The sequence below is a fragment of the Manis pentadactyla genome, chromosome 7 (assembly GCF_030020395.1).
Source record: "Manis pentadactyla isolate mManPen7 chromosome 7, mManPen7.hap1, whole genome shotgun sequence".
Lineage (NCBI taxonomy): Eukaryota > Metazoa > Chordata > Mammalia > Pholidota > Manidae > Manis > Manis pentadactyla.
The window spans coordinates 138,080,352-138,152,440 of NC_080025.1; the positions used below are offsets into that span (position 1 = coordinate 138,080,352).

Genomic DNA, 72,089 nt, shown 5'->3' on the forward strand with positions numbered 1-72,089 from the left:
GAAAGGGCTGGGATGGGTCTTGGGTAGATCAGGTAGATACCTGCATCTTCAGTCATAACTGTGGGGAGATGGTGGTGTTTATACAGTCGGCTCAGCTTGGGTTAGGTGCTGGCCTTTATTTAGGCCTATCATTTGTGGTCAGAAGCATCGAGGTGGAAAGAAAATTACATATTCTTTAAGCCAAAAGTTTGCAAAGGCAAAAGAAGCATTTCCCAAGAGAGGGGTAAGCTGCCCCAGAGAAAAGAGGGAGGAGTTTTAAGAGACAAAACAATCCATATTAATTATACTGACTTTTGCTGATTTGAAACCACCTATTCAGGAATTCCCTTTAAACCCAAGACAGATTATTATACACCATTCTTGTATTTAGTCATTTTTGTTTCTTTATTTTAATCCAAGTATAGTTTGGGCTAGCCTAACCGACCAACTGGAGTTTTCAGAGTTAACAACAATATTCTTCTTCATAAATATTTTTAAAATAATTTTTAACACTTCAAATAATATAGCTATATGTAAAGTAAAATGTGAAAATGTCTGGCCTTTGACCATTCCCCCAAATCCCCAGTCAGCTGATATAACAATCTGGTATACATCTTTCTAACCCTTTTTCCACTCATATCCTACCACATGGGAGTTCACACATGCGTGCATATACACATACACACACACACAGAGAAAATATTAAACAAACTACATAGTGCTTTTTGTGATGCTCTGCAACTTGCTTTTCAATTTAAAGTACTCAATTTTATACATCAATATATATAGTATTTCTTTCTATTTAATGACTACATAGTATTTCATTTATGGATATAATATGGTTTGTTTCATCAGTCCCTTTTTAGAGGGCATTTAAATTACTTCTCATCTCATTATTTCAAAGCAAAGGATATGCAGGTTTCCAACAAGGGTATGCATTCCCTTGTGCATATATCTGTGCACCTATGTTTAAGTATATCTAGAAGAACAATTCCTAGAAGTGGATAGCTGGGTCAAAGAGTATGCAAGGAATATTCTGAATGGTACCATTATGGTATGAACTAACCTGTCCTAGATCAATGGCTGCTACGGTTCTTCTCATTTCTTTACTAATAGATATTTTCCATTCTTCACATTTTGATCATGATTTTTGAAGTCATTTCCTTACAGATAAGTTAGAAACTTCTTCTGGGCTCTGATGTATTATAAAATTATTTCATTGTACTAGAATATTTTTCTCGCCTCATTTTTGCATATCTATGTCAGTTTTAGATATTGATGTTTTCATTTGTTGAGGCTTTGTGTTGGAATTTTACTGTGTTTATCAGAAAAAGAAATCCCTTATCAGTTATTCTGCCATTTTGATGATGCTTCAGTTAAGCATTTAAAAAAATACATTCCAAAACACTATTTACCTGAAATATATCATTTTATATGCCAGAGAGCCTAAGTTTTAAACTCTTCATCATCAAAAGTTTTTTAATTTCAATTTAAATAGTAGGGATTAAAACAGTCTTGAGAGAGCTCCCAAGCATACCTGAATGTGACTTTGGTCCCTCAAGACAACCTCTGGGCTGTCACAATCATACAGAAATGATCTCTGAAAAGATTTGCTCTTGCCCTAATGAATCCACGTCTTACTGTCTGAGGTCCTTGGATTGTCTTTGTAGGATTTTTTCTCTCTGACATGCCTCTCAGATTGTGAGCTAAAACACTGCTCAGTACTTTCAGTAGACCCTTCCCCTTCCTGTCTACTTCCTATGAACAAATCATTTTATCAAGCTTGATGTAATTGTCTCCAATAAATAAATTAAATAAATAGATTAAAGGAAGTCTAAGTGAGTGAAGTTTCTAAGCTTTATTTTGTACATGGACTTTGGGATATCTATTTTGCCTGATGGATGGCTTATTTTGCTTTTTCTTGATCTTAGCCAGATTCTAGAAAGGTGCAGTGATTCTCTAGTTGAATTCTGGATGAATAAGATCTTACTGTATATACACTAATTAGACTCCTTAGAGAATTAAGGTTATAGAGTATCCCAAATACAGAATTTTTTTAAGATGCCAGAATATCAAAGGAAGATATAACTATACTCAAATACTAAAGCATCAAAGCATAAAGTCCTCATATGGTCCAGACTTAAAAAAAATACTTTGAAATATTTTTCTACCTATCTGTCCCCCAGCCATCTGATTACCCCTTGCTGACAGGCAACCAATGTTATCAATATTCTTGTGCATGTTTATAGAGGTATTTTAAGCAAATTCACATGAACACTTTTTTTTTTGTCCAAAGGCAGTTTATTAAATGCATGTCCTACCCCTGGCAAACTGTCTTGCAGATCATTACATACATAAAGGATCACTCTTTTTCCTTTTCCTTTCCAAATGGTTCCAGTTTACTCCACCATATGGATGTGCCCTTATTTACCCCACTGATCAATATTTAGTTATTTTTGATCTGTTGCTTTTACAATCGATGATGCATTTAATAACCAAATACATCTACCATATCCCTATGTCAGAATATCTGAATTTCCTGTGCCAGAATATCTGATGAGTCCTAGAAGAGGAATTGGTAGGTCAAAGGGTACAAGCATTTGTAATTTGGACAGATTTTATGAAATTGCCCTTTACATAGGTTACTGCATTCTACATTATTTTTCCCACAGAGTGTCATAAAACTTTTTGATATTTGTCAATTTAAGACCTGGAATAGTATGTTAATGTAGTTTTAATTTACACTGATCTTATGAATGAAGATGAAGATATTCCCATATGTTCTTGTCTTTTGCCCATTTTTTCTATCTGGTTGTTATACTTTTTCTCATTGATTTGTAGGAGCCTTTTATTTTTAGGCAAATCAACCTCTGATGCTATGCACTGCAAATATATTTCCCAGTTTGTCACTTTGTTGCAGGTGGTATTCTTAATAAAAATTCTTAATAAAGTCAGAGTTTTTGATCTTTTCTTTCTTGACTTCTATGCTTATGTCATACTTAGAAATGCCTTTCCATTCCCATATCATTCTTTTATTTCTTATTTAAATGTATGGTTTATTTATTTATTTATTTTTAATAGGGGAAAGCACGAACGCAGTCCCCCACTACCACAAATTATGCAGTCGAGTTTCCCACATTTGGGGAAATCGCAGGGGTCAGCACATCTGGAGTGCAGGGCATCAGCCTCGCCCTGGGAGAACCACCTTCGTGATCATGGCATCTCCGCTGCCAGGTAAGTATGGTTTATTTTTTACCTTTAAACCTTTAGCGCATTTAAAATTTATCCTGGTGTAATATATGTAGGGATGGATTTAAGATAATTTTTTTCCTAAATGATCTCTGAGTTGTCTCACCATATATTGAATAATCCACCTTTTCCAAATGACAGTACTGAGTGTTTTAATTATGGCTCTACAGTCTGTTCTGTAAGCATAGTTCCTCCTCATTACTCTTCTCTTTCAGAATATTTTTGACTAATTTTTGCTTGCTTATCTTTCCATATACAAATTTTAATCAGCTTGTCTAGCTGAAAAAAAGGTTGATAATTTTAATTGGGATTTTATAATTTTCATGGATAAATTTAAGGGGAGAATTGATATCTTCATATTGTTAAGCCCACTTTTCCATTTGTTCCTATCTTCTTTTGAGTTTCTCAGCAGCATTTTGAAGTTTTCTTTATGCAAATCTTGAACTTCTTAGTTTATTCTCAGCAAAGTCTTATTTCTTTATTGTTGTTGCTTTTGTAAAAAGGGGTTTTTTCCATTATGTTCTCTAATCGGATATTTTTATATATTTATGAGGGCTTTTGATTTCTGAATGTAAACTTTGTGCCCAGTCACATTACTGATTTAGCTTATTCTTTGTAGTTTGTTTTCTTGAATTTTCCAGATGTTCAATCAAATTATTTGAAATTAAGATTAATTTTGTCTTCTTTCTCATATTTTCTACTTGCATTTTTTTCTTTTGTCTACTTGCATTGGCTAACATGACAGAAATTTTAATTAATTTGCTCAGACTTACCAGGTGACGTATACAAATTTAAGCTGAAGATCTGTCATTTCATGAAACATATAACTGATCCATCCCTTTACTAGGAGCACAGACAGCAGCTAAACTCTAGGAAGCTGGCCTGAGAAATACAGAAGTCTGGAAAATGGAAGCCCTGTATAAACTTCAAGCAAAGAGGCAAAAATTCCTTCCTAACCAACTGTCATGCCTCTAGGCAGGGTAAAGATTGACATTAATGTCTTTGCTGACCTCTTCTGGCAAATCTGAAAGCAGCCAGAAGATTAGATTTGATGGATTATTTTTCTCAAGAAGTTCCTGGGTTTTCCAGGGCTGTCTCTCTAAAAAGATTTTTTAGTATCTTGAACATTATTTTTAAATTTCACTTTGCTGTAACCTCTCTGCCTCCTTCTTCCCTCCCCCCTCTCTTTTTACATAACTTTCAAGTCTTCATCTCCCTTTACCCTCCCTCAGATTTTTTTACTGTGCCCACATTCCTGTTTGCACAACTATCATTTCTGACCGGCTTTGTTTCTGAGCTCCAAACTCACGCAATCCTTGAAATGTGGCGCTGGGAAGGCAGCGGCTGCCTTGACTGGAGCAGTTTCAGTGGGCATTTGGGAGGAGAACCCATCTTGCTGTGGGTGAAGAAATGAATAGACAGTATGGAAGAAATAACAGTGGGTGTATAGTTCTATTTCAGGGTAGTTGGCAAGGAAGGAAAGAAAAGATTGAATGGTTACATAATGGTTACAAATAAGGAAAATATATTCATTCGTTTGTTTACTCACTCATTCCTTCATTGCTTAGGGTGTGAGGTGGCCTTGCAAATGCACTTCCTGTATCTCTGATGAGCAGGAGGCGTAACTGACGGGCAGCCCCAGCTGTTATGCTCTGAAATCCTTCCCTTCCTTCACTGGGACCATGCTTCCCACAGGCTGCTTCCAGCTGATGATTATGGATGGCAGGGGCACCAGGGCAGGTCTCTTCCTGGGATATCCAGGACAGTTCAGATGGGTGACAAGCTCAAGAACAACTCGATGGCCTCGTTGAGCTTAGTTAGGACTGCACACTGCAGTGTAGTGTATCCAGCCTTCACCCAGCCTTCACCCCTGCCCTCTCTCTTTCACAAAGCTTATACATGACAATTTGACAGCTCTCCCTGACTTCTGAACCCCAGTATTCTTCCTCTTCCTCCCTAATAGGCATTTTCGCTAAAAGTTCTTGGACTTCAGATCCTTCTTGGTGTCTGTTTCTTGAAGGACTTAGCAATAACACAGACTGGAATACCCTTGAGGATGTTTGAAAGATAAGAGCAGGGGTGGAGAAGAGTACTTATTTCCCATCATCTTTCTTGCAGAATCCTTTTCAAACTTTCTACTTTTTGTCTGTCTGCCAGCCACATGTCCTGATGTCTTAACACAGCTTTCCCCTCAGTATCTTCCTTCTCCCAATGTGATTCCTGATCTTGTCCCAAATCTGAACTTTTGTGGGTAAAATTGTAATATTTCCAGAATATCTCGCCTGGCTTTGGTACATTTGCATATCCTCAGGGGTGGAGAGAAGTTCATCTCCAGGTCAATGGGTAATTACCTGAGCAACCGAGGGCATGTCTGAACTTGAGAGGTTAAGGGGAGGGGCTTGCTTGCTTGCTTGCTTCCTCAGGAGCAGGGGAGAGAGATGGCGCTGGACTGCAGTTTGTAAGCAATAAATGGATTTTAAATTTTATTTCTCCCTTTGACTGATTTCGGTATTTAGAGGTATTTTGCCCCAGGATTTCCTCTCCCCGGACTTATAACTTCCCATCTAGCTTTTAACCTAAGTAAACCAAAAGTATCTGAGCAAACCTGGTGGACTCCAAGGAGGGCAGCTACTACATGGTTTTATTTTGACTGCAGAAACGTTGCTCATTTTCTGACTGCCTACATAATGACATGTTGAAATGGATGTTTTCATTATCATAGAATTTCAAAGGACAAAGCTCAAGAAATAGGCATTAAGAAACACAGTGCCAGATACAACTCTGCAAGGCCTATGAAAATTCGAACAGCAGTCCATTGACCTTCATTCCACTGCCCATCCAGGCTACCAGAACAGAAGACTACAGTTACCAGTGGGAACAAATTCATAGGTGAAGAGTTCTACAGTTCCCTCTCTCCCACCTGCCCTAGACAAGTAAAGGCAGTTTCCAAGATGAAACCCCCATAAGAGATTAGGGATGTAGGAGTGGTCCGTTACCTGTCCTGCTCCTTAGCTGGATGCAAAACCTAATGGACCCGCCTTGGTTCCACCAGAGAAGCAGCAGGATGATGAGAGTTCTAGGATAAAAAGAGCATCTATTCTCAGAGCTTGAGAGGGCAGAGAGAGCTGGGGATGACAGCCATCCTGCACTCTTATCACTGATAAGGCAGAAGGGGACAAGCAGGTATCACAGAAGGCAGGGGTCATCTTGAAGGTTCCTTGTCCAAGAGTGGCTGCCCCCTCAGACGAGGAGACCCTGGTACTGGGAGGCTGTAAGTTGAACAAGCAGCGCAGGAATTGGAAGGGGATCTCTAAACAATGTGAAATGCAGGTGTCCTTTCAGATGTCTAAAGAAGGCACAAGTATGCCCGCTGAGAACCCTTGCCCCACAAAGGGCATCAGTGTCTAAGGGAAGGACAAACAGCTCCAGACAAGCCAAAGGACCCCTGTCCCTTTCCACTACCTCATCCCTGTCCTGACACTAGAAGGTGCAGGCAAGAGATGGAGGGTTGGAGTAGACTAGCAAAGAAAACCGAAAGAGCAAACCATTCCTGCTCTCCACCTGCAGATCTCCAGGTTGCAGGTCAGACTTGACCAGGGGAGAAGAAACTCTTTAAATGAGATGCAACACTGAAGTCCTAATATAGACTAGGATGCATAGCTTCACACCTGATGGTGGGTCTTCAGCAACAACATGAAGTGGTTTTTATAAGCAAAGTTACTAGAGAATCACAGGGTCTGCCTTAATGTCACACAGAGCAAGGGAAGGGAGATCTGATGGAGCATGTGGGAAGAAAAGGTTGAAAGAAAAGCAGCCATTTCCTATTTCTATAGCATTAAATTTAGTTCATTTAATAAATTTGCTACCCACCCTTTGAAATGTCCTTACATAAAAAGCATGAATCGAAAGGCCCAGCCTTACCAAGTTAACAGAAGTGTTGTCAGGGTCTTTTCAAGGGAGCCCTATCTTGCAGTGCCTGGGCCTCCCGTGATTTTGTGGACATCAGATTGCATGACCCCCGCCAATCACTGTATTCTTTAGACCACACTTTCAGGGCTCATACAGGAAACAAGCAGATTTCCTGCTCCCTTACCTCAAAAAGCATTTCTTGTGATTTGCTTTTGATCCAGCAAGACCAACCATATCTGTTCCAATCTGGCCAATGCTGTGCACATTCAGGAATATGAAAATCAGACTGTTCTTCTTAATCATCAGGTATAATTTTAAATATTAGCCAGTTACAATAAATTAGTGGTTGCTTGGCAACTAAAGAGCTGAGATTTTGAAAGGAAGAACTCCATTAAGTTCAAATCAGAACACGAGATTTGTTGAAACATTCTGAGTTCTGTTGAATTCTTCCTGATGAAACCAAACCCTGGGGCAGACAAAGGGAAAAACAAGGGAACACTCACATTTTACAGCTTAATTTTAGAAAAGTAGAGAGGAAGTAAATTACATCTTATCTCCTAGCTTGGGTTAGAACTGCCCAATTTGAGAACAAGTACTAATTAGCTAAAAGTAAAGCTCAGCTGCGACTTGGCTAAAAATGGGATCCCTTGCAAAAATGTACTGTAAAACTGAGTGCAGTAGATCTGATTCACTTTGCATGTGAAAACTGGACTCATACTGACAAAACAACATGTGAGAAAAGAGTCTTAGAGCATTTTGAAAACTTTAAGGTGTTTGGTTAGAGAAATGACCAGCTAACTTGCCCATAATATATCCAGAAATAAAATCCAGACTGGCATTTTTGGCCCAGACTCTCTTGATCAGAGTATCTCTAGCCGACATTAACTTGACTGGCTAAGGGAGACCTAATAACCAGGAAAAGGATCAGAGATAAGAACAACATTTTTAACAGAAGGAAGGAAAGGAAAACAGATCATGGGTAATTTGGAAGCTTTTTAAAAGGGTTGTGGGAATGTATATAAGCTTTAGAGAAAATGTAAGCAATCATTTTAGAGTTTACATTAGTAGTCGCTCAAAACTATTCAAATGACTGAATGGTGAGTTAACACATATTGATTTTGAAAATCCTCTATACTTAACTTTTGATTGAATTTAAAATTCTATTGGTGCAAGTAATATTGATATTGATGTAATTAACCTCTTGTGACTTTCTGCATTAGGAAAATGAAACTTCTTATAATGTTGGAGATTCCATCATTTTAATGTTAACATTTCTTAATCATACACGTGGATAATATACCCTGGAAAGATACCCAAGATGCTGGCAAGAGAAGGATGCCTTAAGGAGCAGGAGTTGGGTGTTGGGGCAGAAGGGACATCGCTTTTCACTTGCTTTTTGCCTTCATTTGCTCTTATACTTCTGTACTTTCTGAACTTTTTAGCATATGAATTTATTAATAATTCAACAAAGAAATACAATTTAAAATAAACATTAAAATTAAATTTTAAATGCACATGGGTTCAAAGAAAAGCAGCATGAGATAATGGGAAGAATGGGGTCTGGAATCACAGACTTGAATGTGATTCCCATCTTGGCCTTTGAGTTCTTCTGAGAGTATAGGAAAGTTATTTGGCATCTCTGTGTCTCCATTTTCCTTTTCCTGTACATGAGGCAGAATGTTTAATTTACACAGTTGTGGTTAAAATGAGGCAGTAAATTCTCTATGGCAGACCTGCTACATGGCATGGACTCCACAGACTGTGGTTGTATTATTAATAGCACTCAATACATTCAATAAAAGCAGTTTAAGGTATACCACCCATAATCCCCACAGAGACAATAAACATGTTTGTAATAATAATCCCAGAAATATGTATCTGAGAACTTGGTTTTTCCAGATATAACAGTCTGAGTTTTACAGTCCTAAACATTTCACCCACCTTTGCCCCAGGTCCTCGGCTCTTCTGGAGGGAATCAATATAGTACTGAACACCCTTCAGTTATTCTTTCTGAAGGTCATCGCTCAACCTGCCTTTTAACAATTAGTTCAATGGTAATGAGGTCTGCTATTATTCTCAGGTTGAGAGTCTCTCTGTAGCTCTCCAGCAAACAATTTTTGAAAATCCACTTGGCTTCTGAAATATTTATTATTTTTAAATTTTCCAAAAACCTGTCCCCCATATTTTCTTTTTTGTTTGTTTTGTTTTTACTCCCTTCCCCACTCCGGAAAATGAGCATGTGCTCAGGTTCTCGCTTTCCTATGACATTATCTCTGGAACAAAAGCTTTGCAGTTTACTGCCTGAGAGCTTCCGGGTACCACCGCTGCGTGATTCACGGTGACCACTAGGTGGGGGTGTATACACATTTCCAGAAGGTACACACCTAAGGGACTTGGTAGTGGTCCCTGGAGGTTCTGGTTCTTCTTTGACGGTGGGTAGGCAATCACAGTAATTGTTTACTAACATTAATTAACTGGGAAAAATGAGATAAATATAATGAAGATAACTATAATCAAGCAGAAAATATCTCAAGCAAAAGACTTCTCATATCACATAGTTAACAGCATTCAGATTCCAGGTAAGCACCCAGACTCAGCCCGTTTGCCTTTCTTTCACATTAGTTCTGTAATGCGTTCCTCTGTGCAACACACAGTCATACAGCTGTATGAAGCACACCGTGCCTTTTTGCACACTGTGGAGGACTTCAGAGTGCATACTGGGGGTATGTTATTGGTCTGCAGGGTATTCCCAACCTGGGGTAATATGATGCAAGACATGGCTGGCTTGTAGAGGGGGGATGAAGTCCTTTAGTTGCAGGGCTCTCTTTCAAATGATAACAAATTATGAAAATCCCCTATTTGACACTAAAAGTTAAAAAGTGGATCATTTTACTACCCCTTAGTTGAGAAAATTCATACAATACAAAACTGCAAAATCATCAACGGATGGGCATTTCATTCACCAACTACATACATTTAAACATAGCCGTCTACTTATTCAGCTGGTTGACAATGCTTGGCGTGCACATGTATTTGCAAGCACCTCAGAGTAACGATGGTTGGGGAGCACCAGGGTGCTGCTTTGGCATCAGATAGACCCAATTCAGATACAACTTCTCTCACTTTCAAGCTGTGTTTGTTAATTCTGTGGGCCTCCTGCTCCATAATAACCTTTTCTTAGCAAGATTGTTATGAAGATTAGAATTAATGTGTGCAATGTCATCAGCAGGAGGTATGGAGGTACGTTCTCAGTAATGGTAGTATTTGTTGTTAAAAGTTAAATTTTACTCTTAAGCAGTTCAGCTGTATCTGGGATATTTAGAAGTATTCTTTATCCTTTCCTATTGGATCCTAAGTTTTCTGCCCTATTGTCAGCCAGCTGAGCTAGTCGTCCCTGGATTTTGCCTGCATTAACTCTCGCAGCTGTACCAGCCCCAGCCTCTGCTCCCTACTCCCAGGCCCTGCCTCCAGGAGTTTTCCCTTCGCTTCCTGTCTACTCTCATTCTTTCTAAATGCAATCATCCTTTCTAATATCATGTACATTTTTCTGTATTCAGTCACATCCTTTCTAACTACACGTTTCATGGTCTTAAGTTATCTTGATATTTCTTCACCATCTAGTCTCTCTCCATCTTCCCGATCTCTCCAGTTTCCTATTTGAATGCACATCAACACACATACTTTTATTTTAACTCAATGGCAAGAATCATACTTATAATCCACAGATAAGTAAGAGAGGGACCAATTTATCATACCACTACATGCAGTCACCTTTTTCTAATTTTCTTTTTTTTTTAATACCTCTAAAGTTCTAACACTTTACCCTTGCACACTGACTTTTTCAGCATGTGTCCTTGGATAATTCATCCCATTAACTCAGCAGGGTCTATGAGACAGCTTGCATTCTGTGTCTCTCACACAAGCACCGTATTTCATTTTTCTCTAGCAGACACCTGAAGCTTGGGAAAAATTAGAGCCCCCGGTCGACAGATACACCTGCCTCTCAGTTCCCAGAGTGAAGATGGAAAAGGTGTTCTGCTTGAGACTAAGCTTGGCTTGCGGGGCAGGGGCAGAGTGGCAGACAGTGTGATGGACAGAATGTTGGTGCCCATCAGAATCCCTGTGCTGAAGGTCTGACCCCAGTGCAGCTGTGCTTGGAGATGGAGCCTCTAAGGATGTAATTAGGTTAAATGAGGTCATGAAGGTGGGGCCCTGATCAGACAAGATCAGTGTCCTCATAAGAGGAGATGCCGGAGCTCACACTTTCTCTCCACGCACACGCACACAATGAGGAAAGGCCATATGAGGACAGAGAGAGAAGGTGGCCATCTGCAAGCCACAAAGGGAGCTCTCACCAGGAAGCGGATTGGCCTGGACATTGATCTCAGACACTCAGTCTCCAAAACTGTCAGAAATAACTTACGGTTCTTTCAAGCACCAAATCTATGTTATTTTGTACTGGCAGCCCAAGCAGACTAATACAGACAGTAAGCTTTCTTCATTCAGAATCACAGACAAAACACAAAATCCTGCCTCTGGCACAAGAGATGTTTAATGCCCTATCCCTGTTTCCTTGACCTGGCACTCTCCTTCTCTCATGTCCTAGGCACAACCATAGAGGGATTTCTGATTCTCTCCTTAGACAGAGTCATGTGAGAATATCAGCAAGGTGCCCAGGGTGCCCAGGGAAGCAGACCGGGGCACTGCATTACTTGAGGCACAGGAGAAGATGGGAATGCTGATGGAAGAGTAGGGGAGGGACAGGAACGCATTAGCCAGGGGAGGCCAGAGCTTGACTCATGGGGAAGCGAGGAGAGGGGAAGAAGGGGAAAGAGAGGCACCCAAGCTGGAGAGGGACGGGAGAGAGGAAAGAGAAGCAGGCAAGCTGGTGGGTGAGCAGGGTGAGCAAGGCGTGGAGGTGACAGGCCACAAAGAGGACAGGTTTCCACATTACCTCCAAGGAAGCAAAGGAACTTAGCCCCATTTTTATCCCCGGATATTTTCATATCCATAAGATTTGCCAATGAGAAACATTCCAGTTCCCTGATGCTCACTCTACATTTGTTCTGAGGAAAATGTATGTGACACTATATTGACTTTGTGTACCAAATCAGGATAATATGAGTTGGTACTCAGGGCCCAAGATAATATGATACATAACCAGACAAATAGAGAACTGTGGATATTTAAAATCTATATGGCCTCTTTGCCAAGAAATTGAACAATCATATGGGAAAAAAACCTACAACATTTGGTGAAGAAACTAAGTGAGCTTCTCTCCTTTGTGCCCTGATGATGTCATCTCCACACCTCACCTCCCTCCCATTTCCTTCCTCCTCCAGAAAATTATTTTCAGAAATGGATAATAAGCAAACTAATGGGACTAAAGAAATCTACATGCTGTGTGCATTTCCTCTCTCTAGTTCCTCCCGTCCCAAGGATATGCTTCCCTGAGGCCAGCAGTGCAGGCAGCCGGATCTGACTGAGATGTTCTAGGAAGCAGAGGGGAGCTCCATTTTTACCTGCCTGGTCTGCTCCCATGGCCTGACTGGGAATTGTACACAATATTTGACTTTTATAATCATGATAATGGTAAGATAGGAGTTAGGGTTTTCTAGCTTACTGAATAATCCATAGTGAGAATCATACCAGCTAAACCTGAGAGAATAGTTATTTCTTGAAGAGTTGACAGCAGTGTTTCATATTATCCTGAAGAGCCTCTTTGACTTTGTCATTCCGGAGCGTGAAGATGAAAGGGTTCAGGAAAGGGGTTAACACATAAATCAACAGGGAAACTACCTTATTGTACTCGGCTGCCTGCGTTTGCTTGGGTTTCACGTAGAGGAACAGGCAGCTGCCATAGCCGATCACAACAAAGGTGATGTGGGAGGCACACGTGGAGAAGGCCTTCCTCCTGCCAGAGGCGGTGGGCATCCTAAGGATGGTGAAGATGATGTAGGTGTAGGAGACAATTGTTGGGGCCAGAGAACCAATGATAATGAAAACAGCCATTAAAAACAGAACAAACTCTGTGAAAAGAGTGTCATCGCAGGATAGTCTGAGCAGTTGCGCTCTGTCACAGTAAAAATGGTCTAACACATTTGATTTGCAGAAAGTAAACTGAAATGTGGCATAGACGGGCCATATTTCAGAAAAGAGCCCAAACAGCCATGAGGCAATTACTACCCAGATGCAGGTCTGACTGTTCATGATGATGTTGTATCTCAAGGGGTGACAGACAGCCACGTAACGGTCCACGGCCATCGCTCCCACTATTGCAAACTCTGTGGTCCCCAAAGCAAGGTACAGGAAGACCTGGGCGACACACGCAGTCAGAGATATTGTCTGCATCCCAGGAAGCAGCAGCCCCCAGAGCATCCCCGGGACGATAATGGATGTGAGCAGAATCTCCAAGATAGAGAGATGACCGAGGAAGAAATACATGGGGGACTGCAGGCGTTTATCAACAGAGACAATTACAATGATGACAGCGTTTCCCATCAGTGTCACTGAGTAGAAGAGAAAGAATACAGCAAAAAGAAGGTGGTGTAGTTCCTGGGACCCAGAGAAACCAAGAAGACAGAATTCAGTAGCACTAGAGTGATTGCTCATCACTAGTTCTTGTTTCTGTTCCTTGAGTTATAGATCAAAAGAGAAGTAACACTTTTCAACATGGTTCTGTTCTCAAGAGATAAGAGACATATTAGGATGAGAACTTTGTTCAACCTGGTGATCAGGTGAGATTCTCCTACTATTATCTGCACAAAGCCAGACCTAACTGTTGTCACCTGAAATCTATCTCAATGGTTAGCTGCCTATAATGGGCGAATAAACCTTTTTCTATTGGGCTGAAGTAAACCTTTCTTGTCTTTTTTCACTTTGGATGTGCCTTCTTAAAAGGGGATAGAGTCTAAGATCATTTAGTGGCCAGTTTTAATGCTAAATTGATAAGCTTCTCCAGGCCTGGGATTGTCCTACTTGCTCGTGGGTTAACTGCAACAGATGACACAATGGCACTCCACATGATGCTCAAACCAGGGAACTTTGAACCCCGTGCCTCATCCTTATTGGTACTGCATAGACCCACCTTGGGATCAGCAGAAAAGAGGCAGAGGGTCTAAAACCAGCATCCCTGCTTTCCCAAGATTTTATTAACCCATACAGAGCAGCAAGATGTCCAAATGGGAGCTCTAGAGCTTGGATTAATTTCCCAGAGAAGACTGATTCTTCTCTAACTCCACTTTCTTTTCAAAATCTTGGGAGCAGGGGAAGATGCCACTGACCCTGGCATCATAGATCCAAGGCCATCAGCTACTCAGATGTCTGGATTTCTGCCCCACACTTTATCCATCCCATTACCCAGATGTCATCTCCTTGGAGGGTTCTTTTCAATTACTCTACCAAGACAGGAAAGACATGTTCATTCTTAGACTTTAGTTTTCTTCAAAGCACTTATTATAATACCTAATATTATATGTGCAATCGCTTTTTCATTCCTTCATTTAACATTAAACAAACACAGCAGTGAAGAGTAAAAACAGAAATCCTGCCCTATGGGGCCTACAGCCAAGCAGGGTTTGGAGACTAGACCATACATAAGTAAATAAATATAAAAGATGAAGTTTCATTACTCATGCCAACAATTTAAAAAATTAAGCAAGGAAGAGAGATAGGAAGTCTACCTTTACACTTCACTGCTGATCTATGAAAATAACACCCCTGAAGGCAATGACATGTTTTTATACCTATATAATAGTCCTTAGCCATGGAAGTAAGCAGTGCTGAAAACTTTTGGGAGATGATGGATGTAAGGATGTACGATACATGCTTAAACATTACTTGGTCCTGGCTAGGGCTGGTTAGGCCATATCCTCTCTGTCCTAGTCTTCTTGGTTCCCTTCCTGCCTCGCATTACCGTTTTCCCTTCTCTTGCTGATGCAACCTCCTCAATATCTTTGTGGATTTTTTACTGATGTGCAAACAGACTTCACGGACAGAACTCTTGGAAGAACTCGGTGGTCTGCTCCCCATGATCTCTGCATAATCAGCACAGGGTGAAGAAAATGAAAGAGAAGGACCCGGGCTGAGGTGAGGGAGCTGTGCCCATCCCTGGCATTGGGTCTGGAAGAACCAAATCAGCTCTCCACTGGGCAGGGGTATTGGGTGGGGAGCCCATCCACTCTGCTCTTCCTCTACCCCACTCTTCAGGCTCCTGGGGACCCGGTGCTAGAAGGCAGCCAAGCCCAGAACTTCCCATCCTGATCCTCTCCTACTCTTTCCTTTGCAGAGGAGAACCCTGAGGAGACTCACCTCCATCGGTGGAGGTTTCACCACCACTTCTAGTCCTGTCGGACTATTGCTGAGCCATGCACGGGGGCCAGAGCAACTTGCTGCTGTCTCCACTCATGGTGAAGAAGGAAATTGTCCACAAAGGAACACAGGAAAAAGTCCAGAAATAATAGCATTGTAGGGAGGTGAGGGTCTAACTCTGTCTCCTTCCCTTCTGCTTCCTTCCTTCCCAAGGGGACTTAGTCACTGAGGTACTTGTTCCTAATTAGCTCAGCTTCAGGGCATCCCTAAGCAATCAGTCTGAGGAGAGCAGAACAAATTTTAGGTATTCCCATTTTTGACCAATTAACTTGAAGAACTTTTAAAAAGTTTTTGCTTAATGGGAAAACCTGAAATTTCAGCAATCAGAGGCTTCTCAATACCACTGCTGCCTTCTCCAAAGGCCCCAAACCTAGGTTTCCAAAAGATGTCTCACAGACTCTAGGCAGATCACTCCTTCTGCCCTTTATTGGGCACCTTCTTTTGGGGCCAAAGTAAACCTCCCTTGTGTTTGTTCCTCTGCTGGGTATGCCTTCTCAGAGGATAAGACCTTTCCTGCTGGCCACTTCTAATGCTACATGGATTAGCTTCCTCAGTCCTGGGATTGTCCTATTGGTTCTTAGGTGAACTGTACCAGATGACAAAATAGCACTCTACATGATGTCCGAAGCAAGGAACTTTGAACTCTATGTTTTGCCTTTTGTGGTATCACCTAGACCCACCTTGGTCTAGACATTTCCCAGGATTATTTTAGGAATGTGAGCCAGAATCAGCACTCACCTCCCAGAATGAAACACCACAATTAATCTCTAAAACATGGACCAGTACCAAAAAGCCTATATACTGGTCTCAGTCAATGTTTTGAATCCACCAGAAATCCCCTACAGAGCCTGATTTCTCCTTCACTCATTTTACAGAGGACCTGCTCCTAACCCTGAGGACCCTCTGGAACACAGTGGAGAGGTTCAGTCCCTAAATCTAACTCCAATCTCTGCTACTGTCTCAGGGTCCACTCCTCTGGACATAGGTGCATCTGTGTGCATTCAAGCGAGAATCCTCCACCCATTTACTTCTATATCATTTCTCCCATCACCAGCTGGGCTCTTCGAAGTGGGTAGAGCATAATGATGGTCTAGTGTGGGCAGTTGTATTTACAACCTGGAACAAGTGACAAAATGTAAATTAGAAACATGTTTGATGCTAGAGGAGATGAAAAGTGAGAGTTACAAAACATTTTCTGGATTGCATTTGAAATTACCTGCTTAATCTGAGAAGGCCAGTTGGTACAGAAGGGTATACATTGGGAATAATCTTTCTCTCAGTTCCTTAATTGCCCAAGCCAACCAGACTGCCACATAATCTTAAAGGCATTTCTTAGGTTTGTGTTTGAATGTCCTTTTAACCTAAGTGCTCTGAAAATCTGTTTAATGATGTTTTCTCTCTCACTTAGCAATATATAAAAGACACTGTCCCATATCAATATATCACAACTTTTTCTGTTTTTGCATAGTATTCCATTGTATGGATGTCCCATTCTTTATTAACTAATACTCTATTAATTATTTTTTCATGTTATTTTCATTTTTATTATGAAAAATAATGCTATAAATATTCTTACACATTTATCCTCCATACATACTAATGTTTCTGGAATAAATACCTAGAGTTGGAATTTCTAGGTCAAAAGGTAGTCATATTGTAGCTATTGCTTTTTATTGGCACCAAATTATACTCCAAAGATTTTGGATTGATCCACTACCAACCAAAAATATAATCAAAATTTAAGATATCTTAAAAGAGAAATCAATTTAAAAACCTGATGAAATGGAAAACCTTTTGAAAGATAAAAATTATCAAAACTGTTTCAAAAGGAAATTGAGCAATTGAATATTCTTAAATATGAAAATGAATGGAATTAATAATTGGAAATCTTCCCTCACAGAAAACTATAGGTTCAGATTGTTTTACTGGTGTATTCTGTCAAATATTTAAGGAAGAATCCTACATAAAATCTTCTAGAAAATTTGGAAAGAAGACTGCCCAATTCATCTTATAAGACCAGAATTATATATTTTTGCTTCTTTGTTTTTGTTTTTGTTTTATTAAGGTATCATTGATATACACTCTTATGAAGGTTTTATATGAAAAACATTGTGGTTACTACACTCACTCACATTACCAAGTCCCCCACACACCCTGTTGCAGTCACTGTCCATCAGTGTAGTAAGATACCACAGAGTCACTACTTGTCTTCTCTGTGCTACACTGTCTTCCCTGTGACACCCCCCACACAATGTGTGCCAATCACAATACTTCTCAATCCCCTTCTTCCTTCCTCCCCCCAACCATCTCCCACCCCTCCCCTTTGGTAACTACTAGTCTCTTCTTGGAGTCTGTGAGTCTGCTGCTGTTTTGCTCCTTCAGTTTTTCTTCATTGTTGTACTCCACAAATGAGGGAAATCATTTGGTACTTGTCTTTCTCCACCTGGCTTATTTCACTGAGCATAATACCCTCTAGCTCCATCCATGTTGTTGCAAATGGTAGGATTTGTTTTCTTCTTGTGGATGAATTATATTTCATTGTGTATATGTACCACATTTTTATCCATTCATGTTTTAATCAGGTTATTTGCTTTTTGAGTGTTGAGGCATATGAGTTCTTTATATATTTTGGATGTTAACCCCTTGTCGGATATGTCATTTTCAAATATATTCTCCCATAGTGTAGAAAGCTTTTTTGTTCTACTGATGGTGTTCTCTGCTGTTCAGAAGCTTTTAAGTTTAATGTAGTCCCATTTGCTCATTTTTGTTTTTGTTTCTTTTGCCCAAGGAGATGTATTCAGAAAAAAGTTGCTCATGTTTATATTCAAGAGATTTTTGCCTATGTTTTCTTCTAAGAGTTTTATGGTTTCATGACTTACATTCAGGTCTGTGATCCATTTCGAGTTTACTTTTGTGTGTATGGAGTTAGACAGTAACCAGTTTCATTTTCTTACATGTAGCTAAGACCAGAATTATCTTGATACCAAAGATATCACAAGAAAGTAAATCTAAAAACCAACATCCATCATGAACAAAGATGCAGAAGTCCTTAACAAAATATTAGAAAATCAAGTCCAGCAATTTATAAAGAGAATAATATAACCTTTACAAATTGACGTTTTATTCCCGAAATGCAAGGCTAGTTAAACTTTAGGAGGTTAATCAACATAATTCACTATGTTAATGGAATTAAAGACCAAAACCATTTGATCATTTTAGTTGGAGCAGAAAATGCATTTAGCAAACATTGACATTCATTGATTAAAAACTCAGAGCAAACTCAAACTAGGAATAAAGGGAACTTCCTCACACTGATAAATAACAGCTAACAAAAAACTTGGTGTTAACTTGAAGTTTAATGAGGAAAGCCTTGGTGATTTCCCTCTAAGATAGGGAAGAAGTCATGGCTCCTGTTCTCACCACTTCTATTCAACACTGCACTGGAAGTCTTAGCCATTGCCATAAATCAGGAAAATAAAAAGTACACAGTTAGGAAATAAAGAAATAAAATTATTTATCCACAGATGACATAATCTTACATGTAGAAAATCCTAAAAAGTCCACAAAAACCCACTAGACCCAGTAAATGATTATCAAGGTCACAGGACAAATCTCATTATATAAAAACCTATTGTATTGCTATATACTAGCGATGAACATTGGGAATGGAAATTTAAAATATTTTACAAGAAGATCCAACAACATGAAAAACTAGGGGATATATTGAACAAAGTGTGTGTAAGAGTTAAAACTATAGAACATTGCTGAGAGAAATTAAAGAACCTATGTAGATGAAGAAATAGTCTGTTTTCACAAATCAGAAGACTTCAATTTTGTTAGAATGTTAATTTTTTTCCAAATTAGTCTATAGATTCAATATAATTTCAATCAAAATTCCAGGAGTCTTTTTGTTTAATCTTTATTCCGTGTTTAATTTCAAATTTTCTTTTTTAACATATAAATGTTTCATTGTCGTACAGTTAAAACTATTTTTTAGTGTCTTGAGATCTATGTTTTCCTTATGAAAGTCTATGTTCATATTCAAAGGCAATTTAAAAAGGAAAAAAATCCCATTTGTTACTTTTTACATTTAAGTCCATATGAAACATCTTGAATTTATATTTTTTAGAGTTACAGATCTAGGGTTATATCTTTTTCCAGATATTTTCTGAATGCAATTAATATTTCTGGAATAAAGGGAACGAAGGGAGGGAGGAAGGGAGAATAAGAGAAAGATTGACGGAAAGAGAGGAAGGCAGAGGAGGAGGAAGAGGAGAAAGAACCAGCCTAGAGAACTGCCAGGGCAGGAAATACCTTCTCTCTCTTGGCTGGTGCAAGGGGAGTGTCACAGTCGGAGGTACTAAACAAGAGATCACAATGACTCTGATATGAATAAGGGCCAGAGAATGCCAGACATGGAAAGAAAATGTCTTCCACGACTTCATTTACATATGATGAACCCCAAACCCAGAGAGACTGAGTGACTGGCTAAAGTCACACAGCAATTTACTAGGTGAGTTGACATTAGTGACCAGGGACTCCTCACTTCCAGATCCGCCTTCTGCATGGTGGAAAGAGCCGCTTTCAGCAGGGACTGATACATGGATAGTTGGCTGGCCAGAGGAACCTCTAAGGATCCTACCAACTCTAAGACTGTGGAAATATTTACACACGCGCACACACACACACCCTTAACATACATGTTGGCCCTAAAGAAGGTGGAGAGATGATGGGACAGGAAAATTTGAGGTCACCGGCAGCCATAGCAGTAATAACAATGACTGCAGCTATTTGTTGAACACAAGCCACCAGGTTCCAAGGCTTGAACCTGGATACCAGAGGGGAAAGGTGCTGTTTCTCTCCTCCATGAATCTTTACCTCCCAAGTCCTTCCTGCTCTCGGTCTTTGCTAACACATACCAGAGGGCCTCCCTAAAGAAAGCTAATTGATTGACTCAAAACTCGGCCTTTCCACTAATTTAATGATTGTATCTGGAGAAATGTGAGTAACTGAGGGTCCTCAACAGACAGTCAGCCCAGAAAGACTTGAGAAGACCCTTTAAAAGGGGAGGGGCCTTGGTGCACAGCCTGTGGGTCGTGACACAGAGCCCCCCAGCACCAGCCTGCACTCAGGGACTTTGGGGTGACTTAAGCTAATCCTCTCCATGCTCCCTCCCCTCCCTATCCTTCCCTGTTTCTTCCTCTGGCACACTTGGTCTTCCTCTCTTACTTCTCCGTTTCTCCTATGTTTCCTTCCTGCCTTCTCCCTCAGTGTCCATGTCTGTTGCTCTATTGTCTTCCTTAATCTATTTCTGTGTTTCTCTCTCCTTATCAATGGCTTTCCATGCTTTTACTTCTGAGTCACTAACTCTGTTTCTCTGTGATTTTCATGTTCCCATGTTGATATCTCTCTGTTTCTGTCCTTCTGCTTATCACTGACAACCTTCTTGCCTTTCTCTCTCCACTCTCTTCCTCTGTGTCTATCTTTGTCTCATGGTCAAGGGTTCTCTCTCTATGTCTCTATCTCTGTCTCTCCATCTTTGTGTCTTGTTTCCTCTCCATGCAGGGACCCACCCCTGGATCATGGCAAATCTGAGCCACCCTTTGGAAGTTGTCCTCTGGGACTTCTCCCCCTTTGGCGAGCTGCAGGTCAGGCTGTACGGGCCCTTCCTCATGCTTCATCTTCTTGCCTTCATGGGAAACACCGTCATCATAGTCACGGTCATGGCCGACACCTGCCTGCACACACCCATGTACTTCTTCCTGGGCAACTTTGTCCTGCTGGAGATCTTGGCGACCATGACGGCAGTGCCCAGGATCCTCCCAGACCTGCTTCCTTCACTGGCTGCAAGGCTCATTCTACTTCTACTTTTCCTTGGGTTCCGCCTTCTTCCTCATCCTGTCAGACATGGCGCTTGACCTCTGTGTGGCCATCTGCCACCCACTGCACTATGGCACTTTGATGAGCTGGGCTGTGTGTGCCTGGCTGGCAGGGGCTGCCTGGGCAGCTCCTTTCCTAGCCATGGTGCCCACTGTCCTCTCACAGGCTCAGCTCAATTTTCGCCATGGCAATGTCATCAACCACTTCTTCTGTGACAATGCACCTCTGCTGCAGCTATCCTGCTCAGACACTAGCCAGCTAGAATCTGGGCACTCCATGATGTCCTTAGCTTTTGTCCTCAGCTCCTTTCTAGTGACCCTCATCTCCTATGGCTACATTATGACCACTGTGCTGAGGATCCCCTCTGCCAGTGGCTGTTGGAGGCTTTCTCCACATGTGGGTCTCACCTTATCCTGGTCTTCATTGGCTATAGCCGCACCATCTTCCTGTATGTCAGGCCTGGCAAAGCACACGCTGTGGAGGTCAACAAGACCATAGCTTTGGTGATGTCAGTCCTCACACCCTTTCTCAATCCCTTTATCCTTACCCTCTGCAGTGAGGCAGTCAAGGCAGTGCTATGGAGGCAGCTGCAGAGGCTGAAAGGCCTCCACAAGGCACTATGATGAGCCTGAGGGACCTGGCTAGGTTCAGTCCAGTAGTTCTGTGAGGACACAGAGTACCAGGCTGGATGGGAAGACCAATGTCAAGGTGTTCTCCTGTGTGCTTCTGGGTGAAAACCACAGTGAGTCCTCAGTGCTGCCCTGTTTGTCCTGAAGCTCCCATAGGCCACCAAGGAGGTGCTCCCCATATTCACTGGAAGTATAAAAACTCTGAGAGTAGCCCAGAGCCCAGGCAGCTAGGAGTGGGACTTCAACAAAAGGAAGTACTTGGGCTTCCCATTTGAGGAACAGCAGCCATGAAGTGTTCTCTGATCAAGAAACATTACCCAGCCCAGGTGTGTGTGTGTGTAAACTTCCTGAAAGCCTGTGAGGTCCCATTCCCTTTGGAAGGAAGAACTTTTTAAACTCTCTGGTAACTTTGATGTCAGAATCATGGTATTCTCTTACCTTTTACCTATTCTGCATTTTCTAAAACAGCCCTAATTTAAAATATTCTGTTAACATGTTTCTGCAAATACACTTTAATTTACTAACCTGCATTTCCCAGAAACCACGATGACTTCCCTCATCAAGAGAGTACACCTGGCGCCATTTTCTTCAAGACCACAAAAACTACCAGTTCACTGCAAACACAAGCTTTTTAAAAGTGGAAGCAAACAAGATAAGGGCTTGCGGGTTTACTTGGTGGATACCGGGCTTCTGGCTTTGGAGATGTGGCTCGCTTAGTGGTCCATTGGTTTTCGTTACGTACTTGTGGTGCCACCCCAGGCTAACCCCTTCCTAACAGGTGCCTCCTTCTCTGGCTTTCTGAAAAGTTCGCTTCTTTCTTGCTGAGATTCCCCTCACTCAAACCAGAGGGCTTCTTTAAGTTTCAGCTTCTGGTCAAAAGTCTCATGTCTCCTCCAAATACACATCAGATCAATGACTTGGGCGTTTGCTGTTACTGTCACACCAACTGATTTATTTTCCCCAAGTATCCTCTGCTCACCACCTTGTAGGGTAAATATTTGTAGAATAAATGAAAGGAGGGTGAAGAAATTAAAAGTAATTCTACTGATAATAACTTACCTCTGTACATATTCACATTTTACAAACTACATTTACATGTGTTTTCCATTTCATTTTACCTTCATAGTAATTCAATTAAATAAAGATTCATGGATCACTCACCATAAACAATGTACTCTGCTCAGCATTGGACACTGAAGATCAAAAAAATGTGGATTCTACCCTCAAAGCCTTCTCCATCTGTGAGACAGAGAAAAAGGTACAGTTAATTCTAACACATTTTGATAAGGGGTTTTCCTATTTCTAACAAGTGCCATGAGAGCCTGGATGGGAAATGCTGATTCTTGGGCTGCAGCCAAGCAGCGTTTCTGAGCCACCAGTAGTTAAAGAAACCATGGTTAAGAAGGAAAAAGATTTGGTCAAAGTGATGGAAGAACTAACACGAGTATCTGGTTCTTCAAATTTCCGTTTCTCTCTCCTCGGAAATTGTTCTTCCATCTGGATGAAAAGTTGAATTACCCAAATCAACCAAAGTTGAATTAAGAGTTGGAATCTTCAGGATCTGAAGACCCTTTATTTTGTGTGTATCCATCAAGTTTATAGAATTATAATTGCAATAATTCTAGTAACCCCTTCATAACAGTAATTTTATGTTTAATATCCTCACTTGAAAGAAACACGTACTGTCAGAAAGCAACTATGGATTCAGGGCCACTTACAGATTAGTGTTTTGTTTATCACAATACTATCCACAAACATTTGAAAGATAGCAAATAACACATAAATGCAAGAAAATGTTTTTATTCAGTCCACACCCAATGTTCATTGCATGACAGAGTTATACTCCCTTTACTACACAAGATTCCCCTGTTATCCAAAAAGAGCATGTTCCTATGACAGTTTTCATAAGCCAAAAAGGCTAAAGGGAAGAAGCAATTACCATTCACTTAAGTAGAAAATGTTTGAGTGTTCCCACTTCCAAAAAATAATCTCCCCTAGACTTTTCTGATACCTTAGGACACATCTTACCAATAGAAACACAGAATAAATTGAGACAAAGCACAGATGCTCACAGACACGTTCAAAGCTATGGTAGTTTAATGCTAAGATGCTGGGTATGGTTCCCTGGGAAGGAACTTTGTGGGGCCACTTTCAGCGCTCAGGATACATGCTGCCTCTGTAATGGCTCACTGCAAAACATACACTGAATGCTATTTTTGTTCTGCCTTTTTTTGCAAAACCAAAAATCCTCATTGGATTTCATTGGTTAGCACAAACACATAGTAATGTAGGTCCCTCGTAAAAACAAAGTGGCATGACACACACTTGTGAAAAGTAGGGAATACCTGTAATACCATTGTTTCCACAAGATAGAGACAATTAATTTGGTTGTTAGTCTACATAACATCATTTGACAGAAGGCAAGAGGCTTCCCATCCACAGAAATAGCTTATACTGGAACATAATTGCACAGGGTAGGAAAACAAGATTGTTTGTAACACCCAGAACAAATTTAAATATAGGTACTATCAGTGGTAAAATTTCACGATTCTAAAATGCCTGCCCTACCCCGTGACTTCTTCCCCACTCACCCTCCATTTGTCTGGCATTCGGGCCTCAGAATGTTCTGGTAAGAAACTATAAGAAATACAGGGTTCTGAATGGCTAACACGAGAAACCACTGTCACCGTTGTAAATCCCAGTGGGAAGTCAAAAGGTAGATTTATTACTTCCAGCTGGGAACACAAGGGAGCAAGAAATCAAGAGTATGGAAGTTTTGATGAGGGAAGATAAAAGAATAATTTTTAATAAAGTTACTTAGTAAATAAAAGGCATGGGTCCTATAGTGGCTAGGAGCAGCATGAAGGCCTTGCAAACATGGGATTTTAGGAGTTTGATGAGGTGTAAAACTCTCTAAGGCCAACTTGGAAAATTTCAATGTTGCCTATAAAGGACCATGGTCATATCACCAGTCTTTAAGCTTTAAATTTCCTGGTGTAAATAGGCTCCTTTAGCAATGCCTGACAGACGCTGCAGAAAAGTGTTGGTCTGCTGAAAAATATTTAACCACCGGCTCTCCACCGGTAGCATTAGCTGACTTCCAGCACTTGCCAACTTCCACAGTGTTAGTTTCACTCTCATCACGTCCAGTTTCAAACTACCAACAGGGCATCACCAAACTTGGAGCTGGGAAGAGATGCTCAGAGGCACCCCATTATACAGTATTTCTGCCGTACTGACACAAGCGACACAAACTTCAATCACATAGATTAGAGTAAAATATAGTAAAATAATTAGGGGCTTTGAGATGTAATACTTTTGTATTGAACATAGTCTATTGGATTGTAATTCTGTTGTTTGCTATTTAATAATGCCATATTTAATTCCCAAAAACCGAACAATCAGTGTGTAGATGCCCTCAGAGCATCACTGCAGCCTCTGCCCTGGGCTTTCCCATGGATCGCTCCCCACTCAGCCCAGCATCTCTGTCATTTTCCTCCCCTTGAGTAAGATATGTGCCAAGTCCTGTGGAAGCAAACCTCATGAAACTTCCCTTTAACAGAACTAGTTGTCCCTTAAACAACACTGGCTTGAATTGCAAGGGTCCACATATAAGGGGATTGTTTTCAATAAGTATATTGGGAACATTTTTTGAAGATTCATGTAAATTTGAAACAGTATTTTCTTTTCTCTAGCTTACATTATTGTAAGAACACACACATAACACATATAACATTCAAACTATGTGCTAACTGACTGTTGATGGTATCAGAAAAGCTTCTGGTCAACCGTAGGCTCTTAGTTAAGTTTTGGAGGGGTCAAAAGCTATAGTGGATTTTCTACTGCACAAGGGGTTGGCTTCCCTAAACCCTTGAGTTGTTCAAGGATTAATTCTATTTCTAAGTTCTTTCTGAACTTACTTAGGTCATTTCAAAATTGAAGGCAATAAAATTCCAGCACTGAAGGTAATAGTCCCATAAGTGCCCTAGCATGAAAAAGTTTCCACATCAGTGTCTCTGTACCCACTCGAAAGTTTTTTGTAATTAGATATGCCCTGTGGCTTCGGTGAGTGGAGCATCCTTCAGTGGGCACTTGCAAATCAAGAGACATGGGCACTTGCAAATCCCCCAAGAGACTGGGACTGCACACCTATCTGATTAGTGAAGATATCCATGACCACTCTTCAGAGAGCCCATTCATGAATTCCATCTCCCCAGTCTTCCATTGCCTACACAATATACCATTTTATGTCTGCATTATTGTGCACATTCAGTTGCCTCTCCCTGAAATTCTCTTTCCCCTTGTCAGCCTGTGAAACTGCTCTTCATACTTCATAGCTCAGCTCCAATGACACCATGTTTGAGATGACTTTCACTTTGACCAAGGAGAATTAGGCACTCCCTTCTTGTATTCCCAGAGTGCTTTGCAGATTATAGCAGCTAACACATAATTTTGTCTTCCCACCTGAAATTCCAAGCTCAGGTTATGCGCCATGCCTTACATATCTCTATCTTCTGTACCTAGAACATGTTATTAATCAATGCCAGCTAGCTTTAATAATGTGGTGTGTAGATGATTTTTAAATATGAGAAACACTATAATCTAAAGCACAGAAGGCCATCTTAGTTGACAGTAATAGAAATGCAGTAAACAAAGCATGAGAAGTCATCCCGCTGCACTGTATCTCAGTTAGTTGTCTGAACTAGTACCACAACCAGTTCCAAGACCCACATACATACAGGGACCAGAGGAAACAATGTGGATGGTGAGAGGTCTAGAAATTGTTCAAGGGCAGCATATCACAAGCCTGAATATTTTCCAGGGGAATGTGTAGCTTTCTTCAACTGTCTGCTAGTCTTCTTGTGTAACTGAAAATTGTAGAACTTGGACGGTGGGTAAATGTTAGAGTGAGTCACACTGAGGCTGCACATGAAGGTTTCGTCTTAAAATGGCACTGCAGCACCTCTGCCTCACAGGTGGGGTGCTCCATCCCTGGACTTGGTTCAAGCAGGGCCTCTCTGCCAACCTGAAGAGAGCGTGTGTCACAGAGGGGAGTCCACCCTCAGAGGGGGGACCCTGCATGACCTCAGCACTCCCTTGAAATTCCACAAGGCAATGATTTAGGTACATAGTGACTCTAAACCTGGGGACACTTAAATACAGTCACTTGAACTGGAATTCCAAGATTGCTTCCAGCAGGGTGGAAAAGTATGGCATAATTCTTTTCTGTGTTATGTCTGCTCAGGAGCCTTATTTGATACCATACACACTGGGGGTCCCTGTCACATCAAGACGAATGTATGGAACCAAATCCAAAATGTCATGTCCACACAGGGTTCTAACAGCATGTTAGAGGCCAGACCACTTGGCCAAAGTCTCTCAAGAAGTTTAAAATCAGACTAGGATGAAAATCTTGGGGCCTAAATCCTGGTTACTGTCTCGAGAAATAGGACTTAGGATGAAAGCCGTTAAGGAAGGATGGGTCCAATCATAGCAAATACATCCTCAAATTCCCTCTTCCAAAGCCCTTTACATTACTGAGACTGAGACAAGAACGTTTTTACACAATTTTCTAATTAAAACTTCCACCAGACTGTCTAGATCAGTGCTCCTCAAATATTAATGTGCATGTGAATCATCCAGGGTCCTGTTAGGATGCAGATTCTGATTCGTCAGGTCTGGGGCAGAGCCTGAGTTTCTGCACCTCTAACAGGCTCTTAGGAGATGCTCACATTATTCCAAGGATCATACTCTGAGTAGCAAGTTTGTTGAGCGTGTCATGGGGTGATTACTGTGGAGGCCAAGGCAAGCTATACCTTCCCCAAAATTGACTAGTCAGAGATTCCACTCCTAAAAAACACTATAAACAGGCCACAGACCACTGCAGGCTGTTGATTACTTCTGACTTTTTAAGAATGGAAAGTGCAGAGATGAGGGAGTAGCAGGAAGGAGTCTCTCAGGAGGAAAACCTGAGTAAATTTGTGTCCTGATTATTTTAGGAGAAGCTGAAGAGAAGGGCCTGCAAATCAGAAGTAGATAATTGCTCCCCATTTAGTTCTTCAGTTTTTCACAAAGTGTGCAAGGAGGCTAAGTAATTAGACCCTTGAGAAATAGAGGAGAGAAAGTTCTCAGGATGAATAACTGTTTTCCCTGCTGGCCTGTACAGAATTAAAATATGTGCCCACTTTTGGAGAGGCCTATAAATGGAAACATGTCCTGTGGTAGTTTAAAAAAAAATTTAATTAGAGATTAAGCTACTTGGTAATAAGAGACTCACGCCTCTGGGTTGTGCACCCTAGGATGTTCTCCCCTCCCACTGCCCCCCTTCTTCACAGCTGTGGCTCTGTAGGGTGGCCCCTACATGTGACAATCCACACTGCCAATTAGGACCAGCAGCTCTCCTCTAGGTCCTGTGAACAGAGCTGGTGTCAGAAGTAAGACGTTTGCATCTACTCTTTGCCTTGTTTTGCCAATCCCAGCCAAGTCCAGATTCAATCTTAAAAAATCAGACACTAGAGCTCTTCCTATTCCCACCATCTTCCCATGACTTCATAAACCATTCCCAGATTTCCAAGAAATGATTCCTCATGTGCCCCCCACCCCATTACCCACTACACCAGTCACACTCCATTTCCTCCTTCCCATCTGGCTCCTACCACCTTTGTTTACCCTCAAGCCCCTGGTAATCTGGCCAGGCTGTTTCAAGGAAACCCAAGCTCAGAGGGCCTCGTCTGGCACATGGACCTAAGGTTCTGTGGGAGAAGAAACTAGACTATGAGAAAGTACTAGACTATGTGAGGGGAAGGCACCCAGTCTGGGGGCGAGGGTACAGCTTTCCTTTCTTCCTTAAGTGCATGGGAAGGATAAAGTCTAGGCCTGGGGCTCTCATGATCTTTCTGTGTAAGGGGCTGGGGAAGTGGCCTCCAGGGAGTCATTTCTCTTGAAAGACAAGAGGTTTTGAGGAGCCAGAGGGAGAAATGAGCAGCCTGGGTGTGAGTGGGGCTGCTACTCCTGGAGCAACCCCAGAAAAGGGGGTCCCAACAGAAGGTACATGGTTTATTCTGTTTGGGGGGTGCCAGCTCTTTCTGCTCTTATCAGAGAACCTCTCACCTTCAGCACCCCACCTTATACTCTGAAGCCAGTTCATGAGAATGGAATACATGCCCCCAAAAAAGTTGCACACAAAGAATGTAAAGGAATGTAAATAAAACCATAGAGCCAGACTGGAGAGGGGAGATTTTAATAGCACAGTTTTATAAAAATAGTCACATTTACTGAGCTCTTACTATGTACAAGACCCTGGACTAAGAGTTTTATTTGGATTATCTCTCTAATTCATATTTCATACTGTTTTCACTCCATAGTTCCTCAAAATCATCCAGTCCTTGACCATCTCAGGCTCACAAACACTTGCCTCTGAGACATTCGGATGATGTGGGCTGACATTTGTTTTCTATAGTGAATGAGCAGAGATTTCTGTGGGTCGTGGGAGCAGGGGAGACTGAGAAGGAGAACGAGGAGCTCCTGCCTGGGCACCTGGGTCCACCTGCGGTGGGGGGTCCTCATGCCCTGGGACTGGATAAGTGTTCCCTGGCCCTCTCATCTGTGGGCTGCTGGGTCTCTGAGGAGGATCCTTTGGTCATACATTCAATGACCCCTTGACCATCTCATTCCAGAAGGTGAAGATGAAGGGACTGAGGAGGGGTCACCACAGCAGTCATCCCAGCCATCACCTTGCTGAGGTGTGTGGAGTGACCCTGGCCTGGCCTGGCCTCACATAGATGAGGATGGTGCTGCCATAGCCCAGAAGCACTACAGTGAGGAGGGAGGCGCAGGAGGAGGTCTTCTGAGGCCCAGAGGAGGAGGGGATGTTCAGCACTGCAACCACAATGAGGACATAGGAGACCATGGTAAGCATGGTGGCCAGAACAAAGAGCAAATGCAGGAAGAAGTCGAAGCATTCAGTTCGGCGGGTGTCAGAGCAAAATAGCTTGAGAAGCAGGACAGAATCACAGCAGTAAGGGTTGATGACATGCGGGCAGAACCAGAGCCATGTTTTCTTCAGGGCAGTAGGGATGATGGAGAGGAACCCAACCACCCAGCAGACAACCCCCAGCTTCACACAGGCTGGGCCATTCGTGATGGCTGGGTAGTGCAGAGGGTGGCAAATGGCCATGTGGCGATCATGGGCCATTACAGTGAGGGTCAGAAAGTTGGTGGACCCCTAGGAGAAGTAAAGGAAAGACTAGGTCAGGCACTCGGCCAGGGACATGGTCTTGCGAGTGGACAGTGCGGAGGTGACTCCATGGAGGGGTTGCAGAGGAAGCAGTACATGGGTAAGTGGAGGCAGGAGTCCAGGCATGGGAGGACGATAACGGCCAGGTTCCCTAGCACAGTCAGCACATTTATCAGTAGGATGAAAGCAAACAGGAGGCTCTGGAACTCATGAAGATGAGAATATCCCAGAGGCACAAATTCCCTGATGGCACGCGAGTTACTCATTGCACTTGACACAAGTTCTCGCACTACCTATGAGAAGCTATGAAATTTTGCCGTCAACCTCTGTCTTGACCGTGCTCCCTGATGGCTAGCCCGGCTCCTCAAGCATACTGGCCTGCAGGCACAGTTAACCTCAGTGTCCAGAGGACATATTTCAAAGTGACAGAAGTTCCCAAGGGGCAAGGAACGTACCAGTTCTAGTGAACAGGTCTAGGAGTTTCCATCTCCACACCACCACCACTCCTAAACACTGCCTCTGCTGTATCCCATCAGTCATTATTTCATTCAACACATCTGTTCAGCGCTAACTCTGTGTAGGACATTCTGTGGATCTGGGAAACGCTTCCGAACTACCACATTGGATAATCTTTTCATCGTGATACCTGCTATTAGCTGAGGTCTTTCCAGGTGCCAGGAACTGTGCAAGGGAACTTCCTTGTTGCTGCTTTTCATCTTTTGTGTTCAGTCACACCCTCCTTGTTGTCTCTGACATTTCAGGCTCTGAATCACCCATTTCTGAAACTACTTCCACCCTTGACTGCAAGGTCAGTCTGCTCTAAGTTCTCCAACAATTCGGACATTTCCTGGTCTCGCTTCTCTCTCTAAGTATGAGCGTCCCCACATTTCTTGTTTCACTCTTCTTTAATCTCTCTATTCTTTCCTTCAGAAATTTCACTATCTCCCTTAACCGGAGCAATCTTTTTTATTTATTTATTTATTTATTTTGTTGTCATTAATCTACAATTACATGAAGAATATTATGTTTACTAGGGTCCCTCCTTCACCAAATCCCCCCCCACATACCCCATTACAGTCACTGTCCATCTGTGAAGTAAGATGCTGTAGATTCACTACTTGTCTTCTCTGTGTTGCACAGCCCTCCCCATGCCCCCCCACACACTATACATGCTAATCGTAATGTCCCCTTTCTTCTTCCCCACCCTTATCCCTCCCTTCCCTCCCTTTCTCCCCAGTCCCTTTCCCTTTGGTAACTGTTAGTCCATTCTTAGGTTCTGTGATTCTGCTGCTGTTTTGTTCCTTCAGTCTTTCTTTGTTCCTATAGTCTTTGGGTTTGAGGTGAGTCTCTTGTAAGCAGCATAGAGATGGGTCTTGCTTTTTTAGCCATTCTATTATTCTGTGTCTTTTGATTGGTGCATTCAGTCCATTTACATTTAGGGTGATTATTGAAAGATATGTATTGCCATTGCAGGCTTTAGATTCGTGGTTGCCAAAGGTTCAAGGTTAGCTTCTTTAGTATCTTACTGTCTAACTTAACTCACTTACTGAGCTATTTTAAACACTGTCTGGTCATTCTTTATTTTTCTCCCTTCTTATTCCTCCTCCTCCGTTCTTTATATGTTGCTTGTTTTATTCTGTGCTCTTTTGTGCTTCCTTTAACTGCTTTTGTGGGTAGTTGATTTTATTTTTTGCCTATAGTTAGTATTTGGTTGGTCTGCTTTCTTTGCTGTGATTTTATTTTCTCTGGTGACATCTATTTAGTCTTAGAAGTGCTCCCATCTAGAGCAGTCCCTCTAAAATACCCTGTAGAGGTGGTTTGTGGGAGGCAAATTCCCTCAACTTTTGCTTGTCTGGGAATTGTTTAATCCCTCCTTCATATTTAAATGATAATCGTGCTGGATACAGTATTCTTGGGTCAAGGCCCTTCTCTTTCATTGCATTAAATATATCATGCCATTCTCTTCTGGCCTGTGAGGTTTCTGTTGAGAAGTCTGATGATAGCCTGATGGGTTTTCCTTTGTAGGTGACCTTTTTCCTCTCTAGCTGCCTTTAAAACTCTGTCCTTGTCCTTGATCTTTGCCATTTTAATTATTATGTGCCTTGGTGTTGTCCTCCTTGGATCCTTCCTGTTGGGAGTTTTGTACACTTCCATGGTCTGATCGATTATTTCCTCCCCCAGTTTGGGGAAGTTTTCAGCAATTATTTCTTCAAATACTCTTTCTATTCCTTTTTCTCTCTCTTCTTCTTCTGGTACCCCTATATATTGTTCCTTTTGGATTGGTCGCACGGTTCTCTTAATATTGTTTCATTCCTGAAGATCCTTTTATCTCTCTCTGTGTCAGCTTCTCTGCGTTCCTGTTCTCTGTTTTCTATTCCATCAACGGCCTCTTGCATCTTATTCATTCTGTTTATAAATCCTTCCAGAGATTGTTTCATTTCTGTAATGTCCTTCCAGACATCATCCCTTAGCTCTTGCATATTTCTCTGCAGCTCCATCAGCATGGTTATGAGCTTTATTTTTAATTCTTTTTCAGGAAGACTGGTTAGGTCTATCTCCTTCTCAGGGTTTGCCTCTGTGATCTTGGTCTGTATCAGTTTCTTCTGCCTTTTCATGGCGATAGATATATTTGTGGGGAGCTGGCCCATGTGTTGGGTAAGAGAAAGTCCCTTCTTGCCAGTTTATAGCCTTCCTCTCCTGGGAGAACAGCGGCCTCTAGTGCTTGTGCTGGGCAGCTGCGTGCAGACTGGGCTTCTGATCTTGCCCGGCTGCTATGGAGTTTATTTAGCTCTGCAGTTGCTGTGGGCGTGGCCGGCCTCAGGCTGCTGCTCCAATATGGTGGAGCCGCTTGGAGGGGGAACAGGTGGGAAGCTGTTTATCATGGTGAGGGGCCTCCGAGCTGCGCTGCAGGGGTTCAGGTGCCCAGAGTTCCCTGGGATTCGCAGCTGCTGGGCTAAGTGTCCCAGGGCGCTTCTGTCCAGCTGTGGGGTCCTTGTCCCTTTAAGACTTTCAAAAAGCACTCGCTTTTCTTTGTCTCAGGGGCGCTGGCTGCGGGGACCCACTCACAGGTCTTACTGTCCTCTTTCCCTAGTTTCCAGCACCCCACGCACACAGTGTGTCTGCGCTCTGGTGCGGATGGCTGGGGCTGGGTGTTTAGCAGTCCTGGGCTCCGTCTCCCTCCTTTCTCTGACTCCTCTCCTCCCGCCAGGAGCTGGGGTGAGGGGCGCTCGGGTCCCACCAGGCTGGGGCTTGTATCTTACCCACTTCATGAGGCGCTGGGTTCTCATGGGTGTGGATGTGGTCTGGTTGTTGTCCTGTGTCTTCTGGTCTCTCTTTTAGGATTAGTTGTATTTGTTGTATTTTCAAAAATATATATAGTTTTGGGAGGATATTTCCACTGCTCTACTCATGCTGCCATCTTGGTTCTCCTCCAGAGCAATCTTGAAAATACAAATGAATCTCAAGTCTGCATTTTTGCTCTCAGCCTGCATCTCTAACTGCCTGTTGACCACTAACACATCCTCAACAGGTATAAAAATGCACACATAATCCTCCCATCTCCCAAAGCCAATGTCACATTCATGGCTCCCTAAACCCCCCGGTCATCCAGCCTTGAAACGTAGAAGGGATCTCTGATTTTCCCTTCTCTCTTCTAAACCACTTGAATTGCCATCCCTAAAAATATTTTTTTTCATCCATTCCAGCGTTCTTTTTCCATTGCCACTACTCACATTCAAGAATTTGTTTCCTCTTTATTATTACACCAGATCCTTAATGGCTTTCTTATTCTGTGTATTTCCTTATATCCAACCTATCCATATACTCCTACTATTTTCCAAAGTATTAAGTTTGTAGGTTGCTTTTTTAATAACCTGAGGCAATGTGATTTCATTTGTACATTTCAATTAATCAAACTAGCCAGCCATCTATATACATACAGAAAAAGACTAGGATGCATTTTAAATCTTCACAAAGGCTATCTCAGGTGTGATTAGGCATTTATTTACTTATTTATTTATATGTTTCTTTTTTAATTGAAGTATAGTTGATATACAATATTATATTAGTTTCAAGTATAAAATACACTCATTCAACCTCACCCCAGGTAGTGCAGTTACTATCTGTCAACACAGAAAGATGTTACAGGACCATTGGCTATATTCTCCATGCTGCACTTCCATCCCCATGACCAACCTATATTGTGATTGATATTTTTGTGTCTCTTTATCCCCCTCACCCACTCCAATAACCCGAATTCCTCCCCCATGGTATCCACCAGTCACTTATCAGTGTTTATGAGTCTACTGCTATTTTGTTAATTTTGTTTTTAGATTCCACAAACAAGTGAAATCATATGGTATTTGTCTTTCTCCTCCTGGCTTATTTCACTGAGCATAATACCCTCTAGCTCCATCCATGTTGTTGCAAATGGTAGGATTTGTTTTCTTCTTATGGCTGAATAATATTCCATTGTGTATATGTAAAACATCTTCTTTATCCATTCATCTGTTGATGGACACTTGGGTTGCTTCCATATTTTGGCTATTGCAAAACAATGCAGTGATAGGGGTGCACATATTCTTTTGAATCAGTGGTTTTGTTTTCTTCAGGTAAATTCCTAGAAGTAGAATTACTGGATTGTTTGGTATTTCTATTTTTAGTTTTTTGAGGAAACTCCATACTGCTTTCCAGAGTGGCTGCACCATGTTACAGTGTAGGAGGATTACCTTTTCTCTGCAACCTTGCTAGTACTTGTTATTTCTTATCTTTTGGATATTGGCCATTCTGCCTGATATGAGGTGGTATCTCATCATGGTTTTGATTTGGATTTCCCTGATGATTAGTGATGTGGTGCATCTTTTCATGCGCCTGTTGGCCATCCATATGTCTTCTTTAGAAAAATGTCTGTTCGGTTCCTCTGCTCCTTTTTTAATTGGATTATTTGGTTTTTTGGTGTTGAGTCATGTAAGTTCTTTAAATATTTTGGATATTAGCCCTCATCAGATATGTCATTTGTGAATATATACTCCCATACAGTAGATTGCCTTTTCATTATGTTGATGGTGTCCTTTGCTGTACAGAAGCTTTTTAGTTTGATGTAGTCCCATCTGTTTATTTTTGCTTTTGTTTCCCTTGCGTGGGGAGATGTATGCAGAAATAAATTGTTTATGCTTATGTTCAAGAGATTTTTGCCTATGTTTTCTTCTAAGAGTTTTATAGTTTCATGTCTTCTAATGGTCTTTAATCCATTTAGGGTTTACTTTTGTGTATGGTGTTAGACCATGTTCCAGTTTCATTCTGGTGAATATAGCTGTCCAGTTTTCTCAAAACCATTTATGGAAAAGACGGTCTTTTCCTCATTGTGTAGTCTTGCCTCCTTTGTCATGTATTAATTCACTATATATGGGAGGGTTTATTGCTGGGGTCTCTATGCTATTTCATTGGTCTATTGTCTATTCTGAGCCAGTACCATACTGTTCTAATCACGCTATCTATATATATCTTGTTTATTAAATTCTTTTCATCTGAATATATATTATGTTAACGATAAGAAAAAAATTTTTTAAAACAACAGCAACATCTATTTCTTCCCTTGCCTGCTGAATGAAGCACAAGCTCCCGGCAGCAGTCCCAGCCTTCCACAGTCCCGCCCATCCAGCCCTCTACCCTGACCCTCAGCTTGTTCTTGCCACATACTTTGTGCTACCACCAGACTGGACCACGGCCGTTCTCCAAGTGTTAATCCCACCCTGCCTTCACATCCTTTTCCTTACCATTCTTTATGCTTAGAATGCCCTGTCCTGCCTTGCTTGACAAATTCTTACTTAGCCTTCAAGGACTGTCTCAAATGTCCTTCCTTTATGAATCTTCCTTCCCCATTCAGATATGAACTCATCCTACCTGTAATTTTGGATAACCTCTTGTGATCAAATACAATACTATTTCTGCAGCAAAATAAATGAGTATTCACACTAAATAAAATAAATAAAGACTACAAATAGCCTCACATTGATAATTCATGTCAGGTTTAGCTGCCTAGTTAGTTTGACACATAATTAGGAAAGAATTTCCATTGTCAAGGCACTTTTGATCACGGACTTGTGGATACAGGGTGGTGAATGGTAGGCATCATTCACTAAGGGCCCACCACGCACTGGCTCCTAGGCCGCAGCAAGGCTGTGAAACAATTACCGCTTCTCTGTCACTGGTGGTCAAACCCAAGGCACAGAATGTTTAAAGATCTCAATCCCACATCATATAGTTAATAAATGTACAGGTGGGATTTAAACCTAGGGTTTTCCAACTGCAACACCTTTTTGTCTATAGTTATCAAAAAAACAAATATGTGGAATATTCAAAATTTTCAAACAGTGCTATATCAATCTCTGGACACAGGATTCAAAGCTATTGCTTAGGTCTGCAAATAGAGAAAGTATTTAGTTAATGGCAAATTAAGGAATTTATTAAAGAGTAAATTCCCATGATCAGCTGTTGACTATCAGTGATGAGTAGGCAATGGGGAGAGTGCCCCTTTCCTCATAGAAAGACACTAACCTGGTCTCCAATGCTACCCCAGGACCAGCTGAAGTTTCAGCCCTCAGTCTTCCATGTCACGGTGGGAACCCACAGCATCAGGACCCCAGAAAGCACTGCTCCTCCCCTGGCCACTTCCCTGACTATGGCCTCACCACATATTGATGCATATCACATTCTGTAGGTGTTCTAAATGACTGAGCAAAGATGAGAAGTTCCACCCATGGGCCTCTTTCATGTGTATTCACCTTCACTGCCATCCAAAGAACAACATTCTTCTTACCCAACAGGTTTTGGTGGCATCGCATGGTGAGGTTCCACAGTCATAAAACACTCGAAGTCCTAGAATCGGTGGTAAAAGAGCTGACCCAGCAGTGAGCCCGGAGTCAGGAATGCTCCATGCAGTGCAGCAGGCTTTGCTCCCCTCCAAGCACAGCCAGTGTCCTTTGCCAACTGTCCTCCAGCACAGTCCCTGATATCACACTCCCACCCCACCCATTTGCCTTCCTCCTCTTAACCCCTCTCCAGTCTCTGGGCCTTTCAGCTGAGACTTTGCTCTTCCTGTTCAAAATCTTGCCCCCTATCGCCAATTTGGTAATTGGTGTCCCCCTCTTTGTCCATGATGCATACCTGTCCTTCAGATTGCTTCAGGACTCTGAGCCACCACTCCCCTGACTCCAGCTCAGCAATCTGGAAGCCACAGCTCAGTATAAGCCCCTGGAATATGTTTTAAGACCTGTTGTACTTGTTGAATAATTTTAAAACCCAAGTTCTTATTTGTCAAAACTGATTGCTTAATACAAGCAAAAGTAACCCAGGTTAAGTTTGACTGGGATGTCAAACTTTCCTCTTGACTTTTCTCTGCATCAGGGTCTCCTGTAGACCGCACTGTCCTCTGTGTGCCTGCGCGGCAGCCTTGGGCGTTCTCCACCCTTTCCCCTGAACAGATCCTCTCTCGGGCCCGGGAGTCCTGCATCCCACTGGCCCAGGAAAACTCAGCTTCCCCAAGCAGGAGGCAATGCAGCACTCCATCAAAACGGGCCATGTGCAGCTTTGGCTATTACAAAGTTGCCAGGCCAAGGCTTTGGGTGGCCATTTAGCACATGCTGCGTGCTGGGCCACACATTACCAGTACTGGACAGTCTGGACTCCCTGGTGTGCCCTCCCTCATGCATTCCTGGTAAGGATCCTTGCTGGTGAGAGATCTTGTTCATCTCTATCCAAACCCTTCTTGCTGCAGGTTTTGAAGATCAGATCTCTGTTAGTGTCAATTAGCAGAGGGCTCACCTGTCTTCCATACAGTAACCCTCTGGAGGGCTGGGGTCCACCTGAAAGCCCCTTCCGTGTTTCACATCTTTCTCTCTTTCCACACCACCCCTCTCAATTCTCTTGGCTGAATTATATACCTATGATTTTGGACTTTTGAAACAAGTTTCCTGCCCCCAAAATGACTGTCATGTTAAGAACTGGGAATGCAGAGGGGTTTGCAGGGCCACCACCATGGCACTTGCAGCACTCATTAGGTCAGCAGGGCCCTGGGCCACGCCAAACTTCACAAGTGAATAAAAGAGTGGGGCGAGGAATGGGATGGGGCAGAACGGGGGTGAGGGATGGGAGGGGGGAGAGAGGGGGCAAGGAATGGGAGGGGGAGAGAGTCGGGGCGAGGGATGGGAGGGGTGGGGGAAGAACAGGAGCAAGGAATGGGATGGGTGGGGGGAGAGCTGGGACAAGGGATGGGAGGGGTGGGGGAGAGCCGGGGCAAGGGATGAATGTCCCCTTATGGTTCTAAGATGTTTGCAAGGGGCAAGTGAGAGCAGAGGACACAGAGGTAAACAGCACAGTGAGCAGGCCGCAGGCAACAAGAATTAGAGGCTGGACGAGAGGACAGAGGTGCATCAAGAAGGAAGTTAGGCTGAGCTTCCCTGAACCCAGTCTCTGAGGAAGGGGTGGAAGGAGTGGGGTGGGACAGAAGATGCCTGGCTTTTCCCCAAGAGGGAGGGCAAGATGAGACCAGTGCAGGTCGTGGAGTCCTGTCATGATGAGATTCACTGCTGCACCCAAAATCCGCAACAGCGTGGCCAGCAAGAGGACCCAGGCAATGCGAATCACCCATTCATTCCCAAAGGATGATTGAGCTCGACTGTGCTGGACACCACTGGTGCTCAAGGAATACAGTAGTAGAACAAAATAGCCCCAGGCCTTATAGCCAAGTTGGGAAACAGATAGTAAATCAGTTTAAAATGACAAACTGAGACAAATGCTGTGAAGGCAATGAGAGAGGCACGACAGAGACTGAGGGAAGATACAGGGGCTCCCAGTAGCAGGTCCCCTCATGCCACCCAGATCCAGGACTCTGCAGCCGTGGCTGGCACTCAGTAGGCAACAGGGCAAGTGCAACGAGCTGAATGGAGCAAAGAGGCCACCCAGGCACATTTCCCTAACCTGGGGCCTCTGGGGCAGTCCCAGCAGGCAGAGACAGCAGAGCCCAGGATGGAGACCTCCCCTGCCAGGCCCTCCTCTGATCCCCTTCCTTCCTTCAGGCACTCCTGGGGGAAGCCCTGAAGCCAAAGCACGCTGGGAAAGGTGGCCACCTCCAACCCTCCTCGGTACTGACAGTGTGCTGCAGTGGGGTCAGAGAGGGGCACGGCAGTGCCCCCAGGGGCAGCTGTCTCCACTGGAGGCTTGGGGGCATCCCAGCACCATCCTCAGTCTATGGGAGATCCAGGGAGCAGGCAGGCCACTGTGACTCCACAGCGGCCTCCTGGGGAGAGGGGGCCGCTCTCCCTCTCTCTCCCCTGCCTCCTGTGGGCACAGGCTCGGGCTCCTGCACGCTGACCGCGCTGGGACCCAGGCTCAGTGGTGAGCAGAGGACGTGGAGGCAGGAGTGGGGCCCCAGCTACTAGGCACTGACAGTGCGGGAGCAAAGCTGAGACATCTCCTTATCTCTGACCACCCCAAAAGGAAAAACAGGATCCAACTGTTTTATTTTCTTATAAAAAAAGGGAGATACTGAAGTCCTAAAAATACCTCTTTTAGTGAAAAAGAATCCCAGAACCTAATGAGCATCCAGAGCTTGGGTGAGGCTCCCTCGCCCGCCTAAGAAGGCTCTTCAGAGCATCTTCTCCCAGAGCCTTAGTTTGCCCCCTTACCACAGGGACTCGCACCCTGAGAGCACATTCCTGAATTGGAAATGGAGGAAAAGGAAGCCACTGATGAAGGCATTATGGCCATGATCGCAGGAGAAAGGCTATGAAAGGAAACCAAAATGAGAAATTGAGGACCTATTTACAATTATGAAATGGTACTTACACATACTATTTAGAATATTGTACATTACATAGGTTTATGAAGAAATGAAAAAACATGACAAAGAAACCCTTCAATGGAGGTAGAATTCCATTATGTGAGTATCAAAGCCAAAGGGGCTTTGTGTCTCTCTACGAGCAAGGCCAGTTTCCCTGGTGGCTCCACCAGCAAGGGGCCTGCATCACCTCCTGAACCTAAGGTCTCGGTCCTTCCAGAATTCCTCTCTCCTGTCACTCGCTCTGTCTCACAGCAGCAACACCTTTATCATGTGCTCCCCACAGGCACTGTCTCATCTGATTCTTTCATCAACCCTGTGAAGCAGCCATTATTGGTGTCTTCGTTTCCCTGCTGGTGGGACAGAGGAAGCCCTTACTCTGGGGCACAAACCTGGTTAATGGCACCTGGGTTTAAACCCCACATTGCAGAGAACAATCTTTAATTTATGCACTTTGGACCTTTGTAGCTCATGACCTTGCACACACTGTATACTGATTCACATACCTGATTCGCCTTTCACATTGCCAAGTTCACATATCTGCTGACCTACGTACATTTCAGGTGTCATGTATAGCATCCCCTGCCATCTAACCATTAAGTTTTGCCTGTGCAGTTATTTAAGTATTTTAATGGAAAATATTAAAAATGGAAAATGGAAAACTACAAAGTGATGATGCCTATGATTTAAAAAATAATAACATCTTAAAAAATGTAACCAAATAAAATAAATTTGGGACCATTAGGCATAGTAAGAGTGGGGCATCTTTAGCCTCAATCCAAAAGTCACTGAATTTAAGCTGGTTGATTGTATACTCAAATATAAGAGAAAAAGATGACATTAAATGGCATTTTTGAAATCCTGGAATGCATTATCTAACCAGGGACAGATCTGCTAGAGACAGTTTGAGAGTAGAGAATGCCTTTTTTAGGAAAATTAATCAACAGAGATAGAAAGGAAGATGACATCGACATCACCTAAAGATGTGCTGAGATGAACACAGGGAAGGCCAAAAGCATGAGTTTTATTGGATATAATCTTTTTAATTTGAAAAAAGTAGATTAAGCAGATTTTAATCTGAAAAGGCAGATTTCTAAGCAGAAAAAGGGCCTGCTGGAACTGTGCTAAAGATGCATTCCTTCATTTAGCAAATATTTGAAACCTCAACAGTGTACAGGTACTAGTCTAGGTACCACACAGCCGTGAACAAATTCCTGTCTGCATGGAGCTAACATTTAGTGAGGATCACAGGTATTCAACAAGTAATCACATATATAATACAACTTCAGATTGTGATAAGGGATGAAAGGAAAATAAAAGCAACTAAGGGTAAGGAGAGTGATGTGGGCTGTTGGGAAGAAGGTGATTCAACAGAGCTGAACTCAGGGAGAGTGTCTGTCTTGGGAAGATGGGCTATCAGAGCGCCTGTGATCACAGAAGGCTTAACCCCAGGATTCTGAGGCAATTCTAGTTGGATGCAATGACAGCTAAGCTTCCTCTTTGTCCTCAGATGGCCTCATATTCAGCTAAACTCCTTCTGCCATCTGAGTAGTTTGTTGACTTCTATCCTTTGGACCAGCTGCTATGCAGATGGAGCCCAAAAGAAGAAACAGGGACCTGAGGCTGCAGCTTTTGAAAAGGATGCCCCATTTACTCCTTAACTTCCTTTAAGAAATCAGTGTCAGAAATCAGAAGCATAACTTAAGGAGAAACAAGAGGAGTACACTTCTCTGAGCCTATGCAACAAAAGAGCAGTCTAGTAACATCTTTTGAAAGGAAATGCGTAGACATGATGGCTGTTCAGGCAATGACGGAAAGATGACACGTGGCACGGAGTGAAGGCAAGGTCATGAGACATGTCCACGGGATGACTGCTCTGTGCTCTCTACCCTCCAACAACAGACTATGGACCACCTTCAGCCCCACCCTAAGATCTGGGGGTAACCACGGGGAAGTCACCTGGGGATGTCTTACTCTCTTTCATCACAAAAACAGCGTAGCTTTTCAATCTTGGTACTTAACCCCTACTGGACTAATGATTTTCTCTTTCTCCAACTTTCTTCAATTTAAGCCCTATTGATAATTCTTCTTTTATTTCAGGATTCCTTGCAATTCTCTGGTAGAACCAAAGAGGAACCTCCTGTTTTACCATTATTAGACTTTACATATATCCAGAAGATACAGTATGGTTACACCTACATATCACATTCTACGCAAACACGATGAGTTGTGCATGTGATAATGAGTTCAGGTAATAATGAACTTATAATTTTTCACTAGGAATCATACTTTGGAGTCTATCATTGATAGTAAGAATTCCCTACCAAACTTCCCATTCTCCCTGCCTTTTCTTCTTCATTCTGCATCTTCTATTCAAAACTCCTCTGCTTTCCATTTGGTTTCTCTTCTCTTAGTCCCCTAATCATCCTTTTTTCTCCTTTAACTTCCCATCACCTGATATAGAATAGATCTTCCCATCCAAAGATCTAGTTTACAATATGTTCCTCATGTATCTGTGAAGCAAATATGCCAAGCCTGGTGAACTTTAATTTGCATAGTGAATTCACATAAGAATTTTTGGGGAAAAATGACAGTATATCTGTCTCAGAGACCAATCCCAAGAAAGTCCCATGAAAATGTATCTAAGCTCAGAAGAAAAGATCTGAAGGCAGAATTTACAGGAAATGCAACAGTCATGCTTCTGGGAGATATCTATCACTCTCTTTTTCTAGACTTCTAACCCCTTTCCCCAATCTATGGGGAAAATAAGGTTTTTTGTGCTAAGCTGCAAATACCTGGTTAAATTCATATTAAATATGGTGATGGGCACAACTATCACCATTCTACTGTTCAAATGATAAAGTGTACCAAAAATGGAGAGGGGTTTTGAATACCCAAACGTTTATTAGCAGTTTTGTAATATATTTTATGTGTATTTAGAAGCTGTGGAGAGATCCACCTGAGACCAAAGGAATGGTGGTAGAGAGAGACTGAGGTGAACAGAGAATTGGGAGTGTGGGGACTGTTTAAAGAAACTGGGTTTAGAAACTAATCACAAAGAGCACTGGAAGAGCTGAGTGAGACAGAGGTGCTGTGATAATCATCCTGCGAGGAAAACACTGAAGACAGGATGGGAGAAGGAAAGAGGAAGACCATGAGAGAGATTCTGGTGTGTGCTAACAGGTAGGACGCTTGGCAGACGGAACACAAATAGCTGTTCTGAGGGCCCAGAAGCTGAAGAATATGCCCCAAAGCCTGAGGAAAAGTCTTAAGACAGAGCGCGTGGATGAATTTGCAGCTCTGGCAGAAAAAATACTTTTTTCTCATAGATTTGGAAGGGAAGAAAGGCTAGAGGAAGAGTGAAAGCAATAGAGAGAGAGAAATAACATGATCAGGTAAATGAGCTCTTCCTGCATGTGAGAATGAGAGATGCCCTACGTAGAAAATTTAATGACTCCAAGCCAAGCTAAAGGAAGAATGAAATCAGGGAGCCCACCAGTGACTGTCTAGCTCTTCAAGCTTGTACTTAATCAAAATGAGGCACCTGCAATTTATCTCAACTGTATGTAAACTCTGCCTATGTTTTCCTTCTGCTGTTTTGCCTTGAGCAAATTCTGAGCTTATTGTACATCATGGAGGTTGATGAAAGGTTGCATAAACCATAGATAAGAGAATTGGAAAAAGTCAAGAATTGCAGGACATTGTTTTGGGAAAAGAAAACCACCTCTCTGATGTCTTCCCCTTCCTATTGTATAGGCCATCAAAAATGTCCCCATGACAATGGGGTGAAAAATCTGCCTGGAAAAGAATCTTTCATTTGGGGCTCAGGGATGTTTTGGTCAGTCTCTGGACTCCTTGGACAGGAACAATTGGTAGGTGGGTGGATATCATGGTTGAGTGTTACCATGGAAATTTGGAGAACTGAGGGATGCTGGAGATGGACCAATGCATGTGTACAGTTTCTGTGCTCTGGCTTTCACAGGACTGATTACTTTAACTTCCTATGGACTTAGAACCTAAAGAAATAAGTGGAAGCAATTATCTCCTCTGAGATGGAACACACCTTTACATATTCACACCTTCTGAAATAATAATCCTCTCCAATGACCACCTTTCCATCTGTGCATCACACACACACACACACACACACGAACACCACCTTCCCCCTGTTTCACCCACATGGTTGGCTTGAACCCAAGGCTGAGATATGAGATGTCCTTCCTCCATACTCCCCTAGGTAATGCCAAGCACACAGAAGCAGAATCACCAGCCCAAAACTGATCTGGGTTCCTTATTAACCCTCAGTCAAACTCACACACCTCAACTCATTCTATGAGGCCAGCGACACTCTAATACCAAAGCAAGACAAAGACACTATTAAAAAAAAGAAAATTATAAACCAATATTCCTGATGAACATATATGCAAAAATATTCAACAAAATATTAGCAAGCTGAATTCAAAAATACATCAATAGGATCATCCATCAAACCAAGTGGTTTATTCCAGGGTGCAAGGATGGTACAATATTTATAAATCAATCAATGTGATACAGCACATTAACAAAGGAGGGATAAAAATCATATGATCATCTCAACAGATTCTGAAAAAAGTATTTCACGAAATTCAACAGCTATTCATGATAAAAATTCTCAAGAAAATGTGTGTAGATGGAAAGTACCTTAATATAAAGGTCATATACAACAAACCTACAGCTAACAAAATATTCAATGACGAAAAGCTGACAGCTTTTCCTTTTATCAGGAACAAGACAAGGATGTCCACTCTCACCACTTTTATTCCTAGCTATGGCAATTAGACAAGATAATGAGATAAAAGGCATCTAAATTGGTAAGGAAGAAGCAAAACTATCACTATTTGCAGATGATAAGACACTATATACAGAAAACCCTATACACTCCACCAAAAAACTGTTAGAATAACTGGATTCAGCAAAGTTGCAGGATACAAAATTAATACAGAAATCTGTTGCATTCCTATACACTAACAATGAACTAGCAGAAAGAGAAATCAGGAAAACAGTTCCATTTGCAATGCATCAAAAAGAATAAAATACCAAGGAATAAACCTGACCAAGGAAGTGAAAGGCCTAGCCCCTGAAAACTATTAAGACACTCATGAGAGAAGTTAAGGAAGACACAAATAAATGGAAATCTATCCCATGCTCATGGATAGAAAGAATTAATGATGTCAAAATGGCCATCCTGCTCAAAGCAATTTGAAGATTCAATGCAATCCCTGTCAAAATACCAACAGCATTCTTCAATGAACTAGAACAAATAGTTCTAAAATTCATATGGAATTTCAGAAGACCCTGAATAGCCAAAGCAATCCTGAGAAAAAAAACAAAGCTGGGGATGTTATGCTCCCTGACTTCAAGCTATTGTAAGTAATCAAAGCCACAGTAATCAAAACAGTTTGGTACTGGCACAAGAACAGACCCATAGATCAATGGAACAGAATAGAAAGCCCAGAAATAAACCCATTCATATATGGCCAATTAATATATGATAAAGGAGCCATGAACATACAATGGGGAAATGATAGCCTCTTCAATAACTCATGCTGGGAAAACTGGAAAGCTACATGTAATAGAATGAACCTGGATTACTGTCTATCTCCATACACAAAAGTAACTTTGAAATGGATTAAAGACCTAAATATAAGTCATGAAACCATAAAACTATTAGAAGAAAACATAGGCAAAAATCCCTTAAACATAGCATGGGCAAATTTTTTTCTGGACACACCTACCTGGGCAAGGGAAACAAAAGCAAAAATGAACAAGCAGGACTACATAAAACTGAAAAGCTTCTGTACAGCAAAAGACATCATCAATAAAAGAAAAAGGTAACCTAGATTCATAAATGATTTATCCAATAAGAGGTTAACATCTAAAGTATATAAAAAACTCATATACCTCAACACCAAAAAACAAATAACTCAATTAAAAAGTGGGCAGAGGACCTGAATAGACATTTCTCTAAAGAAGAAATATAAATGGCCAATAGACACATGAAAAGGTGCTCCACATTGCTAATCATCAGGGAAATGCAAATCAAAACCACGATGAGATATTGCCTTATACCAGTTAGAAGGGCCTCTATCCAAAAGATAAAAAATAACAAGTGTTGGTGAGGATGTGGAGAAAAGGGAACCCTCCTACACTGTTGGGAATATAAGCTGGTACAACCACTATGGAAAGCAGTATGGAGGTTCCTAAAAAATACTAAAAATAGAAATACCATACAACAACCCAGTAATTCCACTTCTAGGAATCTACACAAAGAAAACAAAATCTCTGATTCAAAAAGATATATGCATTCCTATGTCTATTGCCACATTATTTACAGTGGCCAAGATATGGAAGCAACCTTAGTGTCCATCAATAGATGAGAGGATGAAGAAGTGGCTTATATACAAGGGAATATTACTCAGCCATAATAAAGGAAAACCTGCCATTCACAACATGGATGGCTCTAGAGGGTATTATGCTAAATGATATAAGTCAGGTGAAGAAAGAAAAATATCATATGAGTTCACCTATTTAAGGTTTATATAGTGCCTATGGAATACCAGATATAGTCATAGGCATCACATAATTGGCTTAGGTAGGTATGCAAAACATAATTCCATGTTGACTCCAGGAGTCATGTATTTACACAACCTCTGATATAATTCAAGTCATTATGTTACTATAGTAGCAGTTAAGTTTGCATTTCAAAATCCCACATTTTGGCTCATTTAACTGTTTGGAAATTAATTTATTAAAGTATTTTGCCATTAAATAACAAAAAAGGTTCTGTTTAATAAAGTAATTTTATTGTTTTTGTCTTAGTTCTCTCTTAAATTTTCTGTGAAAGTATTATGTATAAAGACAGAAGAGGAAAACTTTCTGCTAAGGGCTTTTAGTCAGTATTTTAAGTAAGAAATCACTGGAGAAAATTACTTTCATGCTTCAGATCTGGAATCCTGGAAAGATTTTATGTTTATCTAGTCACATGAGAAAATAGAAAGTTCAACAGATTCAGACCCATTTGATCTTTGAGAGTGTATTCAATTAACAAGCTTCTGTTCAGCAACTGCTAATACCACGAACCTCATTAGATACTGGTGAAATATATAAATCAGGCATAGCCTCTATCCTCAAAGAACTCAAAATCAAGTAGAGGAGACAAATAAAAAATTAAATTTAGCATGGAAATGAAAAAATAAAGGTATGAGCAAACTCCTGTATAAGAAAAGAGTGAGCAAAGAGTAGGCTGTAGCTTGCTCTGGCAGAAGTCAAGTAGGAGTGACATTCAAACTGCTTTTTAAAAATGAGTAGGTGTTTGAGTGACAGAGGGGAAAATGAAGTGCATTTGCGACAGGGAGACAGTTGTATGCCAGGCTTGAAGACATGGAGGAAACAGCAGCTTTCTGACTTATGGTTCAAAATCAGAGCTCTGGTTAAGGTTCTCCTGGTTGCAATGCAATCCATGAAAAGACCTCAGCAAGGTGAGGAATCAAGACATCTCTGCGGATCGGCCATTCTCCCCGACCTATGTCCCCCATGTCACTCTTTTGCTTCTCCAGCTGCTCTTTCATCCTCTTTCCTCTCCTGACCAACTCTCTCTCAGTCTCCCTTACCTGATAAATCTGTGACCATATACTCATAATGACCACCATTATGGCCCCAACTGACCCTGAACTTTCAGTTCAGGCATCAACCACTGCCTTTGTGTCTTCCTTCAAATTCCTGAGAGAGTAAATCTAATTGGCCCAGTTCAGTTTTCAGATATGTTTACTGAACATGGTTGAAGTGTCACATGGTGAGCAGTTAACCCAGCATCTCCTATGGGCAAAGGAGATACAGTCTCTTTTTCTACTCCTCTTTCAATATCAAAGTGCCTGGTTGAATATTCTGGGTCCATATTTCCAGACTGAGGGGGTGTCATGATTTCAAGATTTTGCAACCCTGGCCACATTTCTTCCATTTCTAAGATGTATTTTAAAATACTGATGCCAAGGCACCATGCTCAGAAATTCTGATATAATTAATTGGCCTGGGATGAGGCTCCTCAGGTGATTTTGCTGTGCACACACATCATGAGCTGTGAAACCTCACTATTTGTGCATTGCTGGACAAGAGATGGTCAACTTCCTGAGCCTGCAGCTAATGAAGTCCTTCCAGCTTTGGTCATCAGTGTCAGCCACATGCTCAGATCCTCTCTGACAACTCAGCTGAGCCCCCATAACTTAGGCATGTCTCTCCAAAAGCAGACGGTATTGCCTCGGGAAGGAAGTTGCTTATTTCCCCATATCTATGCATGTCCCCTCAAAGACACAGACGTTCCAGATTGCAGAATAGGGAATGAGTTCATGGAGTAAGCAGGATGATACATGAAAGGCTATATGCTCACTGGAATTCCTGGATTCAGTTAACTGGTGATGACAATAGCTACCTGGCTCATGCAGGATCCTGGTGCAGCTGACCTCAGCAGATATCCCTCTTTGAACTACCTCACCTCCACATGTATCTTTCCCTTGTTGATTCAGAGCCAGTTCCTTCAATGCTCAGTGAGGGGCATCTTCTTTGAGAAAATGCACTTTGTCCTATCTCCTAACATGGTCATAACATTACAGAGTCAGGTAGTCATCTCTCCACCTGGATCATCTGCCTGGTTGGAAAAATACTAGGAGGGATAGGTTTCCTGGGGTGCCCCTTCAGGAGTTTAGAGAAACAGTTTCTTCTTTGGTAGCTAATGGGGTGACTCAGCCCTGCCCAGGCTATTCCACTAGCAGTCACAAGGTTAATTTTCTGTTCCAAATATTCACATCTCCCAAATCATCCAAAAACATTGGACAGGCCCAATGTCATAAGTGATTTAGCTCAAGGTTTCTTGGCATGGGCTTGCAGTCAGATATTTATCTCAGGCTTAGGCTTCCAGAAGGAGCATCATATGGAAATGAGGCAGAGCAACAGACACACAATCCTGGGGACACACATGTTCAGCACCCATATGTTGGAAATCACAGACCCACGTGTAGAAAGACACTGACTTATATTTAGAAATAGCACACAGACACATGCACAGGCTCTTCAAACTGTTGTCACCAGCACTCAGCTAACACGTGAGGCCACACGCACATGCACATGCGCATCAGTCCCATCCCCCACACCATGATGCATTATCAATACTTACACAAATTTGTGTCCAAGGGAAATACGTTGAGCAACTAAAGCTGTCTTCTCCTCTTTTCTCACCTCTTTAGACACCACCTTTTACATCCAGGGATGTGGTGCCTATGCCCACAGAGAAGGAAGTATGCTTTCCTTAGGAGATGAGCTAGCCGGTCTCACTGCTTTCTCTCTGCCTAGTGGAGGAGGGTGAGCTCCCCTCCTGGCATGGAAGCTCAAAGGGACCCACAGACTGAAGGAAGGAAGCAGGGCTCAGACATTCTGATGATGAGAAAGTTTTTTTCTCAAATTCTCACTCCTGCTACTCCAGAAATGCTGGCCACTGTGGAGGGCTGAGAATCCTAATCCAACAGGGCTCTCCTTTTCACCCTTCTCATATTGATCTACCTGCCAGAGGTCATCTCATTCACCCCACTGCCTCCAGACTGGCAGTTACTACAGTGACAACAGGCATGCTGCCCTGTCCTTTCCTTGATCTCTCTCCAAGGGCCCCTGGAGAAGGAAGTTCACTTGAACGGGTATCAGTCACCTGCCTATGCCTGCCAGCTACAGCCGGATCATGCCCAGGAAAATTCCAGCAATTGGACTTGGACAGTAACCTTTCTTTCTCCAAGGGTAAGGCTGACCGCAGTTAGGACCCTCTCTTTGTCTCCTATTTTCCAACTTCTACAACTGGTCACCTACAATTTATTGTGAGGTCCAGGCTGGAGGGAGAGAGAATCCAGGTTCACATATTTTTCACAGGTGGCCAGGCCAGTGCTAACTGTAGGAGTTGTGCCTTCCATGATTTAGGTTTTTCTATGTTAGAGCTCTCTGTTCTCTCAGATTGCTCCATCATACTAATCCTTTCTACAAAGAATTTTGAGCTCTACTCTGTGTCAGAAACTGGAGACAGAAAGGAAAACATAGCATAGAACTTGACGTCAATGACCCCAAAGTATAACGTGAAGCTCTGAGCTCATATTCTGATAAACTCAGTTTGGATTATTTTTCATTATGAGTGTCCATTTTCCTTTACTTAATCATATCAACTCATCAGCTACTTTGCTTTCTGTTCATTGTTCTTACAGTTCTTACAGTTAATTACCCACATCAACTTAACATTCCCTATTTATTAGAGTAGCCGGTGTACAATGAAGCAAGAAGATGCAGGACTCCAGGATGGAATTTTCCAGAAAAAAATGTTTCCATGGACTATATGATAAGATACCTGATGTGTAAAGGTACTCCAAAAGAATTAAAAACAGGTATACAGAAGTTCATGTAAATGGAAAAACAGTGCTTTTATTTTGTAAAACGTAAAATCTAAACCAGAAAATGAATAAGACCATACTGAAATCCATAGTGAATCAAATTTTCACAATAATGATACAGCCGCTCACCATTGATTTAATGAAAATTTAGAAATCTTTTACTCTAGCCACACTGGTCTGATCACTATATTCAATTTAAGTTTTCTTTTTTTCTGTCTCCACAACCTTTGGTCACAACTTTAAGCACCTCATCACCTAGACTTAGTCTCTCCATCTTTCTGAATGCTACCATTCTTTCAATACGCAACAGATCGACTTCTTATTCCATAGCTATTATATGCAAAATGCTGCTAGGTGCTGCAGAAGCCCGTTCTGTAAGAGCTTTACACTAGAACATGAACACAAGTAGGCAGATAACTAGAATACAAGGTAAAGTGAAGTAGGCTCCATTAGAAGGGTACATTCAAAACACTGAATGTTTAAAATGTGTATCATGACATCAGTTTAGAAGGACGAGAGTATATTTCATACAGAAGGGAGTATGCGAAACACACTTCAAGGTGGAAATAAATGTAAACTGTGCAGAGGCATTGTGGATGGTTGGGAGTATGAGCAAAGCTCTATTATCAAGACATTTTTAGGAATCAGTAAAAAGTCCACCATGGCCAGGAGATATCGGGTCTATACAGGAGAGCAGTAGGAGGGGAACCTATAAATGCAAGTTGGTGACATGGTAGAAAGCTTTGAATGCCAGGTTGGGGAATTTGTGCTGAGTAAGTAAGAGAGCTGATTATTTGAAGTAGAGGAAATAGAATATAGAGACAGCCATTAGAAGTTATTCTAGCAATCACAGGAAAAAGTTTTGAGGTTGCGATCTAATGTGGCCAAGAAGGAAATGAAGAAGGTGAGGGGGTGGGCAGTGGAGTAAGGAAGACTTCCAAGTGACTTGATGGTAACTGGTCCATCTTTGTACCTTGCCCCATACAAAAAGAGGACTCTGCATACTTGATGGGCTGGGAAATGGTGGTAGCAATGGGCGGAGGAGATTATTTGAGTAGACTATGTTTTGGATATCCTGAGTTAAAGTGTTAGTGGCATGTCCAGATGGAAGTGAATAACAGGCAGTAGGAATGAGGGGCAGGAGCTGGCCACTGAGCTATTTCAATATCAAAGAGATAACTGAAGTAGGGAGAAATAAAAAAGATAAGATGTCCATAAGTAATGTTTTAAAGTCTTTGTTTATGGGGTTGGGACAAAAGAGACAGAAGAGAGGGGCCTTATAACAAAGTGATCTCTCACTTTTTACTATGGTGTTTTTGTTGTTGATGGTGGTGGTGGTCGTTTGTTTTTAGTTCTACTCATTTATTTCACAAAGAGGGAAAGCAAACAAGTGGGCCAATTTTGCCATCTTGAGATGAAAGTCCTTAAGAGCAAAGATTCTAATGGAGAAGTAAAGGATTGTACCCCAAGGGAAGACAGCAGTTCTGGAGTGGATTACTTTAGTACCTTCCTGGCGCTGCACCATTCCCAGCTCACCTGAGGCCCCTGGAAATTATCCTAAGAGATAAAGGACCTTGTGTGCTAGAAGCCGAGACAGGGAAATTAGGGAGATCACCCACACTTGTTTGCCCAGAATTGAGGGGTTTCCCAAAACACAAGACTGTTGGTGCTAAAATGGAAGTTTTAGCACACCAGAGTGAGTTAGTCATACTCAGAGGGGTGGAATGAAGAAAGGACAGAAATGCCTTATTTCCCTAAATTTTCTCAAAATGTGTCCAGGGCTGGGAAGCAGACATTTATAGAGAAAGTGAGCTCTCAGTGTGTACATCCCATATGGACGGGCTTCTATGAGTAGCCACTCACCAGTAGAAGAACCAGAGCCCCATAACCTGACTAGGAAAAGGGTTTGGGGTCCAAGTCCTGCAGATACCACAAAGCAGATAGCAGCACTGCAGTGAGAGAGCAGGGGCTTGACAAGTGAAAAGTCTCAACTATTCTTTCAGATGATTCAAGTGACTGAAATGGCAAACAAGCGAACACAGTGTGTTAAATTGATTTCCAACACAAGGACATCATTCAGTCTACAAAACCAGGAAGAACAGCCTGTCTCCTGTTCTGGGCACATATTCATGACATGAACCATTGTGCAGATTCTGTTGACTTTTCTTGTAGAAGCAGAATCTGTCTAAAAGCATCCTGAAAGGTTAAGAGGGTGTGCTGGGAACCACTGCCAACTGGCCTGAAGGACTCACAAACCACCCCTTCCTCCTTTCTATCCCTTCAGAAACCTCACAGGGCAATGCTTGCTCATCCTCCTGTGGTTAGCTGAGCTGCCAGGTTAGATATTAGTCCTGAATTCTAGGAGCAGAGGCTGGACACAAAGATTATAAATTGCAAAAAGAAGCATGGTGTAACGAGAAGAGGATGGCTTTTGCAGTTAGAGAGAACTAGACATTAATTTAGTCTGGTCGCTTACTACCTATGTCACCTTGGGTAAATGAACTTGTAACATTGGTTTAATAATATGCATCTCATAGGGGGTTTTGTGAGACAGACACATAATCCTGTAAAAATGACAAACTCATGCCAATACATAAGGAAGGAAACCTCTCTTCTTCCTCCCCAGAGTGGCCCAACTTGCTGTGTGTCTGTATGACTGTGTGCATGTGTGGGTGACTGTGGAGGGGTGTGGCTGTGTCTGTTTGATTGTGTATGGGTGGGTGTGGCTGTGTATGTGGCCATGAGTGGCTGTGATTGTGTGTAACTCTGTGTGTGTTTGTGTATGTGTGGCTATGCATGTAACTCTGCGTATGTACCCTCAGAGGACCCTCTGGCTGAAAATCTTACCCAGGAACAGAAGCCCTCTCTTCCTCCTCATCTTTCCTCAGTAGCTATCCTTTAACTGGGTGCTGGAGCTCTGATTCCAGAGTCAGACAGGCTCGACTTCATCTCCCCACAGAATCCCAGCCCAAAACCACACTGGTGGCTCCAATTCCATTGTAAAAGGGGGGCTGGATCTTGTTTCTCCCTAATTTTGGGGGGACATGAAGCTATGCCTACCTCTGAGATACCATGATCCAAAGTCCTCTCTCTGCCGAGTTTGGGTAATTGAGTCAGAAATGAGTCATTTCTGATCCCCTCCCCCAATCCCAGAGACTCAGTTCCCTTTAAGAAAATGAGCCAAAGTGCCTCCTTCCTCCAACTGCTCCCAACTCTGTCTTTCAATCCTCACCTCTGGCCCCTATTTTCACTCTGCTCTACACAGAGCGAGCTCATCAGAACTACAAAAGTCCCCAGGGAAAGACTCCCACAGTAGAGGACCAGCACGTTTTTGGAACTGAGTGCTTGAAGAAACCCTTTAGAAATACAGACTCACAACATAAATCTATGAAAGAGAAGGAACTGCCAGGCTTCCCAGAAAGGAGGAGTCTAGAATCAAAGAACCTCATTTCTCCGCCTGGTTCTCTGGGCTGTTTGTAGTGAGGCAAGGGGAAATGGATGAGACGTGATACAGAACAGCGTGCTTCACGGGTTTCTAGAGACTTAAACCTTTGTTCCAAGGGTGCTGACCTAAGATGCCTGGAAAGAGCCAGAGTCTACAAGGGAAGAGGGGTAAAGAGTTGACATGAAATAAAGAAGGCACCTGCCAAGGGTGGAGAGCCAGTCCCTTTAACAAGATTAATGAAAGTTTCCGTTCTGAGCTGGACTGTCTGGGAAGGTAGGAAATTTAAGGTTTTCCTGGTTCTTCTGCATAAGCACCTAACAGTCTCTCTTAGGCCTCAATTTCTTGTCACTGCTCACCTCCTTTAGTGTGAATAAATGCTGGGGAAGATGGATCCCAGCCCAGAAGGATCTGAGCTGTAGGGTATTAGGCATTCTCAGAAAATACCGCCAGGAGATGCAAAAAGTTGCTGGGTTACATTAAGATTTACCTTCTTTCTTCCTTTCTCCCAAACTGAGAAAATTCCTTCCAAGTTTTCAAGAAATTTAAGTTTTGGGAAGACTTTATTCACTCATTTATTCTTTCAACAAATATTTATTGTCTGCCTACTATTGCAAAGTTACTGTTCTTTGCCTTACAGATAAAACAGGAAATGGGAAGCAGAAATTCCTTGCTCCCTAAGACTTACATCTTAGGGACAGGAAAATCATAAAGAAATATATAGTATAATGCTGGGCAATAAGTGCTATGGAGGAAAATAAAGCAAGACAAAGGGATTAAGAGAGTCTGAAAGTGATAATTTAAACAAGGTTATGATGCAAGAGTCCCTGAAAAGGAAACATTTGGGCAGAGTGAGCCAGCCATTCATACACCCAAGGTTATAAGGTTATTATAAGCAGTTGTCAAGCAGAGGGAACCACAAGTGCAGGGTCCCTGAAGCAGGAGTTTGCTTCCATGTGTTTAAAGAGCAAGAAGGCCAAGGCAAAGGGAGCAGAAAAGAGGAATAAAGGAGAGGACCAATGTCAGAAGTTGAAACCGGAAAATTTTGTAGTGAGCAGATCTCCTAAGCTTCCTAAGCCATGACCGGGGAGGGGATCGAAATCATCCTACACCTAATGGAATGCCATCGGGAAGGGTTTTGTTTCCTCTTTTTGTTGTCTTTGTTTTATTTTAGGAGGGAGGAAGGAGTACAAAACCTGGTTTATTTTTTAAAGGATCACACTCTGGCTCCTATCCATAGAAGAGAATACCTGAAAGCCAGATTGGAAGCAAGAAGAACGGTTAGGAAATGTTGCAGGAGTCCAGGTGACCGGTGCTTGGGGTTTGACCGAGGAGGTGGCATTGGAAATGGGAACTGTAAGGGCATTCTAGGTAATTTTATGGTAGAGACCATGGGACTTGCTGGTAGACTGCATGTCAGTTGCAAGAGAAAGAGTGTTATCGATGATGACTCTGCATTTTGACCTAAGTACCTGGGTTCTTGGAGATGCCACTTACTGAAGTGTGTGGAATACTATGGGGGGAGCAGTTTGGGAATGTGGGGAGTCAAGAGTTTTGACCTGCATGTGTTGTATCGGTGATGCCTTATGACATCCAGTGAAGCTGTTATGCAGGCTGAACAGGTCTGGAATTCAGAGAAAAAGTTGGGGCTGGAAATAAAATTTGGCAGTCATTTCCATATTGAAACCATTATGATGGATGATCCTAGTGAGTCAGGGCCATCCAACACTTAGAGGGCTAAGGATGGTCTGATGATTCACAAAGGAGACACACTTATAATAAAAGTCAAAACACAATTCGTGGCAAAAAAGCGTCATATGTAGTGTAATGGGGAAAAAGTTGTGATTTGTTGTTTGAGTGAATAGCCCTTAATGTTGGTAAGAATGTGAGGCAACTGGCAATGCCACACAGTGCTAGAGGAGGTGCCACTTTGGAACAAGCAGTTTGGGACATACGTATATACATCCACCCCCATGGTGCTCATATTCCAGTGAGGATCTTCCTTCAGTATTATTTCAAAGAATTATAATTAAAAACAACTAAATGTTTAAATAAGGGACTAACTTATTTAAACAATGTAAATTTATGTATTTATACAATGTATTTATACATTGTAATATTATGTAGAAGAAATGTAACTATGGGGCAAATATTTATAAGCTATCATGCAGTAAATAATGATACTAAAAACAAGATATGTAGTATGGATGCATTTATAAATCATGTGTGTGTATGTATGCATGTGTGCACATGCACACATGAGCACACTTGTGCCAGGACAATTCACTGAGATATTGGTTTGTGGGTTTTTATTGTTGTTGCCCTTGCTGCTACAGGAATGAGTAAGAGGCACCATTCCTTCCCCATCCCAATATGTCTTTGTGCTACGGGCTCTGTAACTTAGGTTCTCTCTCAGGGATTCGGCAGAATGTATTGGCCCAAAGAAGGAGGCTGGTGTGAGGGCAGCAGCTACATGATAGGAATCCAAGTTCAAGACTATAATGGAGGATTTCCAAGTCTAATAGATAGGGCTGTTCCAAATGTACCTGATTAAGAGAAGTAAAAAATAGTGTTTCTCACAGAAAAAAAATTCTTTCTCTCATATACACATATATACCTCTTAGAATTATAAATATTTATAATTGCATTTTGGTTTATTACAAATGAGGGAGAGAAATAGAAACACTTGAAAGCCCTTGTACGAAAATGGTAACAATAGTTAGTTTAGAGTGATAGAATTATGATTGATTATTATTTTATTCTGTTTACATTTTATTATGGTGAGAATTTATAATTTTGCAATGGATTTCAAGTACAGTGAGACCCCAGAATAAAGAGGGGTCACCCTAAGATAATCAGGGGAGGCTCTTTGGAGAAGATGGGATTTGAACATCAGATCAAACAGGTAAAAATGAAGATGGGCTGAATAATCTGGGGGTAGAAACACGTTCCCAGGTGCAGTAGGTCACAGGGACATGTTTGGGACATTATAAAAGTTTCATTTGTTTGGAAAAGCACAACCTGCTTCTAACATCCAAAGGAGTGGGCTAAGTTGTCTATTTGTGGGATGATGGAGAAAAGTATATAAAATTGCTTCCTTCGTTACCCTCCCTACATGTCTCAGTCTTGCTTCCACATGGCTTCCTCCAAGATCATTAAAATCATGTAATAACCATGTCAAACTACTTCCTCAATACAATATATATTTATTTGAAATATACATAAAATCATATAACTTTTAAAATGTCAAAGATCTGCCTACCCAGAGATTTTGATTCAGTATATCTAAGATGGGCTCCTTTGTTTTTTTTAATTGATCAAGTAGATCATATTTAAATGGGGATTTGAGAACTCATGGTTTACTAAATTCTAAACCTCCAATCTCATTAGAGCTTCAGCCTAAATTCATAACTAAACTTTCTAAAAACCATTATCAAGAGAGAATGGATTGAAGCTCTGTGCAGGGTTATAATATGTTTAGGCCTGTTTTAGACCATTTTATGTAATGTCCATCTTCCTGGCCACCTTTTTAACTTTCAGGCTTCACTAAAACTGTGCTCCCTAAGAATATGGCCCTCAGCCTTAATCTATGTATTTTAAGTTCTCTGTATCATTGATGGCACTTCAGGATCTCCTACAGGATTTGATAGAAGTACCAAATTCCGACATCATTTTATCAAACCCCTGCATCATCAAAACCTCTGGGTATGGAGTCCAACAGTCTGTTTTACTTTTAAAGCTACACCAGCTATTTGGATACAGTCAGCCCAAAGCTTGCCTACTGGCCACAGTATTCACCAGCTTCTACTTTGAGCTGCAGTCTTCCAAACTTCAGTTCTTCTGGACCTGAGCCATTCAGAATTCTTCCTTCCTCAACGCTGAGTCCTTCTAATTTACTCTCCACTCACCCTTCCATGACCTTTTATACCTCAACCTTTTGCTCCAGGCTCTGCCCCCTAGGTACTCTCCATGTTCTCCTTCCCACGGGGAATGCAGCTCTGAGGTTTTCATTATTCCATGAATACAGTACTTTGCATATGTGAGGAACACATTTTTCTCAACTTCAGGCACTAAAATCTCTGCTGACTGGTTGGTCAACAATATGGCTATATAAGAGCATCTATAGTAACATCAACTTTGAAGTAGCATATCTCTTGGAGATGATGGAAAAAATAATAATTCGAGAGTAATTTGAAGATTTCCAGGTGATTTAAAGGAATATAATGCCATGGCCCAGGAAAAGAAAATGTCAGCCAGTCACAGAATATGGCATCTCTGGCAAAGAGCAGCAGCAGGGCTTATGTTAAATCCTTCCGACTCTTGCATCACTAACCCAACAGGAACATCATCTAAATGGGAACTATCATTATTCCAAAGACCAGTCAAGAAGATTTAAAATCATCCTGAAATGAAATGGAAATCCTGAAATCAATTTGAGTTCCTTCCTACTCTCTGAAGAAGGAACAGGTGATATACTCAACCTGTATACTGGGACAGTACCCTGTTCTCAGACACTGTCAGACATGGAGTGTCCTCAAATATCAGTGTCACATTCAGGAAAATATAACCCTTTGAAGCAAAGCAGTGATGGACTTAGTCAACAGCTGTATGGAATGTATTAATCTGTGTGGTTCAGGTCACAGTGAAAACAGCGGTCTATTCTCTCCTAGGAAATTTACAAGGATCTTGCAAATTCTAGTAAAATACTCAGAGAAGCACAAATTTCTACTGATAAATAAGCAAGTACTCCCAATTCTGTTCCTAGGGACATCTCTGCATTACTCAGGGATCCTGTAACACCAACCACTATTAAATACTTGACCAAACACCCAAATTTAAGAAAGGCTCCAAAAGACCTTTTGCCATAATAACTATTCTGGTAAAAACTTGAGATAAATTGCTCTGATAAACTTTCTTCATGAAAATTATGATACATCATATAACGAAACCACATGCTTCCATTAAAATAGTAACGGTAGCATTTTTGAACCCTTAATATCAAAGTCAAAGAAATTAGTACAGAATCACACTGCTAGTTAGAGACAGAGCTCGGCTTTAAACTCAAGTTTATCTGATTTCGAGAACCTGTGTTGTTGACTACTCTGCTACTTTGCCTATTTCCAAGTGGGTAAGAATATACAATGACATAGAAAAGATTTACATAGGTAATTCGCAATTGGATGTATTCAATGGGCAATAAGCTTACAATAATGGCCTCATTATCATGAGTCCCTGGGTAAATAAAAATAAAAACTACAAGGAGATTCAGCTATACACATTTCAGAATATCTGAGAAAAAAAAACGGACAAAATAGAGTGTTGGTTGAAGATATGGAGAAACTGGACTTCATATGCATTGCTGCTAGAAAGAATATTGGAAAACTTTTTCAGCAACAGCTAAAGCTACTTGCGATACCCTAGAACACTGGGTACCTCGCGATCAGTCAGTTCCATGCCCGGATACAATTCTGCTATGACTCTTGTTTTGAAATCCCGAAATTGTTTCAGTTTGATTAATTTATTGGGGAACAATTTGAAAGTAGTGAGAATTTCACATCTCCTAATGTACAGTTTCATTAGCAAAAAACTCAACATAGAGCAGAAATTGTATCCAGCTGAACAAACCCATGTAGGAATACACAAAACACACTGGCATGCCTCAAACATCTACCAGCTACCTCAGTTCACGGGGTTGTTATCCTACGAAGTTGTATTTTATTATCTCGTTGCAACTACAACCTTTTCTATATAAACAACACAGTTGATAAATAGCACTCAACATACCAAACATATCTAAGAGTCCTGGTCCAAAATGCCAAGCCGTACAAACAATACAGTACTACTTACACATGAGGACCTTAAACAGAAACTACCAAACCCTGCAGAAGTGGTTCCTTTTAGGGCTGTTAGTGGCTGGTTGATTTCAAACCTCACTATGATTTCCAAATCCTTCAGCTCTCAGGTGAAGCCAGGAGGGCAGATGAGAAAGTCACAAAAGAATTTCCAGCAGTAATACTAAAGTCAACTGAAGAAGAAGGCTACATAATGGACCAAAAATTACAATTTTGATGAAACAGGTATCTATTACTAACTTTGAAGGACCTACAATCCAAAGGCAAAAACATTATGTCCAAGGGCTCAAGGGTTGCAAAGGGTGAGGACAACTTTCTTTCTGATTTCAGAGAGCCCTCTGCCCGCCAGTTCACAATAACCCACAAACTTCTGCCACTCACTTCCACAAGCAAACATCATGTCTTTTTCAAGGTAAAGTGTCATATTTATTGTAGTATTAATGTATTTCTTAACCATCTGATATGTAGTAATATACTACTGTTTTTACTAGGTTCTTCTATTATATATATTGCTAATAATATTTTTTGAGTGTTATGCCCTTATTCCCATTTTTCTAATAAGTTTTATGGGTTTTTGTGAAATTTTACACAGTGCGGTGATTTTTAGGAACACATATGTTACATTATAGCAGAACTGACTGTATACACCCAAAATAAATGAGTGGATATTTATATTAAAAGCATGTACAAAAAATCCATAACAGTTTTCTTCAAAATAGCAAAAATGGCGGGTTGGGGGAACAACCATGTCCATCAACAGTAAAGTGGAAAAAAAATATGGTACATTTAGATAATAGGATGTTAAACAGCAATGGAAAATATTTATTAACTACCAAGTGCAACCACCTAGATAAAGGCTGCAGATATTATGAGAAAGAAACCAGAAGATAAGTATACATACTTGTATGTATATAAAATGTCCCATTTTATACGAGGCTCAGGAAAGGGAAAAAACAGTCTTTGGTGATAGAAATAGGAATTTGTCTTAACATTGAGGGTATTGATTTGAAGGAGAAACAAAGCAGGTTTCTGGTGTACAAAAAAATAATCTAATTAATTTGGGTGTTGGTTTCAGAGGACTTTTTTTGTCAAATTCATCAAGCTTTGCTTAAAATCTGGACACTTTATGTATGTTATACCTCAAAAAGAATTTTTACAGAAAATATTTAAAATATGTACTGAGTATACAAAGTTGGGGATAAGGGTAAAAATTTTAATGACCTAAGGCTTTGTATTGTTCAAAAAGTGTTGACATAATTAACATTAGATTTTGTCATTACATATGCATGTTAAAATTTCTAGCATAACCACAAAAAATAGTTATAGACTCTAACAAAAGCTAGCACAGAAAATAAATTAAATGATAAAGTGTTATTGATTCTAAAGAAAACAAAGAAACAGAAACATAGAGGAGGCAGGAAAAATATCAATTATATAGCTTGATAGTACTTAAAACCCAAATATATTAATTATTATGCCAATGGTAATTGGATTAAATGTGTAGGTTAAAATAGTAATATTTGCAATCTGTATATAAATTCAAAAACTCAATTATATGCTGCTTGTTAAAGATGCATCTCAAACTTAGAAGTACGGAAAATACTTTTGTAGGAAAATAAGAACATGAGGAGGTTTTACCAGAAATAACCAATCAAATGTAGCTGATGTCATTATATTAATATTAGACAAAATAGACTTTATGGCCACAAAAATTTCTAGGATAAAAAGACAAAATTTTTGTTGACAACAGTTCATTTCAACAGGAAAATATAACAATTTTGAATTTATATGCACATAATAATGCAAGCTCAAACTGCATAAGGTAAACTTCACAGAATAAGAAGAAATAAGATAAATTATAAATCTTCAATTGTAAAAAGATTTTGATACCTCACTCTCAATAATTTATAGAAAACATTAATATAGAGTTGAGAATATAGACTATTTAATAATTTTTTAAAACTTGATCTATTAGATATATATAAAACATGATGTCAAAAATACACATTCTCTTCAAGCACACTCATAACTTCATAGAAACTGAAAAAAATACACTTCAGTGTGAATAATGTGATGGAAATTACGCACCATATATTAGTTTCCTATTGCTGCAGTAACAAATTACCATAAATTTAGTGGATTAAAACAACACAAATTATTATCTTACAGGTCCAGAGTTCATAAGTCTAAATCAAGGTCTGTGCTCCTTCAGGAGGTAAGGGCGAATCTGTTTCCTTTACCAGATTCTAGAAGCCACCTGCATCCCTTGGCTTATGGTCCCCTCCTTGTATCACCCTGACCTCTGCTTCTGTCATCATATCGTCTCTCTAACTCTCCTGCCTCCCTCTTTCCCTTATAAGAACTTTTATGATTACAATGGGCCCACCCAAGCAACCCAGGATAATCTCCCATCTCAAGACCCTTAATTTAATGATATCTACAGAGTCATTTTTGCCATACAAAGTAACATACAGGTCCCAGGGATTAGGACATGGACAATTTGGGGTGTCATTAAGCTATCACTCAGATTCCTATGAGTTCAATATGAATAAGCTAAAATTAATTTAAAAATCCAGTATATGGCATGTTGACTGTGGTGATACTTTCACAGGTATGGGCATATGTCCAAACTCAACAAACTGTATACATTAAATATTGGCAGTTTTTTGTACATCAACTGTACCTCAATAAATCTGTTACAATAAGCCTGTCTTTGGAAAATAAGACATTCTTATAAATAAAACACAGATCAAAGAAGAAATCACAATGGAAATTATAAAATATTTTAAACTAGGTGATGATTAAAATTCAACATATCAACTTATAGGGTGCAGCTAATGCTATACTTTAAAACTAAGTTATAGCTTTAAAAATATATATTATAAAAGAAGAGGATGAAAATCATTCAACCATACATCCCAAGAAATTAGAAAAAAAGACAAATTAAACAAAATTATAATAAATAAATAGATAAAAGTATAAACTAAAAAACCTACAATGTTAAGAGTTTAAGACCAATGAAATAGATAAGTACCTAATGAAACTAATTTTTTAAATGTCAAAAATGCACAAATGGGGATATAATTACAGATCCTGGTGACATTAACAATATAATCGGAATGTACATGGACAAAATTTCTTTCTGTTAACACAGCTTAACAAAATACAGCTTTAAAAAGTGAAGAAGAAATAGTCCAAGTAATCCAATAATTAATTATTAAGGACATTGAAATATATTTTAGAATCTTCCCTCAAAAAGAACACCAAGCCCTTTTATCTTAATCAACCATTTCTACTGAATATGTCAAGAACAAATAACAGCTATACACAATTATTCTAGAGAATAGAAGAACACTGCCTAACTCAATTTATGAGGCCAGCCTAACCCTGATAACATTCTGATAAATACATTATAAGAAGGTAAAATTACAGGTCAGTATCACTCATGAACAGAGAAGCAAAGATACTTAGGAAATTCTATCAAGCTAAATTCATCTATTTATCTACTTATCTATATGTCCATATCTATATTTACCTACATATATCTATGTATATATGTATATATATATATATCTGAATTTATTTTTGCAATGAAAGATTGGTTTTACATTCAGAAAGCAGTGCAATTCTCCATGTTAACAAAATAAAGGAGAAAATCATGTAACCATATCAACTGAAACAAAAAAAATTGTAAGGAAATTCATTCTCTATGATGTTTAAAAAACTTATCAAACTAGTGCACTAGTACTATATTGCTGCCATAAAAATTGCCACAAACTTAGTGGTTTAAACAACACAGCTTTGTGAGAGTACTCTAGGTTAGAAGTTCAATATAGGTCTCACTGGGCTGAAGTCAAAGTGTCTGCAGGGCTGTGTTCTCTCCTGGGGGAATCATAGGGAAAATCCATTTCTTTGCTTTTTCTGGCAAAGGCTGACCTCCTTCCTTAGCTCATGGCCCCTTCTCTTGATCTCCAAAGCCAGCCATGTCTCTCTCTCTGACTCTTCTTCCATTTTCATTCACATCTTTCTAACTGACCAAAGCAGAGAAAATTTCTCTGATTTTAAGGGTTCATATGATTAGATTAGGCCCCTGTGGAATATCCAAGATAATCTCTCCATCTCAAGCTCTTTACCATTAATCACACCTGCAAAGTCCCTTTCACCAGGTAAGGTAACATGCTCATATTTTCTGGGGATGAGGACTTGGACTTTTTTTTGGAGGGGGACATTATTCAGCCTACCACAACTAGTAATTAAAGGAAACTTCTTTAATCTTTTAAAGAATACCAACAAATATCCACACCAAGAATTAAATTTAATATTGAACTATTAACAGCTTTTACTTTGCAACCAGGAATACCACAGCATGTCCTCTGTAGTTACTTCTGTTGAACATTGCACTGACAGTTCTAAATGATTTATTAAGTCAAGAAAAATGTAAAAGTATAAGGGAAAGAATAGAAATTTTATATCTATAAGTGATATATTTGTGCATATAGAAGATCCAAAAGAATCAATGAGATGAATTTATTTACAAAGCAATTATATTTCTGTGTACCAATAACAAACTGGAATATGAAAAATTTTAAACCATACCATTTATGGTAACATAAAATGTCAAGTACCCAAGAATAAATCTAAAAAAAGATTTTCCACAGAAAACACTGAGAGAAATTAAAGAAGGCCTAAATAAATAAAAAGATTTTCTATCTTCATGGATTGTAAACTCAATACTGTAAAAATGTTATTTCTCTCTACACTGAGTTCTAGAATCAATATAATCCCAATCAAAATATCAACATTTTTCTTTGTAGAATTTTTAAATGCACAAGCTGATTTTTAAAGACCCATGAAATTCAAAGGGTTAAGAATAAGGGGAAGATCACTAAGTTTTGGACTGATTTGTCATGCAGCAAAGCCAACATATATATGTAGTCAGTATCTCTAGAAATGATTCTTTACTGGTTATATGGGTTGCCCGGGGTTAGGGAGAATTGGGCCAGGGGCAAGGATGAGAGGGAAATTTTCATTGTGTTCTTTTCTGGACCTTTTAAATTTTGAACCATATGAGTGTATATAATATGTTCTAAAAAAGTACAATGGTAAAATGTTAAAATTATAAAGCATGACTGGTGAAAAAGAGTTTGGTTCATAAATTACACTTTTTTATTACTTCAAAAGTAACTGAACTGAAAATGAACATATAGGGCTTGTTGTTTTGTTTTCCTTTCTCAAATTTATCTAAAGCTTTTGTCTTCTGGAATAATTTTTTTAAAAAGAAAAAATTAGGGCAAGATAAAATCTTGGAGAAAAATCAGTTGGAAAGAATTACTGTACCATATGTCATAAGTAATTTTTATTTTAACATATAGTCATTAAAAGAGTGTAAAATTGGCATAATGAAAACAAATAGAACAATGATAAAATATGGACACTTAATATGCAATGAATTTGGCATTGCAAAGCTATGAGAAAATAAGTTTTCTGACAAGCAAGGAGAGAGAATTGAATAGCCACAAGGAAAAAAAATTAATCTTGGCCCCTTCTCACATCAAACACAAAAGCCATTTATAGGTGGATAATAGATCCAAATGTCTAAAGAAACAAAAGCAACTTTCTAGAAGATAAAAATAAGTATTTTCATGAACCCGGAGTAGAGAAAACACTAACCACCAATGAAAAACTGATACATGTAAACATTAAAATTAAGAACTTGTTTATAAAAAGACATCATTAAAAGAGTAAAAGGCAATACATACAGAAATCCTACAACCAATTAGACAAGCAAGTCAACTGAAAATTTGGTTAGAGCCTTGGGCAGGCACCTTTGAAAAGGAATAAGCAATATCCAGAGAACCTGTGATAATCGCAAAAATTCAAAGTAAAATCACAATGCACTCCACTACACATCCATTAGAACAGCCAAAATTAAAAGGACTGATAATATCAAATGTTGTTGAGGTTGTAGTGAAATGGGAATTCATACATCCTGCTAGTATACAAATTGGTACAACTTTGAAATTACCTACTAATAAAGAAGACACACATATCATATATTTATGGTAACAGACATTTCACCAAAACTTTCCTTTTCCTCCTAGACACACAGCTAATCTATATTTCCCAATCTCCCTTGCAGTTTGGTATGGCCATATGACTAAGCTGTGACTATAGGGATGCAAGATGAATGATGTAAACCACTTTCCAATGTAGCCCATAAAAGAATTCACCTTAATATTCCATTCTCTTACCTTTTACCAGCTAGATAGTAATGTCAAATATGACAGAAATGACACCAAAGATGTTCCTAATAGCAGTGTCACACTCCTACTCTCTCTCACCTCTGATTTTATGTGAGCTAGAAATAAACTTCTGTTGTGCTAAATCATTAAGATTTCAGGTTCAATCAAAAAACTATTCAAACTAATAAATGAATTCAGCAAAGTTGCAGGATACAAAATTAATACACAGAAATCTGTCACATTCCTATATACTAACAATGAACTAGCAGAAAGAGAAATCAGGATAACAACTCCATTTACAATTGCATCAAAAAGAATAAAATATGTAAGAATAAACCTAACCAAGGAGGTGAAATATCTGTACTCTAAAAACTATAAGATACACAAGAGAGTGTAAAGGACACCAATAAATGGAAATCTATCCCATGATCATGGATAGGACAAACTAATATTGTCAAAATGGCCATCCTGCCCAAAGAAATCTATAGATTCAATGCAATCCTTATCAAAATACCAACAGCATTCTTCAATGAACTAGAACAAATAGTTATAAAATTCATATGGAATCACAAAAGACCTCGAATAGCCAAAGGAACCCTGAGAAAGAAGAACAAAGCTCGAGGAATTATGCTCCCCAACTTCAAAGCCACAGTAATCAAAATAACTTGGTACTGGCATAAGAATAGACCCATAGACCAATGGAACAGAATAGAGAGCCCAGAGATAAACCTATGCATATATGGTCAATTAATACAATAAAGGAGCCATGAATATACAATGGGGAAATGACAGCCTCTTCAACAACTGGTGCTGGCAAAACTGGACAGCTACATGTAAGAGAATGAAACTGGGTTATTTTCTATCTCCATATATAAAAGTAAACTTGAAATGGATCAAAGAACTGAATGTAAGTCATGAAACCATAAAACTCTTAGAAGAAATCATAGGCAAAAATCCTTGAATATAAAAATGAGCAGTTTTGTCCTGGACACATCTCCTTGGGCAAGGGAAACAAAAGCAAAAATGAACAAATGGGGTTACATCAACCTACATCCAAAATATGTAAAGAGCTCATATGCCTCAACACCCAAAAAACAAATAACTGATTAAGAAATGGGTGGAGGACCTGAACAGTTATTTCTCTACAGAAGAAATACAAATGGCCAACAGGCACATGAAAAGATGCTCCACATCACTAATCATCAGGGAAATGCAAATTAAAACCACAATGAGATACCACCTCACGCCAGTTAGAATGGCCACCATCCAAAAGACAAGAAACAACAAATGCTGACAAGGATGTGGAGAAATAGAAACCCTCCTACACTGTTAGTGGGAATGCAAATTGGTGCAGCCACTGTGGAAAGCGGTATGGAGGTTCCTCAAAAAACTCAAAATAGAAATACAATTTGACCCCATAATTCCCCTCGTAGGAATTAACCTGAAGAATACAAAATCCCTAATTAAAAAAGATACATGCACTCCTATGTTTATCACTGCACTATTTGCAATAGCCAAGATATGGAAGCAACCTAAGTGTCCATCAATAGATGAATGAATAAAGAAGAAGTAGTACTTACACACAATGGAATATTATTCAGCCATAAAAAGAAAATAAATCATGCCATTTGCAACAACATAGATGTATCTAGAGGGTATTAAGCTCAGTAAAATAAGCCAAGTGGAGAAAAGCAAATACCATATGATTTCACTTACCTGTGGAATATAAAACAAAGCAAAACAGAAAGAACAAAAAAAGCAGTAGAGTCACAGACACTGAGAAGTGACTAGTGGTTACCAAGGGGGAAGGGTTGGAGCAGGTGTGGGGAGGAGGAGGAGGGGGTGAAGGGGCACAGTAATTCGCAATCACAATATAAATTGGTCATGGGGGATGGTAGTATAGCATGGAGAATATAGTCAATGATTCTGTAACATCTTTCTACATTGATAGGTAGTAACTGTGCTAGGGGTTGAGGATTTAATAATGTGGGTAACTGCTGAACGACAGTTGTACATTCGAAGCTAACATAAGATTGTTTATCAACAATACTTCAATAAAAAACAAAAAGATATTTTAGGATTAATCTATTAAGGCAGCTAGCGTTATTGCTGCAAACACATACATACACTTATTCTTATCTCAGGCTGGTTTCGAGTCACACTGCAACACTTCAAAACTCAACTTGGATGCAAACTCCTCTGGTAGTTAGCATCCTCAGCATGAGTCAATGCCCTGTGTGCGAGCCCGGTAGCACTCATGCCCTTATTAATTGGGAGGCAATACTGAGTAGTCATTATGAGCACCAACTCAGGGTTTGCTTCTATCTGGGCTTGAATATGACCATTTTTGGGTTTTGGCTGCATGACTTGAACAAGTTATTAAATCTCTGATGAGTTTCCTTTCTTCAACTGTAAAATGTTGTTACATAAAGAGACAGTAAATGCACCTAAGGACTTAGACTTTGGCATAAGACTGCTTTATTCTGAACCCTAACTCTGACATTTGGTAACTTTGCAACCTTAAGCAATTTACCTTATCTGTCTAGGCTACAAATTCTCCATCCATAAAACAGGGATAATACTTAAGTGACATGATTATTTTAAGGAATAAGTTAATACGTTAACATATAATTAATATGTTAAGCACTTAGAAGAGAGTCTGACTTACAGTAAGCACTTTGTAAGCATTTGTTCTTACTGCTGTTTTTGGTATTTAAAGAAGATATACACAACAATCCTAGCAGATCACAGTCTCATGAGAAATGGAGACAAAGTTGCTAAGCTCTACTTCTGAGGTCTTTCACCATGGGAGGAAGGATCATATGTCAAAAGTGATGTAAGAATGGGGGCAATAACCGTGGCAGTGGGCACACTACACTGATGAGAGAACAAGAAGAAATCTCCGGCAGCTACCTTTAAAAGAAAAATGTTGGGATCAAGGGAGATATTAATTAAGGTATTTGTAGAATTTAATGTGTAAAACTTCCCATCCCTGATAAAAGAATAACTACAGTAAAGATCTATGATACTATTCAAAACTTTTGAATCACACTTGTATTTTATCATTTTTAGGTATGTCTGTTTGGATGCTTTTTAAAATGTATGGATGGACAGAAACAGGTCCCAAGGCTGCCAGCTCCATTTAGGTTAACCCTGAGAAGTCCTTACTAGCCCTCAATAAACAGAAGCTGTTATTACAATGCTGATGACTGCCTATTAAATTTATGTTTCTGACTGCCTACCCCATCATACTCTGTCTTATTCACTTTGCTATGCCCATCACGAAAAACCTCTCTGTAATGGTAGGTGCTCAATCAGTATTTGTAGAGTGGCTTAGCTGAAGGAATTGGGTGGATGGTAGGTAGAGAGATGAACAAACAGAAGAAAGAATGAATGCTAAGAATGTTCACTTCAACTTTATGGGGAAACACCCTAGAACAGTCAACCATCAAAAATAAAACATATGCTTATAGAGGGCCTTGTATTTACCCACTCTGGGACTCTCCGTTACTGTCTGGGCATGCTGCACTGGGGACCTGTCTTCACCAGCAGACAGTGGAGTAGTTAAAAGTCCAAGTTCTAGAACCAGACAGACTTCATTTAAATTTTGGCTCATCCAAAGATGTGCTCACCATAAAATTAACGATGTGAAGCCTCAGAGCCCCTCACTTACAGCATCTTCCAAAGTCTTTTATCTGTATTTCATATTTGTAAGCTTTTTCTATTTCTGAAAGAGTTTCCCAATATTATAAAACAAAACTTTCAGATTCCACAAAGTTGGCTCCTCCAGTTACTCTTTATGTTGATGTGGGCTCAATATATGATCTACTTTGAGCCTCGGTGTCCCTATTTATAAAACAGAATAAAGCTGGCAACCTACTCCATGAAGTTGGTTTGAAGATTGAGTTAATACATGTAAACAGTTTAGCACAGTTATGTTACACACATAATATGTGTTCAATGTTCTATAACTCCTCTTTTCTGGTCATTCTGTATCTTCCTTTTTCATGAGCTTGTCAGATCTAAGATTACTTTTCTCTTTGCAAATTTATCCTGCGGCAAGTTTCTCCTTAATCTTTAAGCCTTTCACCATGCACATTTTCCTCTATGAGCCTTCAGAGTTGCTTACAATCTGATTTTATCAGCCTCTATTTTAGTTCCCTAAACCTGCTAGACTTGTTCATTACTTAAAGGACATGAGAATTTCAGTTTCATTTTTTCACTTTTGGAACCATTTGCTGGTGGGTTTTCTGAGCAATAACATGGAGAAGAAGAGAGCATTATCCTCAGACTTTTGTCATAAATACCAATCTGAAAGCGTTCCTTCATGCCTTCTACTGGACTGTGGCAGTTATTTACATTCTACCTTGCCTCTGAAATTTTGATCTATTCAGATGTATTCAGCCCCATGAATACTGACACCTCTGTGTCAACTGTGAAACGGACTTGGGACACATGGAGTTTTGTCTGGTGGACTTGCCTAGTTCCAAATTTTAAGATAGACTCAGGGAAAATGCCTAAGAAACCATGCTGTTGCAACGTTTGCCTGATACTCTTCTTCTCCACCCAGATCTTCTATGCAATTTGGATTTATTGGCTCATTGGCCCTCAAACTACATCATTTCTCGAATAAATATCCATTGCTGTTTAAGTCAGAATTATTTAATCAATGTTTACTAACATTTAAATCAGGCTAAAATACACAGGAGTCTTATAATCAATGTGGAGTGAAAGATTAAAATTATGGTCAGTCCTACTGGCCTTAAGGCAACCTCACCATGTTCTTATTCCATGGCCATCATTTTGCATGACATCCTCTATCAATATATGACCATCACTTAGAAAATAATGATTTTAAAACTAGTATACAGGTAAATAATCATCATAAGTGCCTCTCAAAATTATGTTCAATAGGCAACAATCTGTCTTAAATGCCAAGACTTCATTGCCTACTGAAGTAACACTGAAACATCGTAAAGCAGAGCAAAAATAACATTGAGAATTCAGCACACCATGCCTGGGTGGCATATCTTCTCCACTCCCCATCTGCCCTTTCCATCTGAAATATCTGCTATATTGTGGGTTTAGAACCTGATTTCACTCCAAGGTTTCGAATATGTTTTCAAAAAATTCCAACTCTTTCAACATTGTCCCTTCCCAACACCAGCTATATTAGGGTTCTCAAGAGAAAAACAGAACCAATAGGGGATAGATAGATGATAGATAGATAGATAGATTGATTTTAAGGAGTTGACTCATGTAATTGTGGAGGCTGGCAAAGTTCTAAATGTAGGACAGTCTTGCATGCTGGAGACCCAGGGAAGAGTTGATGTTACAGCTCGAGTCTAAAGACAGTCTACAGGCAGAATTTACTCTTCCTTGGGGAACCTTACTCCTTTCTCTTCAGGTTCCTAAGACTTCCAGTTGCTTATTTGAGACCTGCTTACATTATGGAGAGAAATCTGCTTTATTCAGCGTCTATTGGTTTAAATGCTAAATCTCATTTTAAAAAATACCTTTAGAGTGACACCTAGATTGGTGTTTAGCCAAAACCTAGGTAGCATGGTCTAGCCAAGCTGACATAAAATTAAACACCACATTATCCATTACCTGTATAGTACTTAAGATTTGTCGTGTACATTAAAGGTTTTGAATATTGCAGTTCCCTGGTAGCCTAAGGGAGAATTTTACTTTCAGCAGATTCTCTTGACAAGTTGTCATCTGCCCATTTTGGAGCACTGGCTTGTTGACAGTATGTTGGACATGAGTCCTCAAGGATGGAACTGTGCCTTCAAAGGGAGTTAGATCCCAGCTAAAAGCCCTTCCTATTTTACCACAAGGACATTTCTCCTATCCTTTTGCCTTGCTTCTTCCTTAATCTCAGCTAATGAGCCCCTCTGATGGAAATGACTGAAGGAAGTAAGAGAAGGAGCAGGTGTAAAGAAAATTAAAACATAGGGGAATGTTTGTGAAGGAGGGCCACTGTGACCAGTGCAAGTAGGACAAAACCAT

The 72,089-nt window shown here is 40.6% G+C and overlaps 1 protein-coding gene, 1 non-coding gene and 2 pseudogenes across 2 annotated transcripts; 1 reads left to right on the plus strand and 3 right to left on the minus strand.

Annotated features, from left to right (window-relative positions):
- Positions 1-3,057: 3,057 nt before the first annotated feature.
- Positions 3,058-3,221, minus strand: LOC118932634 (U1 spliceosomal RNA). The gene has a single exon (XR_005032830.2). It is a non-coding gene; the product is annotated as a U1 spliceosomal RNA (small nuclear RNA).
- A 9,586-nt stretch (positions 3,222-12,807) lies between these two features.
- On the minus strand, positions 12,808-13,749 carry LOC118932609 (olfactory receptor 9A4). The gene has a single exon (XM_036926228.2). It carries the CDS (start codon positions 13,747-13,749, stop codon positions 12,808-12,810), a length of 942 nt encoding a protein of 313 aa, XP_036782123.2.
- Positions 13,750-21,089: 7,340 nt separating this feature from the next.
- Positions 21,090-22,010, plus strand: LOC130684391 (olfactory receptor 6V1-like; annotated as a pseudogene).
- Positions 22,011-29,655: 7,645 nt separating this feature from the next.
- LOC130684354 (olfactory receptor 6V1-like) lies at positions 29,656-30,902 on the minus strand (annotated as a pseudogene).
- Positions 30,903-72,089: the final 41,187 nt, after the last annotated feature.

Excerpts from the sequence above, each read along its gene's own strand:
- LOC118932609 (XM_036926228.2), bottom strand. The coding sequence starts at position 13,749 with ATGAGCAATCACTCTAGTGCTACTGAATTCTGTCTTCTTGGTTTCTCT.